Source organism: Calidris pugnax, unplaced genomic scaffold (genome assembly GCF_001431845.1).
Source record: "Calidris pugnax isolate Ruff unplaced genomic scaffold, ASM143184v1 scaffold72, whole genome shotgun sequence".
NCBI lineage: Eukaryota > Metazoa > Chordata > Aves > Charadriiformes > Scolopacidae > Calidris > Calidris pugnax.
This window is the reverse complement of record NW_015090808.1, coordinates 7,440-77,287: the sequence shown is the minus strand read 5'-3', so window position 1 is coordinate 77,287 and position 69,848 is coordinate 7,440. Positions and strand designations below refer to the sequence as shown.

Sequence of the window (69,848 nt, the reverse complement as noted above, 5' to 3'; positions counted from 1 at the left end):
GAGCCCAGAACTGAACCTGGTGCTCCAGATGGACTCACTTCGGGTGCTGTGGCAGAGCAAGGAGAAGCAGATCAGGAGCAGTGGATGCTAAGCTGCTACAGGTTATGGCAACCGGTATTCGTGATACTGGAGAAGAGCCTGTGAGACCCAGGAGTCTCAACAACCACCAGAGTCTTTATAACCCCAACTAACGCCGCCGCAATCCAATGCTGAGCAGAGCAACGGCCGCTTTTTCACACAGGAGAAAAGGAAAAAAAAAAAATCACACAAGAGAAAAAGAAAAAAAAAAAAAAAACAACCCAAAACCCCAAACCAGGCCAGAGGTGATAAAAAAAAAAACTGATTTACAGATAGAGAAACAGAGTCCAAGACACCACACAAGTAGAGGATAATTTCTGTTCCCTTCAGACACTGCTGTCACTGTGTCTGTCACCCAGTCACCGAGGGGCTTGGACACACCATACTGCACAGGCAGCTACTGCCTCCAGGACCAAAAAGAACAAGGCAACTTTAATATAGATTTCTAGAAGGCTTTTTTTCACCAAGCTCACCTGAAGCACCGCTGCAGAGTCAGGCTAACACCAGGGATGAAGTGAGATTTTACACTAACTCCTTGTGAACAAACCCACCGATCTCAACGCCTCGGTTTTGCCACATCTGCACAGAAACCTTCTAACAGGGAAGTCTGAACACAAAAAGCACGTTGGCTAAGAATAAATATGTTTCTTAAAGGCTTCTTTTCTATCAGAGATCGGTACCTTACACACACATCACAGGATTAAAGTGGGTGAAGATTTCCTGGTTAGGGAAAAAAAATACGTAAGAGTAAAGGTTTTGACAGGAATCTATCAGTTTAAACAACTCATCGGGGAGGGAGTTTTGGCCTGCAGACAAGAAGTTTGCAGTCTGAGACAGCCCTTCTCACGGCTCAAAACAAAAGTTAGGTCATTGCATCTGCTCTTGGCATTACAGAAATTGCCTACAGCTCTGCTGAGTAATGGCTTAAATAAAAGTACATTAGCTTAGAGATGGAACACCAGGAAAAAAAAAAAAGAAGATAATCAGCTAATGTGTGAGCTCACCTGGGACATAAGCAGGAGGAGACAAAGCAAAGGCAAACCAGCTTGGTCACCCACACCTTTGGCCCAAGCCCAGAAGATGAAGCCGCTGCCTATTTTCCAGACAGATGGTTGGAGAAGGGAAGATGTCTCCAACCTGCACCCACACACTTAGTGTTTGTTTCTTTTTAAAGCACGTGCAACTCCTTCTTGCTACTCCAGCTTACCCAAGTGCACCAGGAGAACAGAATCACAGAATGCTGTGGGGTTGGCAGGGACCTCTAGAGATCATCTCCTCCAACCCCCTGCCACAGCAGGGGCACCCACAGCAGGTCCCACAGGAACGTGTCCAGGAGGGTTTGGAATGTCTCCAGAGAAGGAGACTCCACCACCTCTCTGGGCAGCCTCTGCCAGGGCTCTGCCACCCTCACACCAAACAAGTTCCTCCTCATGTTGACATGGAACTTCCTATGTCCAAGTTTGTGCCCGTTCCCTCTCATCCTGTCACAGGGCACCACTGAGAAAAGCCTGGCCCCATCCTCCTGACACCCACCCTGGAAGGATTTATAGGTGTTGATCAGATCCCCCCTCAGCCTTCTCTTCTCCAGACTCAAAAGACCCAAGTCCCTCAGCCTTTCCTCAGCAGAGAGATGCTCCAGGCCCCTCATCATCTTTGTATCCCTATGACCCAAAGGTTGCCCACACCTTTGACCTGAGCCCAGAAGATGAAGCCACTGCCTATTTTCCAGACGGATGGATGGAAAAGCAAAGATCTCTCCTACCTGCACCCACACACTTAGGTTTTGCTTGTTTTTAAAGCACGTGCAACTCACTCTCTACTCCAGCTTACCCAAGTGCACCAGGAGAACATTACAAAGAACCTCAGGGAGCAGAAAGCTATTTTCCACCCAAACACACCCCCCACACACAGCCACCGCCTTCAGCCTGCCCAAGGGGCCAGCACACCATTCCCATCACCTTGGGTTCCCTCAGGAAGCTTCACCCTGAGCCGAGGGCGGCTTCCACAGGGAGCACCACACTTATCCCAAAAAAGAGGAGGAAACCTCCCCATAACGCTGTTCTTTTTGCGGGATGGCAGGGTCAGCACCCCTGTCACCCGCTGTCCCTTCCCTCACACACGGGGAGCCCCTTCCCTCAGGGGAGCCCCTTCCCTCAGGGGAGCCGCCATGACACACACACCCCCACACCCCCTTCCTGCCGGCTCGGGGGGCGAGTTTTGAGGGGAGAACACCCCGTTTCCAGGAAAACAACCCCATTCCCAGAAGAACAACCCCGTTTTCAGGGGAACAACCCCGGCCCACACCGCTCGCTCCCTCCCTCCCTCCCTCCCTCCCTCAGGCGGGGGCAGCCCGGCCCTCAGCCCCGCCACGACACCCCGGGAGGCCCCGAACCGCCGCCGCCGCCCCGGGGAGGATCCCCTCAGGTCCTCACGGCCGCCGGTACCGCCGCTTCCCTCCGGCCCCGGGTAGCTCAGCACCAGCACGGGCAGGGTGGCCCCGCCGCGGGCTGCCGGGGGTCTCCACACGCCGGGCGGCGCGGCGGCGGCGCCTCCATGGCCGGGGTAGAGGAGGAAGAAAGGAGCCGAGACAGGCGCCTCGTCCTCCTCCTCCTCTTCTTCTCCTCCTACCGCCGCCGCCGCCTCCCCGGGCTCGGCCCGCCGCTCCATAGCGGGGGATAGCTCCGCACCGGCCCCGTCCCGGGAACTTTCCGCCAGCGGCGAGAGGAGAGGAGCCCGCTCCGCCTCCGCCATCGCCGCCCCGGGCCCCGCCCCGCCCGGGAAGCAGGGCCGCGGCCCGGCCTCCGCCCCCGCTGCGGCGGCGTGAGGGGGGACACACACACACGAGGAGGACGGGGACACGGCGGTGGCTCCTTATCCCGGGGAAACCCCCACCGGTTTCCCTCCGGACCCCCCCATCCCGGCACAGCCACCTACCTGCGGCGGAGAGCGGCGGTGCCGTTACGGAGGCGACGGCGCTGGCCCGGCCCGGCCCCGGGGGAGTCGCTTCTCCCCCCCACCCCCGGCCCGGGCCACCCCCGCCAAGGAAGATCACAGAAATCCGACAAAAAAGGGGTCACCCCACTCCTGTGGCTGCAGGGGCTCCAGGGAATACGGAGGGGATCTTCCCCCCCACCGTTTTCTAAAGGTTTTTGGTGGGTTTGGGGTTCCCACCCCTCCCCAGCCTCACACCCTTAAGTTTTAACCCTTAACCTTTGCTTTTTTCATCCCTGTCCAAAAAAATAACCAACCCACAAGCTAAAGACAAGCCACCTCCGAGCACCAACTCTGCCGTTCCAAATAAAGCTGCCCTCCCCAGCCTGTATTTCAGAGTCTTTTCCTACCCAAAACCAGGAGGAAGGAGGCAGAAGGTCCCCCCACCCACCCTGCGTGTGGAGTCACCCCCCCGGGACCAGAGCCCACCTGGGGAAAACACAGATTTTAACCCTAAAAGGAGGAAGGCAGGCTCCAACCTGCTTTAAGGTCCCCGTGAAGGGAAGGCGGGACGCCATCTCCTGCCTCCCCCCTCACCTTCCTGAGGGAGAGATCTCATGAACAGCAGCATTTTCCATCCCTCTGACCAGGGGTGACAACACAAGGTCCAACTATATTCCCCATTCAACGATAAGGAACTACCAGAGCAGTAACAGAACTTTCAGAGAGGCCATGCCAACAGGAATACCACTAACGAGGTGATCGTAGAATCACAGAATGGTTTGGGTTGGAAGGGACCTTAAAGATCATCGAGTTCCAACCTCCTGCCCTGGGCAGGGACACCTCCCACCAGCCCAGGTTGCTCCAAGCCCCCTCCAACCCGGCCATAAACACTTCCAGGGATGGGGCAGGATCTTTCTGAAGGCAGTAATAAAGGCTTCTCATTAAGGCAGGGCAATTAACATGGTAGCGTTGACAACGGGAGGGGGGGGAGGAGGGCGAAAGGACATCAATCTGCCAGTTTTTAAAAGAATATCCTGCACTCCGCACGCTTAGGGTGAGCTGAAGCGTGTCGCTGCTTTCTCTCTTTCTACATCTCACATAAAAACCGGCAAAAAGCGAGGCTGGAAAATCAGCTGGTTTCAGGAGGCTGCTTTTGTTGCTGCTTGCTTTCTGTCTCAATCTCACATAAAAATTGCAAAAGCCAGGCTGGAAAGGCAACGGGTTTCTGGAGGCTGCTTTTTGCAGGGCTGCCCCGAAGCCGGGCAAGGTGTTGCAACTCATTTAACAGACGCTTTTAACCCATCTAAGGAATCTCACAGCTGAAGCCTTTGAATTTCTATTTGTGCTAGCGAGAGCAAAACAGCGTCCCAACCGCCGCTGGCAGAATATTGAGGAACTAGGAGAGCCCTGACAACATTTCAGGCGGCAGCAGATGTATCTCCACGTGGGCAACATCATGGTGTCAGCCCTCCTTCACCACAGCCATCCCGGGGTCGCTCCCACCTAAAACCGAACGGGGAAAGAGCTATTTATGGCTCCCTCCAATCTCGGAACTAACCAGCTGAAGGTAATTGCCGTGTTTAATCTTCATTAGAGGGGTTGGCGCGGCGCTGTGCCATCTGCTGGCTGCATCAAGGGGAGTGTGACCACCAGGTCCAGGGAGGTCATCCTGCCCCTCTGCTCTGCCCTGGGGAGGCCACTTCTGGAGCACTGGGACCAGTTCTGGGCTCCCCAGTTCCAGAAGGACAGGGAACTGCTGGAGAGGGGACAGCAGAGGCTACAAAGATGACCAAGGGACTGGAGCATCTCTCTGCTGAGGAAAGGCTGAGGGACTTGAGTCTGTTTAGTCTGGAGAAGAGAAGGCTGAGGGGGGATCTGATCAACACCTATAAATCTTTCAAGGGTGGGTGTCAGGAGGATGGGGCCAGGCTTTTCTCAGTGGTGCCCAGGGACAGGACAAGAGGGAACGGGCACAAACTTGTTCCATCTAAAGCTCCATCTCAAGATGAGGAGGAACGTGTTTGCTGTGAGGGTGTTGGAGCCCTGGCAGAGGCTGCCCAGAGAGGTGGTGGAGTCTCCTTCTCTGGAGACATTCCAAACCCTCCTGGTCACGTTCCTGTGGGACCTGCTGTGGGTGACCCTGCTGTGGCAGGGGGTTGGAGGAGATGATCTCCAGAGATGGTCCCTTCCAACCCCACATCATTCTGTGATTCACTCAGTGTGATTCTGCCTTCCCTCCTGCCTTCATCCCATCTTTTCATGGGGAAACAGCCCGCTCATCTATTTTATTTCCCTTATTTACTGCTCAGGTGGAAGTCACCAGGATTTGGCTTTGCCCAAAGCTTTTCAAGGGGACCACAAAGGATCTTTCCTGTTCGTCTACAGAGCTACAAAAAAGACAGGCATTTCGGCCCAAAGTGCGAAAGGCGGGTGAGCGGACGCTGGAGGAATGAGATCATTTGGCATCTCTGCTGGGTATTTTCCACATCCCACGTGATGTCTCTTATACAACCCCATCCCTTCCCAGAAAAAGCACTTAAGCTGCTTTTTTTCTTTCCCCAGCACCATTACCTTTCCCTGACCTCTTGGCAAAGCCGCAGGAGTGTAGCTTGGCATTATCAGTGGTGGCCTCCTCCATGATCCCAATTTCATGGATGGGACCAATTCCCAATGTTTTGTAGCTTCTGTGGAGGAATATTTAATATTATTATTAATATTAAATTATTAATAGCATTTATTATTATCATCATCATCATTATGCAGTATCTAACTGCTGTTTGGCCTGTCAGCAGCAGGGGGCAAACAAATGCAGGGCCAATAAAATAAGTAGAAATGGTAATTTCACTATTTTGTGCTGTACTTCTACCAACCAGAGCAGAACCCCCTCTGAAAGCGCCATGAACAGCTCCACATCCCACGGATCCAGGACATTTAAGGACCACAAAAAGCCTCCTTGCTTCTGTTCCCATCTGTCCAGCATAGGTTTGTTAAAAGGGGGAGGTAGGAAAACAATAATCAGCTTTGAAGATTAACATAGACAACAATTAACAGCATGTTCCTGGCAGAAACAGGGTGTAAAGGTTTAAATCCCAACCCATGGAAGCACATCTCACTTGTGGAAAAAGGAGTGGAGTGCCTTGTTTGAATCACAGCATTCAGCCTGTCACAGCTTCAACAACCCTGGGCTTCCCCCAAGACTACCACGCCAAAAAACACCCAAAAGAACCAAAAAATAGCCCAAACCAATCACCTAGATGCAACTAGGGATGCCCTAACATGAAATAGCATTTACTGACAAGGTAATTATTCCCCTGCAGTGATGTCCCATGGGAAACACAGAGGTACCTTTCAGATGTTACCAGTACCTAAATCAAGGCGTGGGCTCCCCAAAACCTGTCCCTGACACAGGTCTTACCCGAGACACTGTTTGTTAAACTTTTAATAACAATTAATCAGCATTTCCTCCTTTACAGCCTGAATGGGAACTGGCCACTTCCAGCGAGAACTTCAGCATCGGGTTAACTGTGCATCCCACGGATCCAGGACATTTAAGGACCACAAAAAGCCTCCTTGCTTCTGTTCCCATCTGTCCAGCATAGGTTTGTTAAAAGGGGGAGGTAGGAAAACAATAATCAGCTTTGAAGATTAACACAGACACAATTAACAGCATGTTCCTGGCAGAAACAGGGTGTAAAGGTTTAAATCCCAGCCCATGGAAGCACATCTCACTTGTGGAAAAGGAGCAGAGTGCCTTGTTTGGATCACAGCATTCAGCCTGTCACAGCTTCAACAACTCTGGGCTTCCCCCAAGACTACCACGCCAAAAAACACCCAAAAGAACCAAAAAATAGCCCAAACCAACCACCTAGATGCAACTAGGTATGCCCTAACATGAAATAGCATTTACTGACAAGGTAATTATTCCCCTGCAGTGATGTCCCATGGGAAACACAGAGGTACTTTTCAGATGTTACCAGTACCTAAATCAAGGCGTGGGCTCCCCAAAACCTGTCCCAGACACAGGTCTTACCCGAGACACTGTTTGTTAAACTTTTAATAATAATTAATCAGCATTTCCTCCTTTACAGCCTGAACGGGAACTGGCCACTTCCAGCGAGAACTTCAGTGTGGGGTTAACTGTGTTTCACAGAATCACAGAGATGTGGGGTTGGAAGGGAGCTCTGGAGATCATCTCCTCCAACCCCCTGCCACAGCAGGGTCACCCACAGCAGGTCCCACAGGAACGTGTCCAGGTGGGTTTGGAATGTCTCCAGAGAAGGAGACTCCACCACCTCTCTGGGCAGCCTCTGCCAGGGCTCCAACACCCTCACAGCAAACACGTTCCTCCTCATCTTGAGATGGAGCTTTAGATGGAACAAGTTTGTGCCCGTTCCCTCTTGTCCTGTCCCTGGGCACCACTGAGAAAAGCCTGGCCCCATCCTCCTGACACCCACCCTGGAAGGATTTATAGGTGTTGATCAGATCCCCCCTCAGCCTTCTCTTCTCCAGACTAAACAGACCCAAGTCCCTCAGCCTTTCCTCAGCAGAGAGATGCTCCAGTCCCTTGGTCATCTTTGTAGCCCTTTGCTGTCCCCTCTCCAGCAGTTCCCTGTCCTTCTTGAGCTGGGGAGCCCAGGTTTCCCCACCAGAAGGCACAGAAATAATCAAAATAATTTGAAATTTTACCTTCAAACTGAAGACAACTTGTCTCTTACCTGTTAATCCTGTATCAATGCTATGTTACACCTGTAACAGCAGACAAGTTAACACATTTCTCATGGATGAAGCCAGTGTATTTATCACAGATATTTTAAATAACTCTGAAATCCAGCAAAGTCCTTCCTTCACTTCTCACTGAACTCAGGAGAGGAAACAGCACCTCAGGCCTCATGGGATTTAAATACGATCTTTCTGCTGAATTACAAAATTAAAAAGGTTTAAGCAAGCCTAAAAGCAGTTAGTTTTTAAATGCATGAACACAAGGGGTTAGGCAGAACAAGAATTAGAGAAAATACCATAATCACATAATCACAGCATTCAGCCTGTCACAGCTTCAACAACTCTGGGCTTCCCCCAAGACTACCACGCCAAAAAACACCCAAAAGAACCAAAAAATAGCCCAAACCAATCACCTAGATGCAACTAGGGATGCCCTAACATGAAATAGCATTTACTGACAAGGTAATTATTCCCCTGCAGTGATGTCCCATGGGAAACACAGAGGTACTTTTCAGATGTTACCAGTACCTAAATCAAGGCGTGGGCTCCCCAAAACCTGTCCCAGACACAGGTCTTACCCGAGACACTGTTTGTTAAACTTTTAATAATAATTAATCAGCATTTCCTCCTTTACAGCCTGAACGGGAACTGGCCACTTCCAGCGAGAACTTCAGTGTGGGGTTAACTGTGTTTCACAGAATCACAGAGATGTGGGGTTGGAAGGGAGCTCTGGAGATCATCTCCTCCAACCCCCTGCCACAGCAGGGTCACCCACAGCAGGTCCCACAGGAATGTGGCCAGGAGGGTTTGGAATGTCTCCAGAGAAGGAGACTCCACCACCTCTCTGGGCAGCCTCTGCCAGGGCTCTGCCACCCTCACAGCAAACAAGTTCCTCCTCATGTTCAGATGGAACTTCCTATGTCCAAGTTTGTGCCCGTTCCCTCTTGTCCTGTCCCTGGGCACCACTGAGAAAAGCCTGGCCCCATCCTCCTGACACCCACCCTGGAAGGATTTATAGGTGTTGATCAGATCCCCCCTCAGCCTTCTCTTCTCCAGACTAAACAGACCCAAGTCCCTCAGCCTTTCCTCAGCAGAGAGATGCTCCAGGCCCCTCAGCATCTTTGTAGCCCTTTGCTGTCCCCTCTCCAGCAGTTCCCTGTCCTTCTGGAACTAGGGAGCCCAGGTATCCCAACCAGAAGGCATGGAAATAATCAAAATAATTTGAAATTTTACCTTCAAACTGAAGACAACCTTGTCTCTTACCTGTTAATCCTGTATCAATGCTACATTACACCTGTAACAGCAGACAAGTTAACACATTTCTCATGGATGAAGCCAGTGTATTTATCACAGATATTTTAAATAACTCTGAAATCCAGCAAAGTCCTTCCTTCACTTCTCACTGAAATCAGGAGGGGAAACAGCACCTCAGGCCTCATGGGATTTAAATACGATCTTTCTGCTGAATTACAAAATTACAAAGGTTTAAGCGAGCCTAAAAGCAGTTAGTTCTTAAATGCATGAACACAAGGGGTTAAGCAGAACAAGAATTAGAGAAAACACCATAATCACGTGTATCTCATTCTGCAGCTCCGGGCGAGGAAAAGGCCCTGTGCAACTCTTACAGGTGGCACCTCCTGAAAAGCATCACCTGAAAAAAACAAAAAACAACCAAATACCACCCCCAGCCCCACTTTTCTTAAGGATAAAAACCACAGTATCTTTTATAAAAAAATTTATTGGACTCCGTAGTGCTACGGGCAGCTCTCGGAAAGAGAGATAAATAAGTCTCATTGCAGTTTCCTGCTCTTCTTGACCCCGGCGCGGATGCCCGAGTGCTCCCCGGAGTATCTCTCCAGCTCCCGCCGCACTTCCCGCACCTGGCCCTTGCGGCGGATCTTGGCTCGTCGGAACTTCTCCCGGTGCTTGACCCTGGGGTTGCGATCGATCTTCTTCCTTCTGGGCGTGAGGCCTTTGTTCTTGATCATCTGGTAGGTCACACCTCTCTTCTTACCGGGGTCCTCGCCTTCCAACGCTTCTTCTTCTTCTTCTTCAAGCCCCTCGTGGTCTTCATTTCTCTTCCTCTTGAGTTTCAATTTCTCCTCCATCACCTTATAATATTTCAAGGCAGCTTCTTCATCCAGGTCCGACTCATCCGAGGGTTCCTCAGCCGCCCCCCGGCCGTTGGCGAGCGCAGGAGCCCGTTTGGCCTTCTTCTTCTTAACCTCCAGCGGGAGGAAGACGGCGAACTTCTTCTCTTTCCTCAACTTGTCCTCCTTCTTGTCATAGTAGCTTTTCAAGAGGACGCGGACCTGCGGGGAGAGCTTCTGATCACCGAAACTCCCCGTGGGTCAGTTCCCCACCGCCAGAGCCCGCTTTCAGGGAGGAAAAAGAAGCGTTTGAGAAACCCCCTGGGCACATCTGAGGGGTATATATTCATTCCTGACCCTTCTCTCCCACAGAGGGCTACGGAGATGATGAGGAGCATCTCTCTGCTGAGCAAAAGCTGAGGGACTTGGGTCTGTTTAGTCTGGAGAAGAGAAGGCTGAGGGGGGATCTGATCAAGGCCTGTAAATCCTTCAAGGGTGGGTGTCAGGAGGATGGGGCCAGGCTTTTCTCAGTGGTGCCCAGGGACGGGACAAGAGGGAACGGGCACAAACTGGAACAGGGGAAGTTCCGTGTCAACATGAGGAGGAACTTGTTTGGTGTGAGTGTGGCAGAGCCCTGGCAGAGGCTGCCCAGAGAGGTGGTGGAGTCTCCTTCTCTGGAGACATTCCAAACCCGGCTGGACACGTTCCTGTGGGACCTGCTGTGGGTGACCCTGCTGTGGCAGGGGGTTGGAGGAGATGATCTCCAGAGGTCCCTTCCAACCCCATAGCATTCTGTGAAATCACATCTTCGCAGGGACACGGGCAGCTCCAGCAAATCCCTGGGGGATCAGCCTTCAGGCCACTGCTGCTTCCCCTTCCCCTGCTCTGGGGGTCCCAGCTCAGGAACCCAGAAACCCAGATAAATTCAGCAGCCCCAGGTCCTGGTGGGAGGAGCCGTGCCTAGAACAAGCACAGGTGTTCCTTTCTTACCACAGAAACAGGTGCAGTTTTATTTATAAATTCTCCTGTCCACCCTCTTCTGGAAAAAAACCACGTCAAGCAAATATTAAGGTTAACTGAAACGGAGGGGGGTGAACAACTTTGCTGCCTTTTTGGTGGTTCGTTTGGATTCTGGGCTCACTTCTGAACCTTTTTTTTTTTTTTCTGACATGCTCAGCTTCTCCATGTAGTCACCTCTTGGGTCAAAGTTTTCCATGGAATCATGGAATGGTCTTGGTTGGAAGGGACCTTTCAGATCATTGAGTCCAACCATCAACCCAACACTGACAAACCCATCACTAACCCATGTCCCTCAGCACCACGTCTGCCCGGCTTTTAAATCCCTCCAGGGATGGGGACTCCACCACTGCCCTGGGCAGCCTGGTCCAAGGCTTGACAACCCCTTAGGTGTAGAAATTTTTCCTAATATCCATCCTAAACCTCCCCTGGGGCAACTTGAGGCCATTTCCTCTTGTCCCATCGCCTGTTCCTTGGGAGAAGAGACCGACCCCCCCTGGCTACACCCTCCTTTCAGGGAGTTGGAGAGAGGGAAAAGGTCTCCCCTCAGCCTCCTTTTCTCCAGGCTGAACACCCCCAGCTCCCTCAGCCTCTCTTCACAAGACTTGTGCTCCAGACCCCTCACCTGCTCCAGCCCCTCACTGTCTTTTTTGTGGTGAGGGGCCCAAAACTGGACCCAGCCCTCGAGGTGGGGCCTGACCAGTGCCCAGTACAGGGGGGCAATCACTGCCCCAGTCCTGCTGGTCACACTCTTCCTGACACAGGCCATGCTGGTGGCCTTCCTGGCCACCTGAGCATTCTGCTGGCTTGCATTCAGCTCTCTGTCGACCAACACCCCGAGGTTCTTTTCCAGCCACTCTTTCCCCAGCCTGGAGCATCCATGGGGGTGGTGGGACCCCAGCGCAGGACCCAGTTGAACACCTTTAGCATTAATCATGTGCCAGCATCTATGTGGCCCCAGGAACTGCATGAAAACTCTGCCAAAACTAGGGCTTACCAGCAGCTGCAACCTCTGACTCTTTCACCATTTTTTCACCATATCTGTTCTTTCACCAAAGATGTCTTTCGCTTCAGACGATGACGCTTTTTCCCAATCCATCCGTGCCAGTTGTCAGGTACAGACCTGTATGAGAGAGAAAGAAACAAGAATAACTTGGTTTTGGAGGACAATGACAAGCATTCACTTGTTAGCCACACCTCGGTAGCAACTCTCACTTTATAGTAATTGCCCACTGAAATACAGCTGTCAGAGAATCGTAGAATTGTCCAGGTTGGAAGGGACCTTTCAGATCATCAAGTCCAACCATCAACTCTGATAAAACCCATCACTAACCCATGTCCCTCAGCACTATGTCAACCCGGCTTTTAAATCCCTCCAGGGATGGTGCCTCAACCCCTTCCCTGGGCAGCCCATTCCAAGGCTTCATAACCCTTTCTGTGCCAAAATTTTTCCTAATCTCCAATCTGAACCTCTCCTGGTGCAACTTGAGGCCGTTTCCTCTTGTCCCATGGCCTGTTCCTTGGGAGAAGAGACCAACCCCAACCTCTCTACACCCACTTCCATCTCTGCTGATCAGGCTTTGTAATTTTTCTGCTTAATCCTACTGTTTTTTTGGGCAAAGTCCATCCAGAGAACTCTGCGGCCAATTTTTGCGTGGTTAAAATTCTGGATGATTTTTGCAAGCATGACTTAACAGAAACCCAGGTGTTCAGTGTGTCCCTGACCCTGAGGGTTTCCATCCAACTGCCCTCACAATGTAGCGCCCTCTTTTTTTTCTTTTAATTTTTTAAGTCCATCAAAATTCAGAGCCTTAAACCAGACCAACTTCCACTTAGACTCTCAGTGATTTAAAAGGAATGGACACGTTGTCTCTGCATCCAAGGGTAATTTCTAAGAGCGGGAAAGAAATGGCATCTACAGACATTTGAAGCTCCTCCAGGACTTGCTGAAAACGTCATTCACTTCTGCTGAAGCTGGAGATGGCCTCCAACGTGAGTGAGTTCATCCAATTATTAGGAATTTCTCAAGCCAAACCACACCATTTTGCAGTAAACAACTTATTTTGTCTCATTTCACCCAGGCACCTACCCAGCTTCTTGCCTGGAAAATCCTGGTTCAGCACTTCCAGGGCCAACTGGAGGCAGAGGACAAGTGCCAGGAGACTGAGACTACAAGGCTTGGTCCCACTTCTTTTCAAAATCTAAATTATTCCTCTGCCAGCCTCTGCCTCGTGATAAGCTTCCCCAGATAATTTTCTGGTACAGAAGGACATTAAGGACAGGGAACTGCTGGAGAGGGGACAGCAGAGGGCTACAAAGATGATGAGGGGACTAGAACATCTCTGCTGAGCAAAGGCTGAGGGACTTGGGTCTTTTGAGTCTGGAGAAGAGAAGACTGAGGGGGGATCTGATCAACACCTATAAATCCTTCAAGGGTGGGTGTCAGGAGGATGGGGCCAGGCTTTTCTCAGTGGTGCCCAGGGACAGGACAAGAGGGAATGAGCACAAACATGAACATAAGAAGTTCCATGTCAACATGAGGAGGAACTTGTTTGGTGTGAGGGTGGCAGAGCCCTGGCAGAGGCTGCCCAGAGAGGTGGTGGAGTCTCCTTCTCTGGAGACATTCCAAACCCTCCTGGACCCGTTCCTGTGGGACCTGCTGTGGGTGACCCTGCTGTGGCAGGGGGTTGGAGGAGATGATCTCCAGAGGTCCCTTCCAACCCCACATCATTCAGTGATTGAATCTGTGGTAATTCAACAGTAAAAAAGGGGATAGTCCGTAAAAGCAACAGCCCATAAAACAAATCTTCCCCTGAAGAGCTTGCCATTCTAGATGGAAATCCTCAGAGACACGCAGGTGGCTGAATGGGGCTGAAAATAGCTTTTGAGGCACCAGGTCCCGACCGAAGGGACCGTAGGCAGATGTGTCGATTTAGCAACCGAAAGTCAGACGTGCTGAGCACCAGCAGGCAGGGAAAACCACCGAAATCAACAGAATCGCACAGAATATGCTTCTGCTCGGTCTCTCCCTTCAGTTTTGAAGACACTCACGGGTGCCTTTGCTTGGATTTCACCAGCGCCGTGTTTTTTTCACAGCAGTTTGGCAGAAGAGACCAGAACCAGCCTCTTTGGCTCGTGCTTTATTCTGCTGCCTACACCCCTCCCTTCTAAAAAAACTCCTATTTTGTTACAAAAAATTGTGCTTTAGACAGACACCCCTACTGCCCCATGGTCAGACAGGTTTATTTTTAACCTTGTGCAAACGATGGGGTGCAGGGAACACCTCGCTGCTGTTTCAGAAGAGAGCTCCACAAAAAGACCCCTGTAGGCAATACCTTCTGGGGAGGGGGGGAAGGAACCAAACCCAAATTTTGCCCCCACTAAAGATGGAGGTTTGTACAAACAAGGTTAGTGAAGGAGAACTGTGGCATCAGCTGACACCCTGCTGGGAGCTGGGCTTGCACCCTTCATCCCTTCGAGGAGAAACCTTGCGTGTGAGCGCTGCTGATGCAACACAACAGCTCCTTGCATCATCCAGCTGGGGTGTGAGGGGTTCGCAGTAGGAGAAAAAGCTCAGAACACTGATTTTTGGGGTCTTCGCACAGCTCTGGGGTTAAGGACCCAGCCAGCAAGGTCTGGGAAGACAGCCTGTAAAGGTGGCAGGGAGTTCTGTCAGGAACTGGGATGCCTGGTGGCTTTAGCCTCGTGAGAGCCTGGCAAGAGCCACCAGCCCTGAGGAACCAAGGGTCGCACATGGGCCATGTGAAAAGGCTGTAGCTGGTCACAGGGCTGCTCCTCCCCTGCCCGAGCAAAAGCTGGAGAACACTGGGACATTTACCACGTGCTGCTCGTGTTAACTGAGAGAAGGCAGCAGAAATTCAGGCTACACTGATACAGTATCCCTGGGCCAAGAACGGGCCTCCCCTTTTGTCTTGATGTAGGTGTTTGGAGGCCCTTGCGAAAAAAAGTGCTATTAAGGCTGGGCTTCCCTTAAAAAGTGGCCTTTTCTGTGCAAGACACATACATATTTAAAAAGTGGCCTTTTCTGTGCAAGACACATAGATATTTCAATCCCTCAAGGGGCGCCAGGAAAGCTGGGGAAGGACTCTGGATGAGGGAGGGGAGCCCTAGGAGGAGGGGGAAGGGTTTGACCCTGCAAGAGGGGAGATGGAGCTGAGATGTGGGGAAGAACTTGTTTGGTGTGAGGGTGGTGAGAGCCTGGCCCAGGTTGGGCAGAGAAGCTGTGGCTGCCCCATCCCTGGAGGGGTTCAAGGGCAGGTTGGAGGGGGCTTGGAGCAACCTGGTGTGATGGGAGGTGTCCCTGCCCAGGGCAGGGGGTGGCACTGGGGGGGCTTTAAGGTCCCTTCCAACCCAAACCATTCCATGAGTCTATGTGCTACAGAGACAGCTCTGGTCATTGCAGGTTACACTGCAATGTTTGTTTTTCAGCATTACACAAGTGATCCCAAATCTGGGACAAACCCACCACCTCCCCCCCGGGTCCTCTCCAGTACTTCCCTCCTTCAGGAAAAGTCTCCTTGCCCAGACAAGTTCTCCTGGGACCTGACTCAGCCTTTCATGGACCACAAATCCCACAGAGCCCTTTTTCCTAAGGAAAGAAATCCCTCCACGGAGCGGGCAGAGCAAAAATTCAAAAAAGCAAATTCAGCTTTGCTTTTGCTGTTGCTTTATGCTTCTTTTACCCCTCCCCTCTCTCACCTCCTCTGCTTTGACTGCCAGCTCTTTGGGGGCAGGTCGAGCCCTTTGATACAGGTTTGCAGAGAACCTGGTGCAAATGGGAATCTGACTGCGAAGCCTGAGGTGTTTTTATGATGCGAGTTGAATGATCTTTAAGTCTGATTTCTCAAAACTAGGAGCCAGAGCTGGGACTGTGGGCTCCCTGGATACTTTCATCCCTTACACTCCTTGTCTCCAGGTGGGAGAGGGCCACTGTCCCTGATCCCAAGCTGTCCCTTAAGGGTCAGGATGGTTTTGCACTCCCTTTATTGCTTGTTGGTGATGAACAGAGTAAAAACGCACAGTAAGAGTGCAACCCCCTCCTGCCCCCCCTTCACCTCTGAAAGCCAGAGGTCTCTGTGCACCAAACCTGCCTGGTTTCAGTCCCTGGCCACATTTTCCACCCTGTCGGTGCCGGGCTGTTTATTTTAGGAAACAAAGAGCTGTATCATTTGCACACACCCTTATAGGCAGGCACCAGCTCTCCGCTGGCGTTCTTCAAAAGAAGGGAAGGCAAGATGAGGAGCTCTTTGTTGCTGTGCGTGGCCTTGGCCGTCTCCTTGGGCTTCATCCTGGTGGCAGGTAGGTGAGAAATGAAGAGCGAGGAAAACGGCTTCAGATACCAGTGACGGGGGTTGCGTTAATTGGCCATTAATTATTTTAACAGCCAAAAAAAAAAAAAAAGAAGGAACCTCAAAGCTTGCTCAAGCTGTCACACTTCAGTGGTGCTCGGACACCTCAGTGTCTTTCTGCACCACAGAGCCCTGTGGTTTTAATTGCTGCCTGGAGGCAAATTTAAACTGCAAATTTAAGACTTTAGCCATTTTTGATCAGTTTTCTGAAGCAACAAGCCACAAACAGGCACGCTTGCTTTTCTGCTGTGCTCGGAAGCTCGCAAGGCTCTTACCTGCTAGATTTCAAGGCTTCTAAACATCTTCCTGGTAACCTACGGCCAACTTATTTCTGATTAAACTGGAGTTTATCGTGTAACTCCGCTGAATTTCTTGGAGACTCTTGATGTAGACTGAGGCAGGTCCTTGGAAAAGTCCTGCTTCCTCTGAAAAACAACCAGCTGTATAATCCCTGAGCTGAAAAGGCAGAAAACGTTGAGAAATACTGTGTCAGTTCAACACAGAGCCCACTCCAGTTTTCCCCAATCATGCATAGCTTAATATATATATATATATGCACATAAGCAGCTTAGAGGGGAAGTAAAATTTGAGTTACATGCACCTACAAGAGTGTTGTTTTTACTAATTAGATTGAAATGAATGCATTTTGGGGCTAATTGAGCCTCTTCCTGCTTTATTAAAGTAGCCCCTTGCACCTGCAGCAGAGTTTGAACAGCTATTTTTGGAAGGTGTTTGCTGCAGCTGGGGTTCGTTGGGCTTCACAGTGGTTCACGGGACAACCCCACAGTGGAAGATGAGAAATTTTGTCAAAATAATCTGAGTGTTGAGGAGGGAGGGAACACCATTTTCAGCAAATCACGCGCCAGAAAATCCAAGCTGCAGACTTTTAGAAGGGGGTTAGAGAATTTTGTATTTAACTACCTTCTCCCCAAAGGGACTTGACTGGGTGATACGTGGAAATATCGCTGATAAAACTTTTTTTTTGCAGCTTTCTAATTTTACTTTAAAAAAAATAATAATTTAGTACCTGGAAATTTTATGGTTAATGAAGCCAAGAGTATTACACAAGGAATTAAATCAGGACAATATTTTTGGAGTACAGTCAGAAAACCCCCTGCAGATTCATAAAAGAGTATGTAATTTTATAAGATGAATTAAAGCCTCCTCCCAAAGGTTCTGGGACAAATCCCGAAGCAAATAGGATCTGACTTGAATATTGGCTTTGGATTAAGGGCTTAGAAAGAATTGCACTCAATGTTACATAGAAGACAGTGACAGACATTGGAGGAAACTGTATGTGAAAGACAAGAAGCCAGAGAATTTCTATAAGAAAAAAGAAAGACCAAGATTTAAGGAGGCAGAGACTGAAGAGGCAGAAAAAAGGGCAAGATCTATGGACCTGTGGTCGCTTCCTCCACTGCCCCAAGCAAGGGAGCAAAGTAATTTCCTTCCTGATCAAGAAACTTCACAGTGAACCTGGTCCAGAAGGTATTCTGCTGGCAGTTGTCACAGAAACAGCGTTTGAAACCAGCAGGTGAATTGTAGGGCACCATTTTACATAGTTTGGTGCCTTTTTTTTCCCAGTTATGGGGCCTGTAAGGATCTCAGCAACTCTCCAGTGGAGTGGAAGTAGATGAGACCAGCATACTGTAGGGGCAGAAAGGGTGTTCCAAGAAGCCTTAGGTAGAAAGTCTGGAATGCTATTTTAAGTACATTGTATGGAATAGATATTTAAGGGCTCTGGCAATCAATACTGTCTTTCTTTGGTCTTGCAGACAGCTTTATGTGACAATTAAGCAGCTAAAAATCAACAAATTTGCAGCACAACTCAGAGTCGATGTGCTGCTCCTGGATCCCTGGGTTTGGTACCTCTAAGCAGGCTGAAGGTGCTGTGGGAAGAGTGATGCTGCAAAGCAGGGGCTGTGAACTTGATTTTAGCAGCATTTAGAAACCCAGAGGGATGTAAAAACAACTAGTTAAGAAAGGTGTGACTGTGCGTGCGTATAAAAGCTTGTTACAGGTGAAGAGATTAGAGGCTCTGGGTTGGGGAAAACCAACTAGCAAAGAACAATTTTCAAATTTCAGATCTATCAAGCTATTTCAAATCCATCTACTTGCACAGTGAGTAGGCGGTGCATGCCACCGGGAACATTCAAAAAGCCTCTGGGGGACAGATGGGCTGTTTTACTCTGTTTTGACCCAGTTTCATACTGAGTAACATGCTAAAAGTACAGGAGATGTAGCCACTCCAGTTCTTCTCTATTTGAGTGAGGTCCTCAGCTGCCAAACTCAACTTCAGAATGGACAGAAGACCAAAGAATCAGGACTGGAGTTTTCCCTGCAAGCTTCAGTTACTATAAGGGCCACTTACCTTCTGCTGCCAGGTCACCGGGCTGCCTTCTTGCTGGGTCCTGTAGAGCTTTTTTGGCTTCTGATCCCTCAGGGACCTGAAGGACCACACACCACACAAGGAAAACTGTCACATCTGCCACACTGGCCAGGTCAGAGACATCCAGTTAGAGGCCAGATCCAAACTAGGGTTTGGGCTGCTACAGTAGTGTAGCTCCAGGCTTGCGAGGGGAATTTCTTCCCATTTCAGGAGAAATTTCATCTCATCACTTGGCTTTCTGTTAGAGCAGGTTTTGAGGTTTTTCCTTGTTGACTGTGGGACTGTGTGTCCTGTGCTTGCAGGTTATCCCCGGAACTCTGACAACGATGAGTACGTGCTGGTCAACAACAAGTGTCAGTGCGTGACGGTGACCTCAAGGTTCGTCCCCTCCAAGGACAATCCCAATGAAGAACAGTTCTTCTCTATTTGAGTGAGGTCCTCAGCTGCCAAACTCAACTTCAGAATGGACAGAAGACCAAAGAATCAGGACTGGAGTTTTCCCTGCAAGCTTCAGTTACTATAAGGGCCACTTACCTTCTGCTGCCAGGTCACCGGGCTGCCTTCTTGCTGGGTCCTGTAGAGCTTTTTTGGCTTCTGATCCCTCAGGGACCTGAAGGACCACACACCACACAAGGAAAACTGTCACATCTGCCACACTGGCCAGGTCAGAGACATCCATTTAGAGGCCAGATCCAAACTAGGGTTTGGGCTGCTAGAGTAGTGTAGCTCCAGGCTTGCGAGGGGAATTTCTGCCCATTTCAGGAGAGATTTCATTTTTGTCCCTCCCTTGGCGTTCTCCTCACTTGGCTTTCTGTTAGAGCAGGTGTTGAGGTTTTTCCTTGTTGACTGTGGGACTGTGTGTCCTGTGCTTGCAGGTTATCCCCGGAACTCTGACAACGATGAGTACGTGCTGGTCAACAACAAGTGTCAGTGCGTGACGGTGACCTCAAGGTTCGTCCCCTCCAAGGACAATCCCAATGAAGAAGTCCTGGAGAGAAACATACGCATCCTGTAAGTGGCAGACGAGTATTAGATGGGGAAAAGGAGGTGAAGTGTTATAGGAGTTCCTTTTTCTTTACATTATTTCCCACTTCCTGGCATTGATGAAGAAAACTGTTTTTTCCCCGTGGGCTGCTCTGTGTGCTCTCCTGGAATATTTCCCTTTTGCTTCATGCTTTTCTAGCTCACGTGAAGTTTTCTGGTGTCTGTCCCTTCAGATACTTAAAGCATCTCCATGTTTTTAAGTGGTCCAGTGGTAACTTTACAAAATAGGCTGGGGAAGTCAAGTGTAACATTGATCTAATCTGTAACCAAACTGGGTCCATGACACCAGACTCATCTACCAACTTAAAGCATCTCCATGTTTTTAAGTGGTCCTTTACAAAATAGGCTGGGAAAGTTGAGCATAACATTTCTACTGTTGATCTAATCTGAAACCAAACTGGGTCCATGACACCGGACTCATCTACCAATCTGTTAGCAAGCCAAGACTGCTATCTTATAGGCTGGGGAAACTAATTAATGCCTAAACTATCAGAAAGGGTTAATCCTATGAGGCAGATCTCAGTTCAAGAGTAGGATTGTGTCCTCTTTGTTCATACAAATCTTACAGAACTGTGTGTGTCTCTCTTGGAAAAACGGACTCAGGGCTGCAGGAGCTCTGGCAGAGCTCACACCAGGAGAAACACTAATTAAACATCTCTGTCTACATCTTGCAAGTGTCTCAGGCACCTGCCAGCTCAGAGTTTTAAAAAAGACAAAGATTACCAGCACTGTCACCTTGGAAGTGGCACTTTCAGTCCTTTTGGGGAGGGTTGTTACCTTCGGGGGCACAGAAGGGCCAAGATCTGTGTTCCTGGGCTCTGCTGTTAAGTTTTAAAAAAGACAAAGATTACCAGCACTGTCACCTTGGAAGTGGCACTTTCAGTCCTTTTGGGGAGGGTTGTTACCTTCGGGGGCACAGAAGGGCCAAGATCTGCTGTTCCTGGGCTCTGCTACGGAGAAGGGTCAGAATGGAAATAACCTGGAGAATAATATAAGAGCTGAGAAATGTTCACAGCAGAGTAGTCTCCTGTTTAATAAGCAGTTTTCATGAGAGTGCTTCTCTTCCCTCCTTTGCAGAGTCCCCCTGAAGGCTCGGGAGAACATCTCTGACCCCCTGTCCCCACTCAGAACCACTTTTGTCTACCGCATGACTGAACTGTAAGTAATTTTATTGACTAAGTTCATTTCCTAAGCCCTGACCTCCCCTGCAGGATTGCCCACAGCAGCTCAAAACCATGCTTGAAAGCCAGTAGAGAAGGTGAGGCAGGGTCATGGAGGAAACTCTTCCCAGAGCGTAGCTCTCATATTCTGTTGCAAGCCGAGAAATTATCTCTGTGATTAATTCACATAAAAAGGTCTCACATTTAGTGGGAATGTTTCATTCTGACTCCTGTTCACGGAGACATCTAGATGTCTCTCAAATGTCTAAAATATCAGCAAATTACACATTGCCTGTTTAACCCTCTCTTTTGGGGACCAGTTTTGCCAGTAGCAGTTTGACAACACTAAAAGAGCCTGGCTGGGAGTTCCTGTGTAAAACCCAGAAGGGCCAGAGTACTCTCCTAGCTACATCTGGGGATCAGCAAGGAAGATTTGGGGTTTACCAGGGGAATCTTTCCACTTACTTACTCTATTCTCCATCTCTTCTAGGTGCAGAAAATGCGATCCCGTGGAAGTGGAGCTGGGTGGTGAGGTGTACCAGGCCCAGCAGAGCAACTTCTGCGACGAGCCTGAGACCTGCTACACCTACGACAGGGACAAGTGCTACACCACGACCTTCCCCTTCCTCTACCACGGCGAGATAAAGAAAGTCCCAGCAGTTCTGACACCAGCTTCCTGCTATGCTGATTAGCTCCAGCCACGGCCCTACTAATGCCTCGGTGTGGCCAGTGTTCCTATCAAAAATACATCTATAGCACCCTAGTACCTAGACGACAGTGCCCAAAATACCAGCTCCCAGAGTAATGCCAACTTGCATCCCTATTTTTTTCAACAGCAGACCAGTGCCATCTCCCAAGAGAAGCTACTGGTTGTCATAGACTCTGTTCTCATAGCCCCAGCATCCATCTGCAATGCCATTATTATCTGTCTCAGACATTATCACTGCGTAGAGCAGATCCTCAGTAGGTGTAAATCAGTAATTCCCTTGAAGACAAGGGAACTGCAGTGATTTACAGCCCTGGGGAACCTGTCTTTTTGTCCATCTTCCATCAGCCTTCATCTGAGCATCTGGACATCAGCAGGAATGTCCATGTACTTCCCCGCCTTGAGCAATCTGTCCCTCTGCACAACCTTTATACAAACCCCTTCAATTACATTAGCAGAATTTGTGCCCTTACTCAAAGGCTGTTTTAGACTCACGTTTGAGAGAAAAGATGAAGGATGAGAACCAGAAATTCAGACTTCAAAGTTATTTTACACTTGGGCATTCTAGCCCCTTCCAGCACTAAGGCAATCGCAAGCTTCTAGTTTTCAGGTACATTTGGAGAAAGATGAAAAGATGCCGCTACCCTGAAGTGTTCTGCAAAGCTGCCAGGGCCTCAGCTGTGCCGGGAATAGCAATCTCTTCTAGGACACCTTAGGTATTCCACTTTCCATGCTTATGTGCTGATATCGCTGCCTTCTTCCAACTCTGCTCCCAGTTCTATTGATGAAAAAAAAAAAAAAAAGCAACCCAGGTTGGCTCAAATTTATTAATTTTTTTTCTGCATTAAGCTTCAAGTAATTCTATGAAGGTGACTCCATTGCTAGAGCAGGACCCTAGTGAGGGATTCAGTCCTTCTTTCACACCAGTAGCCTTTTTTTTCCTCTGTACCAGAAACCCTTGCCAAATCAAGGAGGTGATTCTGTACCTCAGCTCACATCTCAGTCCATCACACCGGGGATTGCCCATGGAGACATCTTATATACGAGCACACGAGGTGCCCAGCGTTACACCTGGGGTGGCTGCTGTTTCTCACTGTTGTCAGAAGGTGATTGTAAAACCTTTAGCTGTTCTGAAAAGTCCTTATCTGGCTTCACATGTAATTGGAATAATAAAACAACAAAAAACCCCAGTAAAACCTTTAGCTGTTCTGAAAAGTCCTTTTATCTGGCTTCACACATAATTGGAATAATAAAACAGCAAAAAAACCCAAAACCCTTATTCCCATAATTGTAGCCTTGTTAGCAAAACATTAAATAAAGGTTTTTCTGCAGCAGTCTGTGTGTTATGTTCCAGTTCAATAAGAACTTGTCAGAAAAAGCCAAGTCTATAATCATATTCTTTCCTCTTTCACTGTGAAGCAAGAAGCACTCCCTAAATAACTACTTACAGGCAAAGCCTCCTGAAATACTGGGATAGAAATATTATGAAGCACTCGCAGAAGCGGTGACAGATTGAGGCTGAACTGGTTGGTGATTTTAGGATCACTGAGCTGCTTCAGGGCCCTGTGAGTCAGTGCAGGATCGGAGTTTAAAAACCCAAACATCCCCTAAATGGCTCTTGGAATTGCGAGCCACAGATCAGATTTTTTACCTCACCACTGAAAAAAGTGCCTTTAAGACAGGCACGTGGGGGGCTGGCCATTAGTATGCAAGGTGGCTGTCCTAAAGAAAAATACAGTCTTGTGGGGGGTGAATTTTGAAGAGCAAAAGAGTAAAGAGGACTGAGACATAAATTATTCTGATGTTACATCAGAGTTATGGAAAATGAACTCAGAAAAATGTCTTTTTTTCCCCCTCCTTCACGCAAAAAGCCAATTCAAAGGAATGAAAATGCAAAGGGAGGGACATGACTCCTGCCATGCACTGACATGGCTCTAAGTATTTCAGTGGTTGGGTACTCAGCTCACTGAAATTTGTCTTCCAAGTCCTGGTGTTCCCCAGCCCCAGAGTGCTGTGATGTTAGAAGTCGGTAAGTCGTGGTGAGGCTGCATTTCATCTCCCAACACAGCTCCTTGGGTTACAGCCACAGGAGCTCGTCGGTTCTTGGGGCTCTGCCTCTGCCCTGGGACCATCTGCCTAAGTGTGAAGTTCCCACATTTGTTTGTGCACCCTGGTGTAAACCCAACAGGAGATTCACACTTACTCACAACAGGGCTGGAAACCACCCTGCAACACGTCTCGGGAGACCAGCAATGCTCAAGAGATGCCTTCAGGAGAGAAGAAATCAAAGCTCAGCCAGTTTTCCAAGCAGCCATGAACAAGTACTTGCTTAGACCATCTCTGGCAGAGCCACTGGGAAATAAGAAAAAGTGTTCAGTAAAGTCCCCGTGTGCTGTTCAGCTTTATAATAAAGCAGGATTCATTCCCCTCACCAAGCCCTCGGTGCTGGGTTGCATCAGCCAGGTTTTAAATAACTCAAAGCAAGTTAAATCAGGCTCTGAATCCTCGCCTGAAAGACCAGGAGGAGCAAGTGAGGTCTGCATATCCCTGAGAGCGTACTGGGGGGAATCTGGGATCTTTGAGCCAGGGGAAGAGATGCTGATGGACAAGAGAAATTCTCTTTGATGGGGGTTGCCTTAGATGTGCCCACAAAACCATGTCCTGCTTTGAAAGATCATGTTTCTCAGACTGTGTGGTCACTGCTTCAAAGGGGAATTTTCTGGTGAGTCCAGATGTGGGGTTAAAAATGCCTCCCTTGGCATGAACTCCTCTGTTTCCTTCTCTAAGTGACAGTGGTGGGACAAGGCTTCCCACTTGGGCTTGCAATACTCTCCTACCAGCTCCAGCTTTTTCTTCACAGCTCAGGTTGGTTATAGAATCATAGAATCATGGAATGGTTAGAGTTGGAAGGGACCTTCAAGCCCCCCCAGTGCCACCCCCTGCCCTGGGCAGGGACACCTCCCACCAGCCCAGGTTGCTCCAAGCCCCCTCCAACCTGCCCTTGAACCCCTCCAGGGATGGGGCAGCCACAGCTTCTCTGGCCAACCTGGGCCAGGCTCTCACCACCCTCACACCAAACAAGTTCTTCCCCAGATCTCATCTCCATCTCCCCTCTTTCAATTTAAAACCACTACCCCTCATCCTATCACTACAATAACTCAACTGGTTCTTTAGCTGCACTTGCTGTGTCTTGAGTAGTTCATCTTAGTGCATTTAAGCTAAATTAATTTTGTCTCAGACTTGCAGGAATACATTTCTATTTTATCTCCTCACAGACTACTTCTAGACTTAATTCTTCCCAAGTCTGTCCTCCTTGTCCCAATACTGTTAGGTTGCTTATGCAATATTGAGTTAAAGAAGGATTTCACATGAGTTTTTTTTTAGAAGTCCTTTTTAAAGCATGGAAATCTATCCTCATAACCCTGTTTCCAGTTTGACAAAAAAGTTTTAATTAACAGCAGGAACTACAGCACACACGGAAGCTGAGCAAAACAAACTAAAACCACTACCCCTCATCCTATCACTACAATAACTCAACTGGTTCTTTAGCTGCACTTGCTGTGTCTTGAGTAGTTCATCTTAGTGCATTTAAGCTAAATTAATTTTGTCTCAGACTTGCAGGAATACATTTCTATTTTATCTCCTCACAGACTACTTCTAGACTTAATTCTTCCCAAGTCTGTCCTCCTTGTCCAAATACTGTTCGGTTGCTTATGCAATATTGAGTTAAAGAAGGATTTCACATGAGTTTTTTTTTAGAAGTCCTTTTTAAAGCATGGAAATCTATCCTCATAACCCTGTTTCCAGTTTGACAAAAAAGTTTTAATTAACAGCAGGAACTACAGCACACACGGAAGCTGAGCAAAACAAACCCTTGAGCTCAAAGACACTGTTTTACAGTGGGGAATTCAGCAAAGAAAGCAGCTTATGACCACAAGGTAAACCAGGCCAAGCTGCAGCTTAACTCACAAATAGGCCAAAGGGCGATGGGACAGCCCAGTTCCTGCCCTGGAAGGGCTTCAGCTGCCTTTATGAGGTATTTTTGGTGTAGTAATAGGTAACAGGCTATGATTTTTAGTGGCCTTGCTAGATTAAGTCTGCTCTTGTCAGCGCAAGGTGTGTCCGTGGTGGGATCTTGACATTGAGGTGCTGGAGCAGGTCCAGAGGAGGGCAACAGAGCTGGTGAGGGGTCTGGAGCACAAGTCTTGTGAGGAGCAGCTGAGGGAGCTGGGGGTGTTCAGCCTGGAGAAAAGGAGGCTGAGGGGAGACCTTTTCCCTCTCTCCAACTCCCTGAAAGGAGGGTGTAGCCAGGGGGGGTTGGTCTCTTCTCCCAAGGAACAGGCCATGGGACAAGAGGAAACGGCCTGAAGTTGCACCAGGGGAGGTTCAGATTGGAGATTAGGAAAAATTTTTCCATGGAAAGGGTTATTAAGCCTTGGAATGGAAGGGGTTGAGGCACCATCCCTGGAGGTGTTCAAAAGACAGGTTGACGTGGTCCTCAGGAATATGGTTGAGTGATTTTTATTTCTTATTTATTTTTTTTGTCAGTTAGGTTGATGGTTGGACTAGATGATCTTTAAGGTCCCTTCCAACCTAGATGATTCTGTGATCTTTCTGCAGAAGAGCACTGCTTTGTCCGCTCCCGGTGGAAGGTGTCATGTTTTCAGTAGGTGTATGGATTGCAGCCAGTTACACCTTAGAGAATTCAGAGAGCATTTCTTTATATTCTGTAAAGCAGTAAGCACAACATGGATGCTTAAAAAACACTAATTTGTTGGACTAAAAGGCAGCATGTTACAGCACAAAACATCATCCGTGCCTTCTAGCCAAGTCCAAGCGCTGCTGAGCGGTTTGTGCCTGGAATCTGGGAGTCCAAATCCAATCTTCAAATTATCCGTCCATTTCAGAAGTAACTCAAAGCTACCTCTAATTTGACCCTTGTCATTCAGCTCTCCAGCCCTTAGATTGTCACACGCAGCTCCTCAGCTTTGCCTTTGGAAGGACTGCCCTCTAGAGCATGAACAATGTCCTCCCTTTTTACTGTGTAGCAAAAGCATCCTTCCCCACAAACCATCCCAAATAATTATGACTTTTCATAAACCTAAAGGTGAGCTCTTTTACCTTAACCTGGCAGGGCAGTCTCCTTAGGAGATGAGGCCTCCTGACAGCTAACTGGGAGGGGGGTGTGTGAAATCTCCTGGCTCTTTGGTGGTTAAGAAGTCAATTGGACATGGATGACTTTCCTGAAAAAGGAAACAACAAAACCCCCCACTTTCTAAAGCAAACTTAACAATATTTTTTGTATCATGATACTTATTCCATGCTTTACTTCGAGTGTGCTGAGCCCTATTAATCATGACAGGACACTAGGGGAGGTTTAGATTGGAGATTAGGAAACATTTCTACACTGAAGGGGTTATTAAGCCTTGGACCAGGCTGCCCAGGGCAGTGGTGGAATCACCATCCCTGGAGGGATTTAAAAGACGGGTAGAGCAAGACTAGGAGCAAAAGGCTTAATTTTCCCACTATATTTCCCACTGTTCTCCATCTGCAACACCCAAAGAAGCACATTCCAAAAGTCCCCAGTGGTGCTGGAGACAAGGACCTGCTTTGCTTTTGCTTGCACCAAGCAGAGAAAGTTAAAGAGCTGGAGACTGGGAAAAGAGGGATGATCCTGTAAACAGGCTGAGAAATAAAGGCAATATGTGATATACTCTGCTATCTTGGCTGTATTCCTACCTTTTCTATTCTGATTAGATTCTCTCCCTGCTCTGTGATGTCCATCTGTACCAGCACCTGGTGATCACTCAGCAGATAACGCAGTTTCTGTAATCTGTTGGCAGCAAAAGCCATCCCTGAAGACATCAAGACTACTTTTTTTTCATGAATATCCAGCGCTGACCATTAAGGGAGTCTGAGAACCTCAGCCTGCTTTCTCCAAAGTCCTTATAAGACATTTTCTCCCTGCTGGAAGTAAATGACATTAAGTAGAGGTTAAAGGCTGTACTCTAACAAACCTGGAGTGCATTTAGAAGGTAAGTGGATGTTGAGCTCCAAGCACTTTTACCCACACTGGCCAGCAGTCTGCTGCTGCTCAGCTTCTGAGAAAAGGTTATAAAACAAAGACTTAATTTGTATGGAGGACTTCCAAAATTCAAGCATTTTCAACTCACGGAAAATCCTGGCATTTCAAAAGTTTGTTTTTAATCAAAAAATTGATAATGTTATAGAGCTCCTGTTTGAAGACATTTATTTTATACATATATACGGCTTCAGTGACAAAAATATTTTGAAGCTGTACGTTCAAGATCGGCAACATTCCTCACAAATGCCTCATTTCAGTTGACCACAACTTCTCCTGCTTTCAGCCGCTCCACATTTCATTTGTGGCTACCCAATTAGCTTAACATTTCGAGCAAAATATCTCTGGCAGTTTCAGAGAATCACTGAAGAGTTGGCAGCTGAACCAACCTTCATTTTCCAGAGCCTGGAGATAAAGAGTCCAACCTGAACAGGTTGGCCAGAGAAGCTGTGGCTGCCCCATCCCTGGAGGGGTTCAAGGGCAGGTTGGAGGGGGCTTGGAGCAACCTGGGCTGGTGGGAGGTGTCCCTGCCCAGGGCAGGGGGTGGCACTGGGTGGACTTTAAGGTCCCTTCCAACCCAAATCCATTCTGTGATTAAAGGATGTCCTGGTGCAGCCTCTCAAGCATGAGATGATGGGCAGGAGGGAAGAACCTCTGAAACCAGAAGACAGGAAGGTGGAAGAGGTGAAAAAAAATGGTGGGGAAGGCAGAACTGAAGGTATACAGAAACGTGCAAAATGGGCATGGGGCAGAACTGGTCCCTTGAGCTCTTCCTCTTCAAATGGTCTCCTCTTTTGACTTCCTTCAAGTTCCTGCAGATTTTTGTTTTACTTCAGAAGTGCCGTTGGTCCAGTTCTGCTGGAACTAACAGCTGTCATCTCTTGCTTATTCTGACCAACGCCGGAAAATTCTTTAAGAGACCCTTTTAGTCTAATCCAACCTTGAAAATCGTTCCTATTTCCAGAGAGCACATGCTTTTTTCTTTTTTTTTTTTTTCCTTTGCAAATTATCTTCCCTCTTCCATCTTTTTAATGCAGCTCAATTTTTGACATTTTATTTTCAATTCCAAACCTGCACGCTGTTTTCAATATTATGAATGCTGAGGCAGGAGTTGGAGCATGGAAAACACCCAGGTCACAAAATACACCAGCAACAAAGGTTGACCCAAGACAGAAAAAAAAGTGTTTGAAGTCCACAACATTTCCAGTCAGAGTGTGAGAACTTCACAGTCTGATACCATCAGACTGGCTGATGGTATCAAAGCCCTGCTCTGAGATGGTTTTAAAAAGACCTCAGGAAAGTCCTTTTCCACTCTTTAGGTTCTTTTGAAGCCAACAGAAAGTACGGGGCTGTCGTTTGAAACGGAAGAGGAATGTCTCAAAGCTGATCCTAGGAGCTGGGTGGCTGCTTGGATGATAAAAACACTTCTGTGCCCCAGAAAAAAAAAGGTGAAAATCTGTATTTGTCACTTAAAATGCCATGGCATTTCAGACTCACTGAAGTTGTTATGAATCCTGACTGGCGGGTGACACTGTAAATACCATTAAAAAGTACCTCAAATTAAAATGATTGTGATTTTGTATTATATGACAGAGGAAGATATCAGTGGCCTCAGTGGATGATGTGAGCAGCATGAAAAAAGTGGAAGAGACAGTCGTTTGGCTGTCTCAAGCAACGGATGCTGGAGCAGGGAAGTTGGACTAGATGCTCTCTATGATCCCTTCCAACTCTAAAAATTCAGTGAATTTCAGTGAAAATCATGGGCAAGAGCTGTTTACACATGGATAGACCAGAACAGACTATACCCTAAAAAGCAGCAAACAATTTACGGCTTGCTTTCTTTGCCTTAATAAATAAATAAAATCAAATACCTTGAATATAAAAATACAGCAAATGACTCATCTACTAGCTTACTTCTAGCTCCTCCTTCAGTGGTGACCTGTAGCAGTGGATCATCTGCAGGTGGGCAGGCAGCCTTTTACATTTCAGCTGGATAAATCCCTCGACTCCGTGAGCGCAGGCACCTGCCTCCTCTGTCTCTGCATAAAAAAGCCTGCTCAGAAGTGGATGGAACACTGTGAAAAACAGATCTGCTCAAGAGAACGGGTAATTTTCACAATGTAGGTTATTTTTGAAATCAGTACTTATTTCAAGTGCCCAGGCACACTCGGTGGACTGACCTGAAAAAGGTGCTGATGAAAGAACAAACACCCTCCCTGAAAAGTTTAAGGCAACGCGTGTTTTTGTCAGAGTCTCAGTAAAATCCCGCTCATCGTTCCAAAGGCAAATCACAAATTCCAATGTGGAAGATTTCACCAAGTACATCCTCCCATCACGTTATTCTTCAAAACATTCTTTTTGCCTCAGTTCAGTATCTCAAATGGTTTATTTGACTGATGGAAAAATACAAACCAATGTAAACAAAATATTCTGGTTACATCCACATAGTACTTTCCTACTGAAATATTATTTACCTAAAATTGATTTAAAGATATAATACTCAGTTTTCCTAGGAAAAGAGGATTGCATCTGAGATCAGATGGAGTACCCCTGTGCTCATAATCTGTCCTATTTCCCTTCCTGCATTGTATGGATGTAAATACTTCAAGTCCACATTACTTGTTGTAACTTCTTTTACTTTAGGGTAAGGTACTTTATTCAATACATACATAATTACACACACAAGTGAAACCTCTAGTAAGAAGCATCTCAGACAAGCAATCTTTGTCTTAAGAATGCCCCTTAGAGATTTCAAACATCATCCCCTGAGGCTTCTATACTTACACTGTTCAGCCTCTGCTAAAAAGGCACCACTATTAGTCAACACTTTTTTCTGACGGTTTTAGCACTATATATTCTGCACTGCATTTCAGAGGAAAAAAAAAATCCACATTAAAAAGTAACTAAAATCATTTATGACTGAAAAGATTAACTCGGCATAGGAGCAGGATCAAACAGCTATTGCTGTGTTCTGTGACTCGGTTGGCAGGAACACCACGTTTACAGATCCCTGATGCAGAGCTCTACTCCAGAGAGGTTTCTCGATGAAAAATCATGATGAAATTAAAGTAAAAATAAATCCAGGATGTAATGATCGACAGGTGAAAACATCAGGCTTTGCTTGATGGTCTTTGCTTGAAAAATAAATAAGCCTTTAGCCAGGTGTTATATTCTGCTTGCCAGCAGGGAACAACAGAAAAAAAGGTTTGAAACAGAAAAAAAGGGCTTGAAACAGAAAAAAAGGGCTTGAAACAGAAAAAAAGGGCTTGAAACAAACAGGCCTTTTGTACAAGCTTTCCCTGGTGTCCAGTTGTTCTTCTGGGTCACAGCGTGTCTACAAGAACGAGCCCTGCTCAAGTGAGTCCAAGTGTGTGTCTTTTCCAGAGGGGACTACTAGAAAAAAGTACATTTATTGCCCTCAAAGTGCAGAAGCCAGAGGAGCCACAGGTTTCCAGAGGGGACTACTAGAAAAAAGTACATTTATTGCCCTCAGAGGACAGAAGCCAGAGGAGCCACAGGGGATGATGCAACGTTTTGCATCAACTAAACATTATTTTGTAAGAAGCTTCTGAAAAGATGCTTTCTGAAATGAAGCAATGCCAGATGGAAGTGTCGTGGCTGTAAGGGTGGGTGGGAGCTGTACCCTCCCTTTGGGCTAGTGACTCTGCTCACCAGTTGCCTTTTTTCAGGGACAGCGAAAATTCCATCTCTAAATAACAAAAAAAATCACAGTACAAAGCTTCTGAAAAGATGCTTTCTGAAATGAAGCAATGCCAGATGGAAGTGTCGTGGCTGTAAGGGTGGGTGGGAGCTGTACCCTCCCTTTGGGCTAGTGACTCTGCTCACCAGTTGCCTTTTTTCAGGGACAGTGAAAATTCCATCTCTAAATAACAAAAAAATCACAGTATGTGTGACAGCAGAACAGGGACCACAACAGGATAGGACACACACAGACCTTTCTGTCCCCTCTTGTCTGGACCCAAAAAAGTTACCATGGGCAAAACAAATACATGGTTTCTCTTTTCTAACAAAAATGACAGTATTTCCTCCTGCTCCATCTCATTATTTTTATGATGTATGAACTATGCTTCTATGATTAAACATATTCAGGTGTTAACTACAATGAACAAGCATTTAAATACAATTAATGAGTGTATTGGGAGGGAAAAAACAAGGTACAAAGTAGCTGAAGGAAATGTAATAAACAATGAAAATCCAGGAGAACAGAAATACTGGAAGGTTCTTCCTGTCTACGAGGTGAACCAGCCTTAGCAAATTCAGGATATTTCAAATTCCTAAACACAGCTCAGGATTTTAAACTAAGGATACAAATAAATTATCATGGTTGTTAGTGTCACTACGAAATGTCACTCCTGCTGCTCAGTTATGCTCTGTCTCTCTACTGCCTCAGAGAAAATGTGATTTCTCTGACATTCTCTTACAGCAATTCTCTCCTACCTTCTTTCCACAACTTCCTTGAAGCCTCCAAAACTGTATTTCTGAACTGTCAGTATCACTATCTCCAGCTGATAAAAAGGTTCATGATGTTTAAAGTCCATATTAAAGCCCACAGGGGTAACACAAGGGAGAGGAGATTATTTTGGAGGTGTTTCAAATGGGAACTTTTCTATTCATTGAGTATTAAAAAGATTACTTTGGTCTGCAATGTTGTTCAGCTGTTGGAAGGAAGAAATAGACATCAATGAATATAAAATTATGGGTCTTTACCTGTACTCTTACCTGGCTCAGAAAATGTCTTTTCAGTATCATTCTGGATGTGTATACTCCATGATTTTAATTTAGTAAAGGTAATGCCTATTACTGTACAACTCTTTCAACACAAAGTGTTATGCAAGCAGTACAGATTATGATGATGTTATTATGTGCTCCTGTAAAAAGTATTTAACAAGTGGAAGACTATGATAATTTGTTCACGTTGGCTAAAACTAAATACTGAAAACAACTTTTGAAATACGCATTTTTAACTGACAGAATGGAGACAAGGGAAACAGTCATTTGGGCTGAAACCTTTTGAAAAACTTTACATTCTAATTTGCTTCCTAAATCATCTTCGACTGAACGGGTCGACACTTAGAATCTGGATTTAAGTGAACGCCAGTATCAACAAACTTCAGTTTAAATTAATGCAAAGGATATCGTCTAACGGAAAAGAAATTCCTCACTTTACTAACTACTTCTAAAGTCTAAAAAGTTTCAAAATGTTGTTCAATATGTGCAAAACTGCGTTTAGTGTCTTCAGAGGACTCCAAGTGGCCAGATGTCCCTCGAACCATCTCTTCTCTCTGCAGACGACAGGAGGTCTGTGGTTTCTGCTAAGCCCCGTGGGGACAACTGCTGGGCCAAGGTCACTCCTGCACCTTTAAACAGCTGGTCTGGATATGGGAAATCTGCAGAACTGGAAGCAAGAGCTGGAAAGCATCCCGGATATAAGTAGTGCTGTTGCAGCCCTGATGGGGAGAGGAAACATGTGGTTCATCAGTACGGTTGCCACGTATTTCAGGGATTACATTGTACTTTTTAAATAAACTCTTGTGTTTGGTTTGGTTTTTTTACCATCTGCATCACGCTAGATTTTAGAATCACACAAGGTTTTACAACCTGGAGATAAGAAAAATGACAAATTACAGCAGTTTGCAGCTAACAGGGGCAGCCCAAATATATATATAGAGAGATATATAGAAACCTGATTAAAAAAAAATATATATCTAGAATCACAGAATCACAGAATCTTCTAGGTTGGAAGGGACCTTAAAGATCATCTTGTCCAACCATCAACCTAACTGACAAAAATAGACACCCGCACAACAAACAAGAAGCATCACCATCACTAAACCAGACCTCCCAGCACTACATCAACCTGTCTTTTGAACACCTCCAGGGATGGGGCCTCAACCACCTGATTTCCCCTCAGTTTGAACTCTCGGACACTTTTATTTGTAATATGAGTAGAATAAAATGCCAGCGTTCAGAAGTAGATTTGACTTTTTAGATACAAACCAGCCAGTCTTTCCACCAAGAGAACTCATTTTTAATTTGCTGCAGGTGGAAGAATTGTCACTGAAATGAACAGGTTTTAACACCTACTACTGTTTTGGGAATTTCTAATACTGAATGGTGTAGCAGCTTGTAATTCCGCAAGAACCAAGGCTGTACTAAGACATATTTGTATACAAATATGGGATTTAACACTGCACTCCACAATTCTGGACATTCTGGATTTTACAAGTCCTGGAGCATGTCAGCTAGAACAGCAAATTTACCCTATAACAAAAGGAACTGTAACAAAAAGGATCTTTACTAGAGTTCTGTTCAACTTTCTATGATTTTCCTTAAAGGCATTGTTAATTCAGTGCAAAATCGCTTATTGTAGAACAACCTTTTCCTCATTCCTAAGGGAACTATTAGATACAAAATGACAATTTGCAGTCACTACTATATGTTTATTTATGTTTAAAGAGAAGAGTGATTTAATTAACAGAGTGAAAAGAATTCGTGCTGCAGATGGTACACATTTTGGAACTTTATGAATGTTTTCCTCCCTCTCGACCTCTTCTCAGTGAAACTGAGGCACATTTTACTCACTGTGCTTTTCTGATGGAAAATACCTCACGGTGTCTAACAGAAGAAGTCACTCCTAGAGAAAAGTGTCTAATAAAAGAAATCACTCATGAAGATCTTGGTGATGTAGTTATCCAAGCCTGCTGCTAGACTCTGATTTTTTGTAGAAATCTAACTGCCCGTGGATGGGAAGCACTGCAGCACACCTGCAACCCAAATTTTAAAGAACAGAGTAGCCTGAAACTACCTGTGTATCAGAAAGACTTTGCATTATTTGATGAATTTTGCAGCATATTTGCAATTTACAGTATATTTGCACCATACTCTAACAGAACAGTAAGGATAGGCTCATCCTAGGCAATTTGTAAATGGGTTAGAAAAGGGTTAAAAGGCACATTGTGAATTTTGTCCTGTGCTCTGACCTACCCAGCAGGATTTGGTCATACAGCTCTTAAGACTCCTCAGTAAATGCAATATTACTAATATAGTACTTGTGGGAGAGGCTGAACGCATAAAACGAGAGGTTTCTGAGCTGGCACTGAACAGCCAGAATGATATTGTTGTTACTTTTCATATAGTTCTTTCTTCAGACACAAATGTGACTGTTTTATTTCAAAATCACTTTACTAGGACCTTTCCTACTGTGAAAATATCCAAGGCTTACCTCTAATTGCACGCTGTCGATGATGGGGTTAAGAGCCTCTGCCTTCATATTGCTCTGTAAACCAGAAAATAAGATTGAAATGCCAAGGCAAGAAATACATTTAACAGAAATATATGACTAATATAGTACTTGTGGGAGAGGCTGAACACAAAAATTAGAGGTTTCTGAGCTGGCACTGAACAGCCAGAATGATATTGTTGTTACTTTTCATATAGTTCTTTCTTCAGACACAAATGTGACTGTTTTATTTCAAAATCACTTTACTCGAACCTTTCCTACTGTGAAAATATCCAAGGCTTACCTCTAATTGCACGCTGTCGATGATGGGGTTAAGAGCCTCTGCCTTCATATTGCTCTGTAAACCAGAAAATAAGATTGAAATGCCAAGGCAAGAAATACATTTAACAGAAATATATGTGAGAAGTGGCTTTATGAATTCTATAAAGGCCTCGCTTCATCTTATTCTTATTCAGACTGTTTTTCACAGTTTTCCTGATGACTGCATCTCACACACATTCAGCAGACCCCACGTATTTCCATCACTGAGTAAAATGAACTAAGATGGGCCCAGGGTTTTACTTTTTCATCAATTTTCAAATTGCCTGGTTTCCTACGGATGTGAGATTTATGCAATGACATTGTCTGTCCATCTGTCTGTCGGTGCCCCTTTTCATCTCCCCCCAAAATTTTTTAACCGATTTTCAACGAAACAAGAAGGAAAAATACAGGTCAGAGGAAAATGGAATTTCACAAGTATCTGTGGTTAGAAGGAAATTAGCTCCCCCACAGAAGGAAAACCAGGTGAAACTCAAACTGGAGGCAGTATTTGTTGAGCTGGACAAGGCAGACTGGCCAGTAAATAGAGCTCAGAGTGCATCATGGTTTTCTCAACCCCCAGACAGGAATAAAGATGGCTATGATGAGTAGTGACACTACTAGAGGTGAGAAAACCAAGATTGGCCAGTTCTTCTGCTTTTTAGAACAGCTAAAGATAGAAGGAAAACCAGGTGAAACTCAAACTGGAGGCAGTATTTGTTGAGCTGGACAAGGCAGACTGGCCAGTAAATAGAGCTCAGTGTGCATCATGGTTTTCTCAACCCCCAGATAGGAATAAAGATGGGTATGATGAGTAGTGACACTACTAGAGGTGAGAAATCCAAGACTGGCCAGTTCTTCTGCTTTTTAGAACAGTAAAACTTCTTTCCTTTTTTTTATTCTCACTGTTCTTTGCATTGTGTTTTTTTAAAAGGAAAGGACAATAACTTCCAGCAAGAGTTGCTTTCTTTCAGTAACAGTAGACTTTCTTACAACAAAGGAAACACAATACCAATTAATTTAACTAAGGATTTCCACTTACAATTTGTAGCTTCCATATTACAGATTTAAAGAAACATGAACCCCATAATTTTCATTTGGAGAAAGGTGGCGGAACAAAGGGAAGATGGGTAGAGAAAAGGTGAGCAATTTTACTGACAGTAAAAATGCAAATAAGCATCCCAAAATGCAAAATAAGCAGTTTCTCCCAGAGTAGTGGGAAGGAATGTACATCATTCAGAACAAATGCAAGCCAATAAATCATGTTCTCTAGAAATAAATCTGAAAAAACATGCTCAGAGATGTGCTGAAGAGCAGCCTGGGAAAGAAAAAACATGCTCAGAGATGTGCTGAAGAGCTCATGGCAGAACTGGGAAAGGCTGAGTAGGAGAAGAAAAATATCATTAAGTTGTGGGACTTTCAGTATGAGAAGATAAGAAGTGCTGTGGAAAAATGGGAAAACGTAAGGGAAAATGAAAAATGGTGTCCAGAAAGAGAGATTTTAGAAGGAGGGGACATGCTGCTGTGTATCAAGGCTCATAAACTTTCTCTGCAACAGGGAATCTGCTGTAAGAATGCCCTGAATTCTCGATCTGAGGAAAGAAGTCCCCTCTTTGCTACTACCTCGTGTAAAGCCACAGATAATAATTTCTGTTTTAAGAAGTGAACTATGTTAAAAAAAGCCCAAACGCTCCAGAAAATGCTGTTATCTTACCCCAGCTGCTGTTAAAGAGTCGGAAAACTTCTTTGATAAACATGCAACTTCATTGCACATGGCACTCGTTAAACTGGTTTAAAAAAAAAGAGACAAATATAAAAATACATCCTCGTCCTGCATATAAAACCCTATGACTGTCCCAGGTAAAAGCTTCATCTTAGAAGTCAAGAATGTTCTTAAAACAATTTTGCTTCTAGTAATTCTCTAAATATTTTGGTGTAGACCTTTTTCATGATACAGTTTTTATGTTTCTCCACTGAAAAATCATTTTGGTGTAGACCTTTTTCATGATACAGTCTTTATGTTCCTCCACTGAAAAATCCACTGTTCACTACAGCAGCAAAATGACGTCATGTTGACTCCAGCACCAGTCTTTTTTGATAGGGCAATGTTTCCATTTTTTAAATTCTAAACTTCTCGTTTAATTATTGTTTTTCTGATGCCTGCAGCAACACAACTCCTAAAAATACTGTTGGAAATAAATCAATACTTGTTCGAGTACCATGTTTTAGACTGATGTGTTGCCATGGACTTTGCTATCATTACCAGCATTCTTAAACACTTTCTTTAATACTTTATTACTTAAGACTCAAGCCCTTACAACACCTTCATGTCAAACCCCACTGAAATCAGCAGAATCAATTACTACAGAGAGATTGAGATCTGAATTTTGAGTCCCACGAGATAAACTGGCTCCTTGAATTTATGTATGTTTTGTCACGGTTTACCACAAATTTGCTGGCAACTTTGGTCAGCAAAACAGTTCAGAAACTTATTGTTTAGAACTGCAGATTAATTTTTATATATTTTTGGCAGATAAACACTAGCTAAGGAAACGACTGGCAGATAATAAAACTGCATTACACACTCCAAAAGCAAATTCTGTATATGCTAGCACGGTGTCATAGCAGAGGAAATTAGCAACCCTAAATCAGCATGTACATTCACTTGCTGGAGCAGAAACAACTTTCAGCCTATGAATAGGGCACATTTTGTAAACTTCCATATGTTAACTGTGTCCAAAAACTACAGGTTTTCATTGATTACATGAAAAATATAGCACCAGGACCCTTAAAGCCCATCCTGTTTGCTGATCCGTGAACTTAGTGTGTCTTCAAGTGCCAAAAGCTGAAGAGAACTTCCTGAGTTTTAAGCAAATATCAAATGTTCATAATACTCACTTTGTCAGTACTTTTGCTTGATCTTGAGCTGTTTTTTCTACTTCCTGCCCATGTAGAATTAATTCTGCTACTTTATGAAGCTGTTCAATACAACGAGCAGTTACCTCAGCCAGACTTTCAATGGACAGCATGTAGATTTCCTTAAAATAAAAACAGGTAATAATATCAATAGTAATACCACCAATAAATAAACATATAAAAGAATCTGAAACATAGGAGCTCCCCCTCCCTCCACATTTGGAAATACCATCACATACACAGTGAAGTAACATCAGCCATAACGGCATCCTTACAAAGAATACTGGAAAATGAAATATCCACAGATTATAAAGTACAGACCTTATACTCATCCTTGAAAATGAATGAGAATAAATCTACCATTTATTTGGGAGGGAACTAGGTCAGGCTCTCAGATTTTCTAACATAGCACTTTTAAACCTAGTCCTAATGAATGCAAAGATCCCTTAAGTCTGGATGAAATCGTAACTGCTTCATATGGAGCCACAAGTATTGTGTCATCTCTCAGATGAATCTCCAGAGTAGAAATGGGTAATTCTCCCAATAAAAAAGTGGATTTTACCAGCAATGATAAAAAATCCTACCTAGCACTCTAGTTTTGCAGTTTTTACAAGCTGATGCCAGCTGGGAATCTGCAATCACATAAAAATCTGTAACAAATACAGTGTAGCTCTGTTTCCTTCTTTGGACCTTTTTTTTGGAAGGAAAGATGAAGGATAATTTCTTTGTTAGAATTAATTCAAAAAATCTTGACAAAGATACCAGCTACATTTAAGATTGCTATAACTTGGTCTGGAAGTGTTCAAGGCCAGGCTGGATGGGGCTTTGAGCAGCTCTGGTGGGAGGTGTCCCTGCCCAGGGCAGGGGGGTGGAACTCGATGATCTTTAAGGTCCCCTCCAACTCTAACCATTCTATGATTCTGTAAAACATTCAATCACAATTAACCTTATCAACAAGAGGGGCTGCCTAAACAGACACAATACTTTTACCCTTAAAGGCTACCTTTCATAAAGAGAATGAACACCTGTGAGTTGCCTCAATAAATTTTCTGGTTTCTCTGTTTGTGATTTAAACTGTTTGTGTTTAAATAAAGTTTAAGACTTTCTTCCATGTGTTGTCACAGGGAAAAAGAGTTGCCAAGGATGGCAGAGATACAGCTTTCAACATGCTGTCGATGTTGCACCACAGAACCCCTCAGCTCACTGGATGTTGTGCATACACAAGCACACACACAAAAATATAGATATAAAAAAATAAAAACAATGCCATACTTTGCTACTGCTACTTTGCATATTTGCTTAAGGGAACTGCTACTTTGATATTTGCTTAAGGGACCAGATTAACAGTTAAAATATTTAAGTAAGTTAGTTTCCTAGTGGGTCTATAGTGAGTAGCTATATATTAATACTTCTTAATAGTTTCCTGAGTTTAAAAAATAAGGACAACATCTAAAACCAACACACAAAGATAAAGAAGCAATCTTATCAAACAAAGTACGACAATTTGCTTAATGAAGCATCCTCCAAAAGCTATTTTACCTCCACAGTTTTGTTTTTATTTACTTCTGGTTTATCAGCATCAATTTTATCTTCTTTTTCAGTCTTGTCTTCACCAGGTTCTTCAGATTTTTCTTTTAGCTTCTCTTCTATGTCTACTGAGGTGGAGAAACTGGCTTCTTCAAGCCATTCATGAGCTTTTTTCCTAGCCTGATAAACAGAGAACAACCCCAAAGTTCACTTCAAATTGGCAATATCAAATGAGGTTTCTGAATATTCATTAACGAGTCCTTTTTACAATCCAAAGTATAAACATATGAAGCCTCTAGGAGGCATTTAGTTAAGTGTGTATTTAAGAAAATACAAGAAGAAGCACTTCTGACCACCTAAAGATGATACAGTATGATATTCCCAACCAACACATAGTTGGATTTAATACCAGAGTGAGCTACATTTCAGCTTTATGAGGTATCTTTCAAAGGAATTTACATGGAAATAATTTTCCCAAATAAAAAAGTAAGAAGATACAATAAAAAAATATAGGAGAAGTAAGAGAGATTCCTTTAAATTCTTAAAGGAAAAATAAACAAAGGAATTTACATGGAAATAATTTTCCCAAGTAAAAAAGTAAGAAGATACAATAAAAAAAAATATAGGACAAGAGAGATTCCTTTAAATTCTTACAGGAAAAATAAATAGAAAATCACTGTATCCTCAGCTCCCTTCCCAGGCATGAAAGTAGATCAAAGTGGAAAAGCCTTGAAGTTTTATACAACTTCAGACTACTGTTATGGTTAGCAGGAAATTTATTATTTCTCTTTTTTAATGTGAAGTCAAATAAAAATATGTTAAGATCTAAACCTAAGATCAGCAGAAGAATCACCTTTAAAGGGGCCCAATAGTAAAAATGTGACTGGTGATGTGACTACCTTCTAGCCATCTAACTTTTACATGACTGAAGCTAGATGAGACGAATCCAAGAAGACAAATAATTGTGAACATGACCTTTGTTCCCAGCATGCAAGACCAAATCTGCCAGGCTTGTGACCTCTGTTCCACCATCCCTGGAGGGATTTAAAAGCTGGGCAGACGTGGTGCTGAGGGACATGGGTTAGTGATGAGTTTTGTCAGATTTTGGGTTGATGGTTGGACTCCATGATCTGAAAGATCTCTTCCAACCTGGACAATTCTACGCCTTACTAATCTCACTTGAAAATGTCTAATCTCTAATTGCTTTCTGAACTGTCTAGACTGAGATAGGTCCTGCTCTGCATCAGATTTCAGAGCAAAGCCTTCCCTCTATGTGCCCAAGAACCAGAGGGCAGGTCACTAATTCTACGCCTTACTAATCTCACTTGAAAATGTCTAATCTCTAATTGCTTTCTGAACTATCTAGACTGAGATAGGTCCTGCTCTGCATCAGATTTCAGAGCAAAGCCTTCCCTCTTTGTGCCTGAGAAACAGAGGGCAGGTCTCAAACAGATGCTAACCTTATTAAGTTTGTCAGGAGTAGCAGCAACGTGCAATTCGAAGAGCAGTTCCGTGAGCACACTGACAAACTCCTCTCCCATATCTGCTGCAAGAAAAAACAAGACAATTTATTGTTAGGTTGTTATCACTACAGTATTCTACATGCTCCAATGCATCCAAGTAATTTCCCCAAGCACTCTAGCACTCAAAAAAGAGTGACAGTGACAGGGGTGTGTGGGTATAGGTATGTGTATATGCTCAAAGAAAGAAGAGAAGAAGCAAGAGAGATACCTGCACAACCAGATATGCTGGCTTGACACTTCAACTACTCTTTCTACTCCATCCTAAATGCCACTAAGTTTCACAAAAGCAGGAAGAGGAGAAGCAGATGAACAATCCCCAGTTATCTGACAAAAATATATGACCCACAAAATAACCAACGAAGAGGTATTAAACTCATCTTCCAAACCAAGGAATAAAAACAGCAGCAGGGCCAGATCCAGGTAAGTTGCAGAGGAAACATACTGGAAAGCATATTTTTTATTGCCCTGTCTGTAAACCCCACCTAAGAGGTGTGTTTTCTTTCTATTTTAAGATTAAGCTTTGTTTAAATGAAAAATGTTTTCTCTTCTGCTTAGGAATAATGAGCCTTAAAGAATCTGCAATTACATTTCAAAAGATTCATCAGCAAAGATAAATATCACTAGTATTGAAATTTTACCTTTCTTACGTATATCCCTTTGATTACTTGCAGTTGCCATATTCTAACATGCTCTAAGTTCCTAAAAGTTGGTATTTCGGTTGGTTCTGTCCATCTGCACTTACTGAGTTGGGAATCTTCACTAACAGTTCCTGGGGGAATATACCAAATCCAGCTTTTTTATAGCCTGATGACACTAAAAGGTTCAAAGTCCCCATACCAAGCCTGATAAAAGTCAGAATTTCTGAATTTCACATCTTCCTGTATTCCCACTTTTTTTGTTTTGTTTATTCATTAGGTATTTTGTTCATTTATTAGGTATTTTCATTTAAAGACTGCCCACCTTCGGTGCTATAAAACAAATTAGACAAAGAACTCTTCACCTGCAATGACCAAGAGACTGAGCTTTCCTCTGAACAGCTGGGGAACAACTCAAGAAGAATGTATTCTGAAAGGCCAGAGAGATGCAGAGAGCTCATTTAGGCACCTATTTTGTCCCCACCCAAAGGGCCCACCCCTTTTATTGTAACTTTTGTGAGCTGATGTGTGGACAGCCATGCTGGTCCCATTCTCTCCCATGCTGTGCACTACATCAGAGCCATGGATGCTTCTGCTATGGCTCTGTTTTGTCTATTTGCTCATCCAGATGTTCAGAAATGAAATAAATAAATAATACCTCTAATCTGTGTGTGTATTGGAGGGTAAACGACTGGCACAGGGGGTAAATGACCCTACTTTGGGACAACACATGTTCAGAAATGAAATAAATAAATAATACCCCTACTCTGTGTGTATATTGGAGGGTAAACGACCCTACTTTGGGACAACACTACTTTAACTTCTTTCTGAGACTTCATATGTCAGGTCTTGCCAAGCAACACCTAAAAAGCAGCTTTGCCACGAGGTTTCAAAGTGGCTTTCCCTCAAAAAGATCCAGGTTCTGAAGTCCCTTTATGACACTCTAATCTTTTCCCTGTCTAGCAGGGGAGGATACAAAGTTAGGATAAAGTTGCCGAACAGAAAAGCATTGCTAAACACTCCTAAATTTTCAGATGACACAATTTCATAAAAAGATTCTGTAAGAAAACTTCAGTTATCCAAAAAGTCGTTGTTCTTATTTTTGTTTTGCTTTCACTGAGGATATAGTAAACTAACACAATACTTCCTTACCTTATATATTCTCTATCTCATGCTTCAATTACAATATAAATTCAAAATTAAGCATTGATCAGCTTCCAGAACTTTCACAGTATTAATTTTAGTGACTTGCTTCTGCAGAGTGTCAGGATATCAGAAGTTATAGTTTGGATTGCAATTTTTTTAATTACTATGTGCAGAAGTAACAATTGTCCATACAGTTAAGTCTCTGTATTTGTAATTACCTTTCTGTGCGGGTACCACTTCATCATCTGATTCCTTTGGAACAAAAATCTCCTTTATAGCAATTAAATCATTTTTCACAGTCTCCAGCTGCTCTCCATCAAGTGTTGCTAAATATGACTGAATCTGCAAAAGAAAGGACAGAAGGGATTCCTGACTGAATCTGCAAAAGAAAGGACAGAAGGGTTTCCTAAACAAAACAGAGCCTTTTTCTTAAATTGCTAATTTTGGGGCTGATACCAGACCAGGCTAAGAAATGGCAACTTCCATTATGCTCAAATCTCGTCTCTAATCTTCTGATTTATGTAGACACATTTTTAGCTCTCATCAACAAAGCATCACAAAAATTACACCAGCCTTGCAAGACCATCAGGTCTTTACCTTCTCCTGAAACATTCGTTTTGAATTATAAAATTGTGGCTTAATTGCAAGCTGTAATAAGCATTTTGGGATTGCCTGGATGAAGAGAGCAGGAAAGAAGAGCACAGGCCGAATTCACGCTTTAGCCTGAGAACTCATAGGAGGAGCTAGAAAAAGAAACCAGTTTCCCCTCCCTCAAAATGCAACCAAAATTATTGACAGTCTACCAGTCTACCTGTTTTTCTGGAGAACATGCTGACAGATCTTTAGGTGTCTCAGGAACCTGCAAGTCCCTGCATCTATAATAGGGTGGCAAGGACACAGGACACTAGCAATGCCTTCAGTCTCTCTCATCTCTCATGGCAACAACCTGCCCAAGCCTTCCCTACCCTGGGATATGTAACACTAAAAGAAAAACAGTTTCGATGTGTGCAATTAACCTGAGCTTGTTTTACATGTAGGTTTTGAATTTATAATTTTGCAATTACAGTCATAAGGGCAAAAAAGCAGAACCATCATGGACAGCATGTAGCCGGCTATTATTAAAATAAGCTTCACTTGTGACAGCAAAAAAAAGTATTTTAAAAAAATAGGTTGGATATTTTTATTAGAAGTAACCCAGAGGGCAAGGAGTGCTAAATACTAAAACAAAAAAAAAAAAACCCGTGTATTTTAAGAAATTTATTCAGAAAACTGTTTCATTATAAAACAGTGCTGGGAATCTAAAAAATTAATCTACTGTCTGAGACCTACTGACAGCTCAAATTCACAAATGCATTTATTATATAGGCCTTAGTAACTTTAGTATGTTCTTCAGAGAGATATATAGCATTTGTACACTTCCAGTAATGATATCTTGGGGTAGCTTTATGTAAGTTTAAAACCTAACACAATAAAGAAGACCTAGGAATTGAATAAGTAACCTGGAATTCATTTTAATTCACTAGTCTCTAGGTGTAGCAGGATTGGAATTCCTGAAAATATCAGTGCCTGATACAACACCAAAAGACAACAACCTCTTTGCAAACGACAGTGTCACAAGCTGATCTATGATCCTAGAAAAAATTACTTTCAGCTTTGAAGCTGTTTGTTCTGAGTTCATCTTGGAGTTTAATTTTACATGTGTTGACACTGATTTCCTGAAGCCCAGGACTGGCCCATGGGACCAATCCAGCTTTCTCTGAAGTCGACGAAAAACTTACTGTTCATTTCACATGCAGCTGCAGAGTGAAATTAATGCAAAGAACAATTTTTTTACCAACCATTATTTTGATTTATGCTGTCTGCATACTGTACCTGGGCTTCACTTTCATTTGACAGGATTTCCAGAGCTTCCAGATGAGACAAACCTTGGAACTCATCAAAAAGTAGTCCATAATGTGCTGTTCTTTCAACTGTAACTTGCTGGGCCCTCCTCTGTTTTTCTTTTTCTTTAGCTTCTCTCAACAGCTGCAAAAATAGACATGATTTCCATTGTTTTATTGCTAGTGCTGTAGGTATGACAGATTTTATTACCTTCTGCTTGTCAAGGAAGCAGTAATAAAATTTGTGAATCTATCACATTTGCAGAGCTGAAATATCTAGCTTCCTTTTTGATAAACTTTAATAAAATACTGATGTAGTATTCCAAGTATGGTTTTCCCAGTATTAATTGCTAAACATCTTTTTTCAAAAAACAACAAACAAACAAATAATCTTGCTTATGTTCTCAAAAGCAATATCAGCTATGGATATCATATCATATCATATCATATCATATCATAAATTTAGCCACTAATTACAATGAAAGAAAAATAAGTGTTGTTTAGTAAGGTATTCTGAAAAGCTTATTTTAACCCTGTGACCCTTAATAAGAGTTATAGAATCACAGAATCATACAACAGTATCAGTCTGTTTAAACTTACAATGACCAAAACTAAAGATGAAACATCTCATTAAAAGAAAAATACTTCACTCCTCTCTACAAAGAATTAAACACGTAGTAAAATTAAAGTTTTTTTCAATGTCTATTGATTTCCACAGCCTCCCTCCTCTCAGCATCTGGAGAGCTACATAATTTTGTACTGACAGCACTTAGACTTTTGTTCTGCTTTTATCATGTCTCTGAGCTTTTAAATGTATGAGTCATGACTGTGTAAGGGTAACGTCAGTTGAGACAGACATTAAGGTTTAATTCGTAATGAAACATATGTCACATTCCAGTATTATTCATTTCCAAGGGAAGTGATGTTTATGCTGGAAGACATCTATCTACAGCAGTTACAAAAACACTGACAATTTGATTCTGTCTCCAGAGTGTAATGATTTATCAGTGCATATACTACCTTATTAAAATCAGCTATTGTACATGTGATTATGCAGGAAAGATGATTTTATAGTATTTTTTGTAGTTCTGTGAAGAAAAAGGAAGTGGAGCAAATATAAAGCACAACATTTATTTCCATAAGCCTACTCGAATGTCTACTGCAACGTATAAAGCCTCCCCCTGAGGCATCTGAAATTCTGGAAAAAGAATGTGAAACTGCATTGACAGAGCTGTATTTAAATAAATCCAACCTGAGAGAGAGAAACTGTTCGTTCCATCAGTGTTTTGGTTCTCTTAAATCCAGGATCGCTTTCTGCAAGGACATTCATGGTTTTCTTCCCAATAAATTCCAAAGCATCTAAGCCGCCGGATAATACACTTTTCCCCTGTATAAAATAATGCAATGGAGTTATTTTCTTTCCATTTTATGCTAATATGAACTGTAAAGAGTACTGTTTTGGCTGACACCACCTTTGAACACTCAGGCCCCTAGATTTTCTATGCTTTAACTAACAATAGGACAGATACATTTATAAAATTATGTTAGTTTGTTCTGAATACATTTTCAAAAAGAGCAAAATGAACTATGCAAATATTTCCAGTTGAGTAAAAGACTCACACTGGAGGAAACGTAACACCTTTTGGCAATAAAGAATTACGAATAATATCACTTGAATTTCCCCCCAAGTGGCATCTTGTCCATGGGAACATATTTTAGATGTGAATAATAAGGAGCCAAAGTCTACCATGAACAGGATGACCCTGCCTTACCCAACTGATTTCTGAAATGTCGACACTTGTGATGACTCCAGAACTGTCTATCAAAATACAGTTGTTTTTCCTGTGCCTTTGTATTAGCATTAGCCCTTACCCACAATTTTTCAGGTACATTGAGGAGTTTTCACTGGGTAAAGATTGCCATTTCAGTCTGGACTATGCATCTGTCAGATTTTGGTTGGTGACGTTCATCCCTGTGGTGTAACAGCCTGTCTAGGTTGGATTAAGAGCACATTTCTCTTATTTAAAAATCTCATACAATGCTCAGGTAATCTTAGTGGAGTCCAGCTCTCACAAGCCCTACGATGCTCCAGATTCTGTAGCAAGTCTTAGAAATAGTCTATAGGAATCTCCCTCTGCTCCCCAAATCTTTGATATTAGAGCATTGAGGCACTCAGAGGGAATTAGATATACTCTAAGAAAGAATCTCCACTTGGTAAAATGTGCTTATGTGGAGTTAGTCTCCTATGCTTTTTTAGCTTAAAGTCTCTTCAAATTTCAAGGGGAACATGACACTGAAAAGCTCATTTCTGTCTGTGAAAAATGCTGGGGAAGAAGATGACGCAAAAATTGATTTGGAACTAGTACAGCATAGGGTTTTGCAAAAGCTGAAACACAGACAACCAGAAAAGGATGAAGTGCAACACACAGAAAACATATGCAAAGCGTAATAGGAAAGAACCATGGCCAAAAGATCTTGCCTCACTGAGCCTGCAATCAGACCACCTGCTGGGAAGGCCAATATGAAAGGAGAGACTAGACAGAGAATAAACAAATGGAGTATTTTCTTATTTTATCTGCCTTCAAAAATGGTAACAAATTTTATCGTACTTTCTCTGGAAGGACCACATTAGACAATGGTGCCACAACCGTAAAAAAATTTCCCAAGAATGTACAGAATTCTATATAGTTTAGAAGAAGACTGTTAACAAATTTTATCGTACTTTCTCTGGAAGGGCCACATTAGACAATGGTGCCACAACCATAAAAAAAATTTCCCAAGAATTTACAGAATTCTATATAGTTTAGGAGAAGACTGCATTTTTCACTGCAACTAGTGTCAACGTAGGAACTGACTTAGTTGTGGTTGACTTTTTTTTTTAAATTTGATACCGTTATTTTGCCATGGAACAGACTCAAACCAGACTTAAAACAGAACCGTTTTTATAAAGACCTACAACTTAACAATCTTCACCTGTTAAATGTGACCTACAGTACAATTGCACCTAAAAATGATGAAGAACTAGAGCAGAGAGGCTGCTAACGTGACTCACTGTGTTCTGTACAGCATTAGTGATAGCTGACAACATGCCACGAGATCCAGATGAAGGAGAAGGAATATTCTCAGAAGAGCTTTGGTCCAGGGAATCTTCTGCTTCTAAGAAAAGAAAAAAAGCAAGCTCCAGCATACTTTCAAGTCACAAATTACAGTAAACTGGATGCTGTGATCAAAATCTTAAGAATTTTGTACATCGGACTAATTTGGCACTTTCAAAGATTTTTGTCCAATTTCGATGAACTTGAACTTACGTATAATTGGTGTTTCAGCTGCAGGAGAGTCTGCTGTTTCTGAAGACACTGAACTTGTGTTATGAATTCCCAGGGTAGTTCCTGCTTTTTCCTTTACTGCTGTTATCCCATGACCTGCAGCAGAAGCATATTTTAGATTGTATGTTTTGAAAACTGATTACTAACAGCGTGTAGTATTCTTATACTACACAAACGATGACAATCAAGATAACTATTAAACTTACTTCAACTGCCTAATTGTTTTCTAGGTTAATAATTCACTTATTCTACTATATCCCGTGTATTAACTGACTAGAAATGATAAAACTGAAATACAATACTCTGGACCAGATATGTAAAACTTGTTTCAGTGGCACACATCAGTTTAGTTCCCTACTTTTCAAACTGCTAAATATTGTATTACAATCAGTTTGAACAGAAATTGATGGTCCTCCCAGTGCCACAGGGTTTGGCCTCATCTAGTTCTCAGAAGTCTAGAACAATTAACCCGCAATTAATTGACTGTGGGTGAGTGCAGGGCTGATGTGAGGAATCTGCTCTTCAGTCTGCTGCACAGGTGCAGTGTTAGGTAAGAATTTCAGGAATACTGACCCAGGGCCTCAAAGTTATTTCAGGATTTAAGCTCCTTAATTGCGCGTTTGAAGTCAAATTCTAAAGTGTCTCTCCTAAAAGCTGCTGTTAAAATACATTTGTGAAGTCTGTTGGTGTCAGATGACACAGACAGAGTTATTGTTCCAGTGGCAGCTGATCTCCTACAGAGCCAGGGGTACAGAGAGAAGTCACAGTGTATAAACCACAAACATGCATGTGCATTCATCTGGGCCGGGGTGCTTCGACTTCAAAAACCATAAGCCTTTGGCAGATAATAATAGTATCAGATGACACATCCTTTTCTGTGAAGGAGCCACAATGAAGTAATTTACTTCAAACTATACAAACAAGCCTAGTCCCTTGTCCATAATCTGGCCCAAAGAAATATTTATGTGTTTTGACAGTTTAGGAAGGTCCTTCCTCCTATTAAAAAAACATAATCGTGATTGCCAAGCCTATCAGAATGAAACTGTCTCTGAATCTTTAAGAGACAACATGAATGTGTCTAATGACACATTAAAATTCTGATTTATTTCCATGTACTTTACTGATTGAACACTTACCCACTGTGGCAGAAGCTGACGACAGGAGAGACTTTCCCCAGGTACCCCAAGCTCCCCATCTACTTGCTTTAGCTGAGGAGTCTGCAGCCTGTAGGAACAACAATATTATTCCACTGTCTAAAATTCATGATTTCCAAATGGAGGAGGAAACACAAAGAACCTGTCAGGCAACAATAATAAATGATAATATCAGCAAAAACCATTGTGCCTTTTGCTTACAAGGGTATACAATCTGCAAACAGGCACTTTGTAATACAATGCTGGGCTCCTCTAATCATGGTGATGCCTCCTGAGGAATGATTCTCAAGAGGTGGAACACAGAGAGAAATAGCCCAGAACAACGACTGCCAAAAGCTCTTTTCATTCCTAAAAGTGCAACAGATTCTTAATGCTAATCGAAACGCTTATGGCCAGTGCCAGACTGGGTATTACGTGGAGTTTGAGCTTCTGTGCCTGAGAATCACAGAATTGTGGTGGTTGGAAGGGACCTCAAAAAAAAAAAAAAAAAAAAAAGAAAAAAGAAAAAAAAAGAAAAAGAGAAAGCAGAATGGGAAGCTAAGCTCAGATCCCCTATTCCTGAAAGTGCCCAAAACTCCAGAGATGTCTTTACAGATGTCCCAATATTTCTTCAGGAACGCAATCCTATAAAACTATGCAAGTTTGTTGTATAGTTATTATTATTAGGGAGAGGAGGGAACTCACCTCCTTCCAGAGTTCTAGTGGGAGACAGCGTTAGAGGCTTGGCTGCCTGAGTCTCCTCAGAGACATAACCCAGTAGATGTGCACAGGTAACTCCTGAGCTCAATAAAAACACAGCCAGAGAAGGTGCTGCCCACCTTGTACATCAATGGCCAGTGTTAAGCAATTATGAGTATTCTATATTTTAGTCATCTTAAGAAACTGTTGTCTCAAGAAAGTCTCCAGTAAGACATCATCCCTACACAACACACTCAAACCCAAAAACTGAAGTGGCCCAAGACAGCCCTGGATTGTGCAGCGTACGGATCCCCTGTCACCTCTTTGAGGTAGGTCCCTCTAAAGGCCTAAAGGTCCTGAGGTAGGACTAAAACAATGTCTTTTCCAACTTGTGGATGTCTGAACATTTTTCAGTGGAGCTGACAACATCTTCAGCTACGTCACGTGTATAGCCAGGTGGACCGTAAAAAAAGCCTTGTTTTTCTTAGTTTTCTTTTATTAACTACTTGCAATTACTCACAGGACCCCCAAAGGTCTGTGGATCAAATAAAAAACTACTGGCCAAGAACAAATGAAAAACTACCGAGCCTTGTGAAACATACAACATTTTTTTTTGTAAAGTCAATGACTTGAGAATTAGCAAGTACAAGATCCAGTGCTGCATATGCAGCTTAAGTTCTGTCCCCTTCTAGGTTCATTCCGTGAACTGAACGAAGCAGATTTGTACAGAAAGCTAGATAAGAAAATCACAGGAGTATTATATCTATATAAAACAGTCTAGATTCTTAATAAGACTTAGGCTCTGGTACAGTATTATTGCAGCCGGGCTAGAAAGACCAAATTAATATCATACTGGCAAAGAGAAATTCATCTATTCCTAGTTTCCAAAAGCTTGGTGTTGCAATTTAACTTCTTTTATTCCCACACAGGTTCTCTGTACAGAACTCCCTAGGCTTTTGTGAAAAACTGCACATACATTGTACAAAATCCAGTCCTTCCAAAGCAGGGAAGGGAGGGCTTTTACGGAAAAGCACGTGTTACTTACTGTGCTGCTTTGTTCATTCAGTGTTTCTTCAGATTCAGGTTCCGCATCAAGGCTCACAGTCTCACTGCACTCAGTGATCACATCTTCAGTCACCTCTCCACTGGAAGGCAGACTTTCAACTATTTTTCCAGCCAAAGGGTTTTCGTGAATAAATATGTCTCCTCCTTCCTGTCCGTTCCCAGCACTTGGAGCAGCCTGTCCACTTCCATCTTGTGCAGACTCATGTAAGACCTCAGCTTCCACAAGGTCTGGTACTGACTCACGAGGTGACACCTCACTGCTGGGCTTTTCCATTACTCCAGGCTCTTCTTCAGGGGGGACGCCATCACCTACGTCTTCAGACATTTTCAATTCTGGATACAGAAAATAAATAAAGTCTTTTGGGTTCCATAAACATTTGAATGGCTATAAAATATGCAGTGTTTACCATAAGCTATTGCTGAAAAACAATACAGCCTTGATGTGAGGCCTCCTGAATCACAGAGCCCTGTGGTAGATGCATCGTGCCAGCACTGATATCACGATGACACTGAATACTCTGTTCACCTTGCAGGATCTCAGTTAAGTATCAAAAGCAGCATTACTGTTTTCCAAAGTACAAATTGGGGAGGGAGAAACAACATCCATTTGTCTGAAGAAGTCAAATATAAGAGTTTCCACATGGTTAATTCCTATATTCCCTCTTAGACGTGTATGAAAGACCACTGAAGAGGATAATCTGAGCTCCAACAAGAAAGACACAGTGTGACTAAAACTGTGGTGGCATCTATGTGTTGGAGAAGGGGCATGATTTGAGAACGTGACATGGCACAGTCTCTGCAGCCACTTAGAATCACAGAATCACAGAACTGTCCAGGTTGGAAGGGACCTTTCAGATCACTGAGTCCAACCATCAACCTCACTCTGATAAAAACCATCACTACACCAGGTCACTAATTTCAGAATTTCAGAAGCACTATGTCAACCCAATCTTTTAAATCCCTCCAGGGATGGTGCCTCAACCCCTTCCCTGGGCAGCCCATTCCAAGGCTTCATAACCCTTTCTGTGGAAACATTTTTCCTGATATCCAATCTGAACCTCCCCTGGTGCAACTTCAGGCCGTTTCCTCTTGTCCCATGGCCTGTTCCTTGGGAGAAGAGACCTCCCCCCCCGGCTACACCCTCCTTTCAGGGAGTTGGAGAGAGCCAGAAGGTCTCCCCTCAGGCTCCTTTTTTTTTTTTTAAGTTCCAAACCCATTTTATCGTATTTACTTCTTATCTTCCAGCGTAACTTTCTTTTTTCTAGAAGAAAAAGACCACTGTGCAGTCATCAGGCTGAGGAGCCAGGAAGGGAGAGAAATGGCTGTCGAGCAAGCTCTGCAGCTGATAAAGGAGCAGCACTGGCAGAGTCCAAAAGGACTGCTCTACAGTGATTACCACCACTTACTTGCTGGCAACAACAGCAACAACAGCCTGGACTCTACTTAGAAGACAACCCTTGACAGGTAGTTGTTATTGCAACCTCTTGACTATATATTGAATTGCACAGCATAAAATAAACTCACAGAGTCCTCTCAGTAGATGTTGTCTTTTCATTGACTCCCATATTAATTAAATACGGTTCAAAGCTTTGTATCTGCTAGGAAGGACCGAGAGTCTAAGAGGGACTGAAGAACATGGAGGAAAAAAAAATAAAGGAAAAACGCAAAATATAACTGGGATTTAGGAGAGATCTGCCTGGAAAGCATGTATTTAAATTAGTATATTTTATTAAGGTCTATAGAATCATGGCTTTAGCAGCCTGTTTATCTAACTTGAATGAGGATCAGCTGTTTGAGCAGCTCTAAGAATAGCATTTGGGATCAGTGAATAAGAAACATAAATATATAAATAAATAAGCACTTGGTGCCACTTATATCACTTCCGCTTACACTGTAACTTAATTATCTTTAGAAAACATGCATTTACAAGTCAGAATCTTTCTATTCACCACAAGTATTTGTGTTTTCCATTACAAATATAGCAAATATGATAAAATGCAATAGTGTAGGTACATATCACCATTGTTTTAACAGTACTCACTGTGCAATGGGCAGCATCACCTAAAGAAAATTTTTGTAAACCAGGTATGAGGATGCTGTACCAAAACCTGTAAAATCTGTACACAGACCTTGGCAAGAAAATGCCCCTACAGGGGTACAATTTGTAAAGGATCCTGGCACAGCCACGCACATAAATTTTTGCAGGGCTGGGTCATCTTTGGGGACCAGACAGGCCAAAGAGCCTTGAGCTGTCAGGAAAGTTTAGCAGACAGGAGCAAAGGAGATAACAGCAAACTACCACATCCCTCTGAACCCACAGCCATGCCTGACTTGGGGGGGGGACACCACACAGGAGCCATCTCAGCTGTCACCTGTGAGACCACAATGACCTAAATCAACTCTGACAACTCCACCCCAAAGGGAATAATTACCTCTCTACAGATAAATTCATGACGGAGACACCACGGCCAGCCCCGGGCCCGCAGCGACCGGCTGCTCTGAGGCGAGCGGTGGGACCGGCCGGCTCCCCTCAGGGGCCGGCGCTGGCGGCACCTGCCGCCCCGCCGCTCTGAGGACTTTTATCCCGCCTGGAAAACAAAATCCAGCCGCTTTCCCTCCAGGAGGGTTAACTTTTTTTTATTATTATTCCTAAATGGACGGCGGCGCTTCCCTTTCGCTCGACGCCCGCTTCATCGGGACGGACGGGCTGAAGCCGGGCCCCCTCAGGCGGCTGCCCCGGCGGCATCTCCCCTGCCCCCGCCAAGCAGGAGCCGCTCCCTCCAACCGCACCGCCCCCTTCTCTTTCTTTTTTCTTTTTTTTTTTTTTTCTCATATCCCCTCGAGGGGCAGAGTTATCACAGATGAGCCCGCAGCCCGGTTTCAAAAGAAGAAGAAGAAAGCGCCCCGCTCCTTACCGTTCAGCAGTCCCCCGGCCGGCGCGCCCCCTGCTCCCTTCCCCGCCCCGCCACGTCGGCACCAGCGGAGGGAGGAGGAGGCAGGGGCAGGCCGGACGGCCGAGCCGCGGGGAGGAGGAGGAGGAAGAAGAGGCGGTGGGAGGGCTGGGTGGCCATTCCTCGTTGTCTCTGAGGCGGCCGCCTTGGTGCGGAGGGGCTGGGGGCCGGGACAGCAGAGCGGAGCCGCCGCCGGGAGCCCGCCCGGCCGCCATTATCCCCCCCCTCGCCTCATGGCCCCCAGGTGCCGGCGGCCGGGGCGGGCTGAAAGGCGTCGGTCGCCGAGGCGGCAAAAATGGGTGAATTTGCCACCGCTGACGTGAAAACCTTCACACCGAGGCGTTTTGCTGAGTCCAGTCACGGAGCTGACGTGAAATGACTTGAGGTTGAGCTTTCCAGGTGCCACTTTCCACCGCAGGTATACCTGTGTTTAGCGGAAATGCCGCTAAAATAAACTGGGGTGTGTGTGTACACCTATTTCCAGTAAATTCACCTCAGGGCCGGGCGCTGAAATCCGGCTGGGTCTTGCCCAACAACCGGTGGTTGGTGTCTCTGAATTCCCCATGCCCTTTCCTCTTTTTGCCGCTTGGTTTGAAGGCCAAGCACCCTCTTCTTTTTTTGCTGTGGTAAATAAAAGGCGGTCTGGCGATTTCATCACAGCATCCTTTCCGTCTTCCTTTGCTTGAAGCAAGAAATGGCTGTTTCCGAGGGGAAATGAAATAATAGATGTTGTGGTTGAGTGGCTGAGGAGAGCTGCTCCAGCAGGTCACAAAATGAAGCCCTAGTCCTCAAAACTGTGCTCCACAAACACAGATCATGCTATGTGCCGGGCAAAAAGTCTCCGAAGTTTCCCATTAAGGTAGGTGGTAGCAGAACAAATGGTTGTCTCCCTAAATAATAAGGGGGTTTTTGAAGCCTTTTTAATGGGAATTTAAGTATTGGGGCATACCATTGGGCAGTACTACCATTGTGGCATGCTAGTTGTAGCATCTTCTAGGTTAATGTAATAGATGTATTGAAAATGAAATCGAGTGTGGCCTTAAGGATTTCCCTCTGCTTTTCAGTGGAGCCTGTGGAAGAGTGAGGGCAGCGTTTCAGGAGGAATTACCATCCATGAAGCTCAAGAGCTGGAGATTAGTTTTTTCCCCATGAGGGATGGTAATTTTGACTGTAAAGTGGATCTTGCGCTGTCAGTTTTGCAAATTCTGTACAAGGCCAAGCGTGTTTTAGAGCTGCAAGACAGTATTAATCACTATTGTAATATAAAGTTACTACTTTAGGATGAAATTAACATTATAGGTGCATAAATGTGTATGTCTGTCTATTGGGATAGAAGGATGTATTAATTTCCTAAGTTCCTAAATTACTTTCTTGAATTTAGCACTTGCATTTTCTAATTTTCTTTCACTTTTCCAGTAATTAATTTAGCCTGTATTTTCTCATTATGGTAATACTGCAAATGGTTTTGGAATAAATAAGCAATAGAGATTGAACAATTCTACTCATCTCAGATTTCACTGAGGTTTGTTATTATTCTGAGTGTTAACATATTCCTCATGGGTTTCCCGCAAAATACTTGCCTCTTAGTAAATAAATAGAAAGAAAAGATGGAAGGAAACAACTATATTTGGCTACTTTTAACAAAACACAGAATATGCATAATGTTTTAGAGGTATATTCATCTTCTTCCAGTGGTTGCACTGGTAAATCTGAGGGCTAGTGGCCTGCGATTAATGGTAAAATGGCTATTTTGCTGCATAACACATGCTTTATCTCTCTTTATAGTGTGTAGGTGGAAGTGGAGAACTCTATCAGTGGCCAGCTTATCTTGTCACTTAATTGAAGAGAGAACTCTGCAATGAGAGTCTCTAATTTACCATCGTTATTACGTGTTAACGTACGCCTGGTTCTGTATTCATTGGAGTAATAGGTAGGTTATAGTCAAGCAGTTAAACTATTATATTACAAAACAGGAATAAGTATTTGATAGCAGCAAGGTCTTACCTTAGGATTTTATCTCATCCTGAGGCTGGGTAGCAAAATCTTTGCAGCTAAGGGCAGACGCTGGTGAGGTTTGTATGTCACAACATTGTAAGGTGTCATTAGGAAACCAGCTGTGAATTCTCTTGTCTGTATGGGCAGAAACGGAGAAAGAATCATAGAATCATAAAGTACCACCATAAGGCTCATCGACTTAACAGTGGAAAATATGAATTATCCATATCCTGTCGCTTACTACCCGTCCTATCCTTCCCTTCCTTTTTTGGATGACCTCTTTCTCTTGAAGCTGAGAAATGAAATACAATGTACAGAAAAAGCTTTAAAGTGAGAAAGGAATTTTTAAGATTATCTCCCCTGTGTCCTGAATCACTGAAATGTTAAATAACGAATGCGCTGTGTTAACGCTGACTCAAAAAGGTGGGTTGTAGTGTGGCAGGTCGGTGCTTACAGCTCAGCTAGGGTGGAATTTCTGACCAATGTTATACAGAAATAAAGAGAGACTGGTTTATGTCTTTGCCAGGACAATAACCCAAGTGTTTGGGCTTCAGTGCCAAAGTTGTGCTCTGCTTTAATGTAAAAATTAAAAAAAAAAAAGGGGAAAAAAAAACCCCACCCACTGTTTCCATGTCTACTATTTAACCCAATCACAACACTGCTGGAGCAGGAGAGAGAGAGATATTATTTTTCCATTCCCATTAAATGGAAATTAAAATAAGGCAAACAAAAGGCAAGCGCTTTTATAAATGAGCCTCGATAAGAACTTGACAACTAAGTATGGGAGTGTAAAACTTGCCCAGAAGAGGTACTTATTTTCATATTAATTTGATGAAGACAGAAAGTTGGTAAAAAGATTATTTTTTTCCCTGCTCAATCTATTGCAAAGCATAAAAACACGTACAGGTATATATTATATATAAGGAACAATGAAAAAGTGGGGAAATTACAGTAATGTTTGTGGAAAATACATTTGGAGGAAAGGAAATGCCATCTCATAAACTGTCAGTAGGTGGCACGAAGCTTCACATAAAAAGTTTGGGCGTTCCTAAGTTACTGTTTCACAGCCAGATAGGGTTACAGGAAGTTTTCTTGTCATCTTTTCCTGAGTACACTTTCTGCTTTTTCGGAGAGCAGGGATTTACGGTGAGAAACATTTTGTTTTACACGGTTTATCGATGTTATGCGGTTGCTACTTAGCTAAAAGAGTTTTTATATTCTGCATCTTATGTGAAAACGAGCCGTGTTTTCCATAGAGGGTTGTTAGCAAGTATATGATGTGCTTTCAAGTGTAATTAGAGTAAAGTTGCTTATGTTCAGTAATTTATCCAAAGAAGCTGGCCAAATAGCAGTCTGTTTGTATTGGCACTACAGCCATGGTTAGGGGGGTCGCAGGGATTTAATGGGAAGAATTTTACTGCAGTTCAGGAATGGGTCTAACTTGATGATCTGTTTAATCCGTATGAAAGACCTATTTTTAACAGTCGAGTTTTGTATTCCATTGATAACTTGTGAAGCGCAAGTAATACTGAATCATCATAGCTCAATGCATTCTGTATGTTTCCTGTGTGAAAATTTAGTCAGTTCATACTGAGTTTATATTGGAAAAACTCTTAAAACCTTAATGTTTATCTCTCACTAAACAGCAGCACAATTTCTCACTAAGATCTTGGTTTACTTACTCTGCTGGGTTGCTTCTCTGCTTATATCTCTTTTTGTAAAGTTTGAAGACTTGAGGGTACTTCTGAATTAAAAGGGACGTGACTATAAAGGATATTTTCTGTAGTGTTGCCCCCAAAATCAGGGGTCATGTGTTATAACAGCTGTTAGTTTTGTTGGTTCATAGGATATTCTAAAGAAAGTTTGAAGGTAGTCATAAATAATTTGACGGAAGGCCAGGATATAGGAATGAGAAAATTAAGCACGTGTGGAGGAATCATATTTGTCCTAAGAAGAAATAATGATTTGAAGGTAGATTATTTTTTTTCAGATTTCTCTTGAAGTCGGAAGGCCAGGATATAGGAATGAGAAAATTTAACATATTTGTCATAAGAAAAAATAATTATTTGAAGGTAGATTATTTTTTTTTTCAGATTTCTTTTGAAGCTACATATTTTGTTTGATTGTATAAACATTAGTAGTGTTGCCCAAACGATTGGAAGAGCAGGATAGAGGAGGCTGAGTATCTTTTGTTCTCTGCACGTGCCCAAGTGCCTTCTGAGGGCTACGATGGTAAAACCACATATAAATTTTCCAAATGGAAATCTGGAAAAGGCTGGAAAAGTTTTACCATATTGCCCCACTGTTTCTAGATTATTTCCAAGCCCAGTTTCATGCATTCTTCATCAAAGAAGATCTCAGTGGACTGGTTTTTGTTGCACTGTTGCCAATTATGTAATATAGGTTGTGTTAGATCAAGGAGAATGTACATTTGAGACCCAGGAATGTAATTTTAGAAAGCTTGTGGAATGGTTAATAGTACAGAGGATGTAGTCCTCGAGGTTGCAGCTTTAGTCCAGCAAGTGATAGCTATTACTGTCTTGTTTTAGAGTCACTAGAAATATAAAGTCTCAATTTAGCCATTTAAATATTAAGCGAAAGCCAAAAGGCAGTGCAGTCATGAGTAAGCACTATGGAAAGCTTCGTACAACAACTACAGTTTGAAAGTAACGGGGGGAAGAGGAAACGAAAACATTTCAGAAATCTGGAAAGCAACTTTAAATCAGGATTTACACATAGAAACATGTTAGCTAAGTTCTTACCAGTTCCTCTTTCAGAAGGGCGGTCTAATGGATTTATGGTGCTATCTAAAAGACGATTTCAGGCGCGATTCACAATGGCTGACTTGAACAAAGGGAGGCTGGCTACCCTCATGGCCAATCTCAGCTACCTAAAGACATCCAGATTTTGATCACTCTCGTGAACCTCTCTCCTGTGGCTCAGCCCAGGTTTTATAGTCCCAAATCCATTTGAAAAAATGTGTTGAGTCACATTCATATCCTTCTGGAGAGAATCTGAGGAGAGGGAGACCATACTCAAATATTGTACTTTCTGATCAAAGTGCATTATACAGTTGTGGGAAGCCTTCATAGTACATTGAATCACAGCAGTAATTTTGTACGTACACAGCAAATTTGAGTATGAAATAGACATGTTTTGTAAGAAACTGACTCTATATGTTAAATACCGCCTGTTTACCAAATAGAAATTTCAGTGGTGTTCCCTTAATAAAGAATGCCTCTCCTGAATGATAATAGGTGCCTTCGTTGGTTTCTGACTCAAGGGGAAAGATGAGAAATTGGAACCTTAAAAAAATCAATCTGTATGATAGCTCCTGCATAGCTACTTAATGGTACAATCTGCTTTCTATTTTTGTTTGTTTGTTTTGCTACAGGATTAGACCAAAGGTGGACAGAGAAGAAAAGCATTGAGCATCTCCAAGGAACCAGAAACCAGTATGGCATCAAAACTGAGATCTCTCAGAAAGGTTTTTCTTTACGAGTGTCTGTTTGCATTAACTTTTTGGAACCTGGTCAGCCTGTCTGTGGGACAGGAACTCTTTATGTCTGTTTCTAACAATTTTTCAGAAGATGGTTCTGACAAAGGAGTTGGGGGCCCGCCACTCCTGCATACAAATAATCGCCAGTCCAAACCCAATTTTGACTGGGTTGTGGTAGAAAATACTACAGAAAGCCTGTCGTTGTCAGAAATCACAAATAACAATGTAAACGATTTAATAGCTTTATTATCTAATTTCAGGCCAGGCTCCAGGTTACACAATCTGACGCTGACAAACGTGTCAGTGGACTGGACTGCTCTTATTGATGTTTTGCAGACTGTGTGGCACTCCTCTGTCGAATACCTCAATCTTAACAGCGTAACACAACTATCAGACATCATTGAGATTGATTTTGACTATTCGGGTACCTCTATGAAAGCACTGACAATGAAGAAAGTTTCAATCACGGATCTGTACTTCATGCAGAATGACCTATACAAAATATTTGCAGACATGAATATCGAAGCCCTGACAATATCTGAATCAGAGATGATCCATATGCTGTGTCCTTCGTCAAACAGTGCCTTCAGATACTTAAATTTTTTAAAGAACGATTTAACAGATTTTCTTTTTCAAAGTTGCAAAAAATTAGTTAAACTGGAGACGTTAATCTTGCAGAAGAATAAATTTGAGAGCCTTTCCAAAGTCAGCTTCATGACCAGCCGTATGAAATTGCTCAAATACTTGGACATGAGCAGCAACTTGCTGAGCTACGAGGGGCCTGCTGAGCGGTGCCGCTGGGCCGAGTCCCTCTCGGAGCTGGACCTGTCCTCCAACCAGCTGACGGATGCCGTGTTTGAGTGCTTGCCAGTCAACGTGCAGAAGCTGGAGCTGCAGAACAACCAGATCAGCAGTGTCCCCAGGGGGATGGCGGAGCTGAAGTCCTTGAGAGAGCTGAACCTGGCGTCCAACCGCCTGGCTGACCTGCCGGGCTGCGGGGGCTTCCCGTCGCTGGCCTTCCTGAACGTGGAGATGAACGTGATCCTCACCCCGTTGGTGGACTTCTTCCAGAGCTGCCCGCGGGTGAGGGAGCTGCAGGGCGGGCACAACCCCTTCAAGTGCTCCTGTGAGCTGCAGGCCTTTGTGCGGCTGGAGAGGCGCTCTGGGGGGAAGCTGTTTGGCTGGCCGGGGGCCTACGTGTGCGAGTACCCGGAGGAGCTGCGAGGAAGGCTCCTGGAGGACTTCCACCTGGCCGAGCTGGCCTGCAACACCACGCTCCTGCTGGTGACGGCTCTGGTGGTGACGCTGGCGCTGGTGGCCGTGGTGGCCTTTCTGTGCGTCTACCTGGACGTGCCGTGGTACGCGCGGATGACGTGGCAGTGGACGCAGACGAAGCGGAGAGCTCGGCACCAGCAGCCCCAGGAGCAGGAGGGGGCTCTGCAGTTCCACGCCTTCGTGTCCTACAGCGAGCGGGACGCGGCGTGGGTGAAGGAGGAGCTGATGCCCAACCTGGAGAGGGGGGAGGGCCGCGTCCAGCTGTGCCAGCACGAGAGGAACTTCATCCCCGGCAAGAGCATCGTGGAGAACATCATCACCTGCATCGAGAAGAGCTACAGGTCCATCTTTGTGCTGTCTCCCAACTTTGTGCAGAGCGAGTGGTGTCACTACGAGCTGTACTTTGCCCACCACAAGCTCTTCAGCGAGACTTCCAACAGCTTAATCCTCATTTTGCTGGAGCCCATCCCTCCGTACGTGATCCCCGCCAGGTACCACAAGCTGAAGGCTCTGATGGCCAAGCGAACCTACCTGGAGTGGCCCAAGGAGAGGAGCAAGCAGCCCCTTTTCTGGGCCAACCTGCGGGCAGCCATTAACGTGAAGCTGCCAGTGGCTGATGGACAGAGGTGTGGGGAAACAGATTAGGAATCTTGCTCATGGAGTTTCTTCTGCTTTTTTTTATTCTGGGTGAAGCAATAAATGCTTTATCATTTCCAGTGGTTGTTGATGTATTTAACTTTTTCTTACAGAACCTTGTTTTTCTAGAGTCGTTTGTGCCTAAATGCTTTATGATTTCCAGTGGTTGTTGACGTATTTAACTTTTTCTTACAGAGCCTTGTTTTTCTAGAGTCATCTGTGCTGCCTCCTAACTGTAGGCAAAATTCAGCTCAGCATCCTGGTGTTCTCTGGTGATTGATACAGAGATAGCAGATGGACAGGAGTTTGGATGTGGGTTTTGCAACCCAGCTTGACATACTGCAGGGAATTTTTCTCAGCAGAATAAAATGTGGAGCAGTTGGTGCAGCCACGTGGAAGAATGCTTGAGTTTCTGCAGAGTTTGCAGAGCTGCATTGGTCCCAGGGCGTTGGCAGCTGGGTCACAGGACCTCTTTTGCTAGAATCGGCTTGTAAGAGAGGAAATAAGGCATCCTGAGAAGGTGTCTCAAAGTGCAGAGCTTGAGATTGTTCCTGGGTAGAATTTTCTCAGATTCAGTGAAGATTAAAAGGGTAGGACCCAGATACAGGATTCTGTGAACATCCAGCGTAGGTGGACAAACGTGGCCATGCTACAAGAGAGAAACTCAACCCCTACATCTTACTTTATGCTCATGATGAAAAGAATGTGTCCTTTTTCAGATGGAACAGTATCTTTTCCAGCACAGCTACGAGTTCAGATCAGAAAGGGAATAACCCCTCCGAGGCTGAAAAGACCTGCCATGTCTTGTGACAGCAGGTGAGACGCTGCGTTCACGGGGGCAGAAGGACAAGCTGCATTTGGGGTATTTGCTGTCCTTCCTAGAAATGCAGCAGGCCCCGTTACCCATCACTTGGGCTGCTTTGGCTTCTAGAAAGTTTGCTCTCTGGCAAACATTTCACAACTACTAAAGATGATCTCATTCTTGTCTTCCCTTATTCTTAACAAATGACTTTTAATTTAGCTTTGGGTTTTGTTGATTTTTTTTGCCTGAGGTCTGACCATGCTGAGGTCTCTTGAGTTGAAGTCTTGAGCTGTGAGCGACCGTTTAATGATTTGGAGGGGAGAGATCCAATGTAACACCTCTGCCTCTCTCATCCTGCTCGGCCTCAGAATTATTATAACACTCCTATTGCCAAATTGCAGGCGTTTCGTTCAGGGCTGCGGAAAGAAACACTTTCTGTGCTTCCTCTTCTCCCCCCCCCAACATTGTGTTAACGTTTAACCCTTGGCAAACTGAAGAGGAACAGACCTAACTTGGTTTGCTGGTCCCTTTCACACAGCTGGGTTGTTACAGAGTCTCTGGCTTGAAAATTTTCATTGAAAGCCTCCGAGTTTTAGCTTTAGCAGCCCTTGAAACTTCTGTGGTAGCTTTAACATCCCCTGTTGTGTGTGAAGCTTTCAGACCCTGTGTGGCTGCTTCTGTCGGGTGGAGGAACCCCCTGGAAGTCAGTGAGTGCACCAGGAATCCCTCCTGTCACTCAGCGCCCAGCTCCTGCCAGAAATGAGTGATTTCTTTCAGGAGTGGAAGGTTTTAGCAGGGGGTTGCTTCCCACGTGGGAACTGCGTGACCTGATGCGATCAGATGCAGAAATAGATAATTCCAGGTTTCTGATACGTATCCAAAGTCCTTTTGTGAATCTGTTGGAAAGGGAGGCTTTTAATGAGCATGGGGAGCAATTCCAGCTTGTACTTTTGTACTTTGGAACCAGAAGCCCGCATACTAACAGATTTTTTGTTGTCCATTCTGTGTGCCAGACGATTGAGAGAACAGGTACGCGTGCAGTGAATTACTGCATCGAGTTCCTCTGACTCCACTGGAGGGGAATGATTTTCTCAATTTTCTCACCTTTTGGGAAGTGGCTGCCCTTTTCCGCGCGCCTCGGTGGTGGGAGTGTGGGACTGGCTCTGCACGGGAAGCTCTGACCACAAACGTGCTCCAGGTATCAGGAAAAGGGAGCGTGTAAACACGTTCTGATGTCAGACCCTGTGTCAGAGCAGGTTCCTGGCATTTGGCTGGTCACCTCGGTGACGAGCAGGAATGCTATTTTTCCATCCATCATCATATCAACACGCAAACCTGATAACGGGGGGGGGGGGGGGGGTGTTAAAAGCCCTCCAAAGGCTGTGAAATGTGCAGAGCAAAGTGAAAGTGGGAATGGTTTGATGTCTATGGAAGTGGTGTGTGGTATAAGGGAAACTCAACTGGGACAGACTGGGAGCCCTGAGGCGGTGTGGGTTGTCCCTGCTGGGAGCTCAGCTCATTTTTTAACGTTGGAAATGTTCCAAATCGCCGGTGCCGAAGTCCATCTGTGGAGGGTTAGAGCAGGGAGAGGAGCTCGGGGGAAAAGAAGGGGACTCTGTGGGCGGTGAGGTATTCTGCTGAGGGGAAGGTCCCAAACCGCTGTGAACCCCCTGTTTTTACTCAGGGCTTTGGTCTGGCTGGTTTTTCTCTTTCAGCAGCGTGTGCTGGGGTTGGGTATAATGCTCCTTGTGGTCCCTGTTGGGTCGAGAGGAAGCGGGGTTGATAAAGCAGCGGAGGGGAGGGTTGTGTGCTCTGCAGGGTGGCTCTGCCTTGGCAGTTTGCTTTCCAGGGCTTTGATCCTTGTGTCTATTTGCGCCTGCGCGGAACAGGCTTGGCCATAAATGTGGTACAACCTCTGCTCATTGTGACCTGGGGTGGCATTTGGCCCCTTTCATCTGTGTAAAAGATAGGATTATGGTTTAACGCCGAGAGTTGCAGTTGAAGAGAAGGTCCTCGATGCGACCAAACACTGGCTTTGCCAACTTTAATAATTGTATTAACTTACCAGGAGGGCTTGGTTAGGTCCATCCAAGGCTGCCCAGGGAGGTGGTTGAGTCCCCATCCCTGGCTGTGTTTAAGGGACGTTTAGATGCAGTGCTGAGGGATATGGTGTAGGGGAGGACTTTGTAGAGTAGGGGAGATGGTTGGACTCGATGATCCCAAGGGTCTCTTCCAACCTGAATGACTCTATGACTCTATGATCTGCTCTGGCTGTGTTTTAACCTGGTTGTCTGCCCCTGTGAGTTCCCTTCTGCAGTTCCAGCTGGAGAGAAGCTACATCCCCCTGGACACGGTGCTGCTCCTGAACCCCTCCTGGTGCCCAGCCCAGCGCGGCTGCGGTTCCTTTCCTCGCTGGGTAAGTCATCAGGAGGTGTGGGCAGGAGTGGGAGTTGCACCTTGAGGAACAGCTGGTTTTGGGGAGATGGTGCTCATCGATACAATCGGCTGCAAAAAATACCCCAGGACTGGGAGAAGGCGTCTGCGTGAGCATTGGGACCCACTGAGTGTGGGGAGGATGGCATTTAGCTGGGACACCTCAGGATGGGGGAACAGAAATACACTTTAGCTTTTCAGCTTTTGTCTCTCAAGCCAAACGACTCCATCAGTGAAGTGAAACCAGCCCCAAGCAGGGCTTTGCTGAACTGGTTGGTAAAACTAACACGGCGCAGTGTTGCCAGTGATTGCACCGAGGTGTTCGGGAGTGTCAGTGTTATTTTGACTAGTTGCAAATTTTTCTTTATGGCAAACTGTTTATTTGATTGTGTTTTAAAGTCTCATAATGAATCGTGGTGAGGAAACTATAAACATGTAGATATTTTTACTTTTTACAGCTCTGTGGGCACTGGGGTCAGTCCTGACAAAAGCTGATGGGGTATTTGATTTTGTCTGTCCACAGAGCTTTGTCATGGATTGTATCAGAAGTACAACTGCCCCTGGTTTGCATGATTTAGGTCTTAATTTCTTTGTGACATTATTGTCCTGTCAACAAGTGCCTTAGTCCATTCGTTTTCATGGATTAATGCCCAGCAGCAGGAACTTCTCCTTCACCTTGAAGACGAGACAGCATCAGGTGAGGAGCAGACTCTTGAGAAAGGTTCATGGTCCTGTCTCGGGTCACAGATGTCTCAGGGGTTTCTGTAACGTGTTACTCATCTTTGCTGCGCTGAGGAAAGTAGAATGGTTTTGGTGCAGTTTCAGTTCAGTCAATTTTACTCATCACTCTCGAAATGAAAATCAGAAATTCTCTATCCGTGAAGCAAAAGGTTAAATTATTCTCTACAAACTGGGAAAGTTAATGGCAAAAGAAAAGTTTCAAAGGAATCTAAGGCAAGCTCGAGGTGGAACTGGCACTGCCGTCCAGAAGAACTGATCATTCTTCACAGCTTCTTTAACTCAGCCCTTTCCTGACCCAGCTCTCCCCCGAGGTGCTGTTTTAGGGGGTGAGCTCCAGACTTCATTTGTGTATTAATCTCTCTGCTTCTTTCTACCTCCCTAATTAACCTTAGCGTGTTGTATTAGTTGGAGGCTCGGGGGAGTGAGGAGGTGGGTTTGGTTATTGGCATCTGCCTTTGCCCTCACTCTCTGCTCAGGTGATCTGCTCGCCAGGCTGTTGTCCCTGTTGCAGACATTAATTGAATGGCTGCTTGATTGGGTTCCTCCACCCTCCGATGGCCCTGTGTTGCTGTGTTCCTCATGGCTTCCTTCCAGCTTCCATGTCACGGAGAATGTTCTCTCTGGTTCATTGTTTATCAGTTTTTGAAGAAAGCTACAAGGTGGGGCATCCCTGATGCTCATCTGAGGAACCTCTAGTGTAAAGATGACTGACCTGTGGAGGTTGTGAACCGTGCTGCTGTCCCCCATTATGAACTTCTGACATCTATGGTGTTGCCATGTGATCATGTGCTACATTAATTAGTCTGCGTGCCGAGGGAAATAGGTCAGCGGGGCAGAGCTCTGCAAGGGAGTTTTGATATGAAGAGAAGTTGGTGATGAGGGTTTTGCTTCCTCTTCTCTGTGTGTGTGAGAGAGGACACACGGTTGACGGGGTTTCTAGAACATCTGTGTCCCCCCCCGAAGCAGAGGTGAACTTAGAAATGCAGAACTATTTAAACCAATCTTGCTTTGGTGAATATTCCGTGCTGCTGATAGGGTCGTTCCTCCTCACCGGTACCCCTATGTAAATATTAGAGAAGTAAATGTACCTCGAGTCTGGACTGATAAAAGCTGCCTTTTATTCCCCAGTTTGAAGATTACACTGGTGTGAAATTCTGTTTTGAAGATGTTACCCAGGTATGAAGAGGTCTTCTGCTTGTTCTTTGATGGGAGGTGAATTCCACGCACAAAAGGTGGGTTATATTTCCTTCATTATTTACTTCTTTTTTTTTTTTCCTTTTTGTTATATGTGTTTTGGGCTCCATCCAATCTCAGGTGCTGGTGTTTCTTCGCTGCTGGAAGATATTCTTGCATTTTGAATTTGAGTGAAAATGCTCATCTGCTCAATTGCCAGGTCAAACTTTTTTTTTTCTTTTCTTTTCTTTGTTGAATTTCAACAAAGAAAAGAAAAGAAAAAAAAAAGTTTGACCTGGCAATTTTCCTTCTCAGCGAACTCTAATCTAATACCTGCATAAAATAGTGTTGGAGGGGGAACTGTTGGTCCCTGGTATGGCTTTGTGAGACGTACCTGCTTTCTTCTTTGACTGTGGCTCTCTTCAGTGCTACAGAGCGTGGAGCAGCCCTTCTTGCAGTGTGTGGTGTAGCATGAGCAGTCAATGAAAGCTCCTCTGGTGATGGAGCACACACGATTGGTTTTTTTTCTCCCTTCAGAAGGTTTCTTGCTTTTAACTGATATCCCTTTTTCCCGGGGGGAGGCTCCTCCAGACAGTTCCAGATGGAAGTTTATTTGATTCCAGAGGTTCTTCACGGGCCTGGACCCTGAGAACCAGGGTGAGGTGCTCTTTGGAGGAAGCCAGGTCAGATTTCCTTGTCTTGGTTCCTCTTGTGAGGGATGTTGTGCTTTGACCGACCATCGTTTCTGTTCGCATGTTCTGTTCTACTCAGACACCCTTTCTGAAGACAGAATTTGACCTCTCAATTGGATGCTGTTGAGGTGGAAATTTCCACTTTACTGATTATTCTTTTCTTGCTTTCCGTGATGTTAATTATGCATATTTTTATACATGTAATTTGAAAGTGATTTACTTATTTTACTTTTTTGAAAGAAAACTTGATTAACTTGGTAGGAGACTTGGAGGGGAAGGGATGAGTTTTGTTACCAGTTCAGAGAAATTGTTGGGAACTAACACATGTTATAACCTAGAACTGAAAAAAACCAAAAAAGGCTTTTGGGTTTTGTGTAACAGAAATTACACAGGGGCAGAATTTTAAAAGTAGATGTTTTTTTTCAAACAAAATCAGTAGAGAAAAAAAAAATTGAGGCTGTTTTTCTCCTGAAACAGTTGATGAGTTGCTGGTGCTTCAGTTGTCCATGTGCTGTGTTAAATGCTTGATGAGAAGAGAGTGACCCCCAGGTCATGCTTTTCCATGAGAGGACTGATGCCCCCCCAGGTCTCTGCAGGCTGTTGGTGGACGTGGCCATGGATTAATTCTACTGGACTGTTTTCCATATCCACAAAAATCTTACCCTCCCTGGACTTTTTGATCCTTAGAATTAGTCATTGTCCAGTTGCCACTGTTTCTAGAGGGGTTCTTTGTTCGAGGTGCAACTGTGGGGTTATCTAGAGAGTGTTGGAGGTCTCCTGGGAAATCCTGGAGTCTTTGGAAGTGTCAAGTGTTTTCTTCCAGATTTTGGGTCCCACTACTCCATAGGCAGTGTTGGGTTCTGCCTTTGTGCTAGAGCAAAGCCAGAGCTGCTCAGCTTCTCTGATGGCTGCCCCTGAGGGGTGCAGGGCCCTGTGCTGGGTTTTTGGGGTGTGAAGAGGAACATCCTTTGCCTCTGCTGATGGAGGAGATTGTGCTGGTTCCTCTGTGTCCCTGGGGCTCTTGGAGGTCTGTCCCCAGGTGTGTCTGGACGTGGTGTGCAGGGAAAGAGCAGATGAGGGACTTGTGTTCTCCTTTACTCCCAACTGCACTGATGTCTGTTTTTGAATATTGTTAAGAAATTCGTATTTCTTAACAAATTTGCGATTTTTTAACTCACCACTGATTGTATTCCTCCCATGATATAGAAATTAGTTTGTACTGATCTGAGACAATCAGTAACTGGAATTAAAGAATGAGGGTGAGGAGGCTTGATAAGAACTTAGAACACAAGTATGTAAACATGGATTTTTTTTATTAAATAAATTTTGTATTGAGTTTTATTTTAGCAATGAAAAGCAATTTCAACAGTTCCACAATTTCATCAAATTCCATGTGTTTTCTTTTCTCAGGGCTGGACTCATCACCGAGAAATACCCATCAGCAAACAAAGAAATGCTTCTGTGTTTCTGTAGGGAACCGAGATAAAGCTGGAAGCACAATGGGACCCTTCTCAAATACCCAGGTCTTTGCCTGTGTCTGCATGTTCCTGCTCTGGAATAATATCCAGCCAAGTGTGGAAAATGAATTTATTGCAAATTATTCAAGCCGTTTGCTCACCAGTGTTCCAAACACCATTCCAGTCCATACTCAGGTGTTAGATCTATCCCATAATAGGATCTCTGGACTTAGTGCCTCGGAGTTTATTTCTCTTTCTGACCTCCGAGTGTTAAATCTTTCTCATAATCTAATTACGGAGCTCGACTTCGGCGTCTTCTTTTTCAATCAAGACTTAGAACACTTGGATTTGTCTCATAACAGCATTTTGAAAGTTTACTGCCTGACTCTCGCCTCCCTCAGGCACTTGGATCTCTCTTTCACCAAGTTGGCTGCCCTGCCCCTCTGTCAGGAATTGGGGCAGATGTCCCGTTTGGAGTTCCTGGGGCTGAGCGCCGCGACGCTGCGACGCTCCCACTTCAGGTACCTCACGGGTTTGCGGCTCCGCAAGGTCCTCCTGACCTTGGAAGACTTCTCCCTCTACGAGCCTCAGAGCCTGAGGGCCCTGGACACGAGGAGCCTCCACCTTGTTTTTGCAGGAAACCAAAACTTCAGTTTTCCCCTCCTGTACGACGGAATGAGCACTTCAGAAACCTTAAGGATTGATAATTTAAGATACACCTTGAGCTCTGGCTATTTCCCCTCTCCTCCTTTAACGCTTCTGAAGGAGATCAAGACAACAGCTCTGATGCTGGACACCGTGGACTTACAATGGCCTGTCATTTTGCAGATTTTCCTGCTGGTTTGGTATTCGCCTGTGGAACGTCTGACTGTGAGACATTTGACTTTTTGGGGACCCGTGGAGGAGCTGCCCGGATATGAATTTCTACCTTTATTAAGTTCTCTGGAGGAAAGAATTTCTCTGAGTGGCTCCATGAAGGCGCTGACTTTGGAGCACGTTCGGAACAAGGTTTATTATTTCAACCAGGAGGTTCTGTACCGACAGTTTTCGGAGATGCCTCTTGCCAGCTTGACCATCTTCGATGCCTCCATGCCCCACATGCTCTGCCCCAACAGAACAAGCTCCTTCCAGTACTTAAATTTTTCTCACAACGCCCTGACGGATGAATTGTTCCAGAACTGTGGCACTCTGACAGACC

The 69,848-nt window shown here is 44.4% G+C and overlaps 5 protein-coding genes across 11 annotated transcripts in view; 3 read left to right on the top strand and 2 right to left on the bottom strand.

The window, feature by feature from the left end:
- The window catches only part of RUFY3 (RUN and FYVE domain containing 3), a 60,049-nt gene extending 57,058 nt beyond the window's left edge, over positions 1-2,991 (bottom strand). The window contains 1 exon segment of the mRNA XM_014938330.1: positions 2,511-2,991. Coding sequence (XP_014793816.1) covers positions 2,511-2,829 — 319 coding nt within the window. The 5' untranslated portion in view covers positions 2,830-2,991.
- A 13,005-nt stretch (positions 2,992-15,996) lies between these two features.
- JCHAIN (joining chain of multimeric IgA and IgM) lies at positions 15,997-22,345 on the top strand. The gene is made up of 4 exons (XM_014938329.1): positions 15,997-16,157; positions 19,472-19,607; positions 20,718-20,798; positions 21,291-22,345. The coding sequence occupies exons 1-4, from the start codon at positions 16,094-16,096 to the stop codon at positions 21,490-21,492; spliced, it is 483 nt and encodes a 160-aa protein (XP_014793815.1). The 5' UTR covers positions 15,997-16,093; the 3' UTR covers positions 21,493-22,345.
- An 8,980-nt stretch (positions 22,346-31,325) lies between these two features.
- Positions 31,326-53,957, bottom strand: FAM114A1 (family with sequence similarity 114 member A1). Of its 3 annotated transcripts, none has more exons than XM_014938370.1 (14): positions 53,912-53,957; positions 50,977-51,329; positions 49,236-49,323; positions 48,082-48,195; positions 47,826-47,929; positions 46,026-46,160; positions 44,766-44,918; positions 43,112-43,235; positions 41,050-41,135; positions 39,602-39,769; positions 38,045-38,184; positions 36,861-36,933; positions 35,133-35,186; positions 31,326-33,056 (listed from the first exon to the last, which is right to left on the bottom strand). In XM_014938370.1, exons 2-14 carry the CDS (start codon positions 51,319-51,321, stop codon positions 32,955-32,957), a joined length of 1,686 nt encoding a protein of 561 aa, XP_014793856.1. In that variant the 5' UTR covers positions 51,322-51,329; positions 53,912-53,957; the 3' UTR covers positions 31,326-32,954. The 3 variants fall into 3 exon arrangements, with proteins under 3 accessions (XP_014793856.1, XP_014793857.1, XP_014793858.1); XM_014938371.1 differs by lacking the exon at positions 35,133-35,186 and adding an exon at positions 34,832-34,885; XM_014938372.1 differs by having other exon boundaries at positions 41,050-41,132.
- A 107-nt stretch (positions 53,958-54,064) lies between these two features.
- LOC106885860 (toll-like receptor 1) lies at positions 54,065-61,432 on the top strand. Of its 5 annotated transcripts, none has more exons than XM_014938367.1 (3): positions 54,065-54,365; positions 54,640-54,806; positions 59,337-61,432. In XM_014938367.1, the coding sequence occupies exon 3, from the start codon at positions 59,400-59,402 to the stop codon at positions 61,359-61,361; it is 1,962 nt and encodes a 653-aa protein (XP_014793853.1). In that variant the 5' UTR covers positions 54,065-54,365; positions 54,640-54,806; positions 59,337-59,399; the 3' UTR covers positions 61,362-61,432. The 5 variants fall into 5 exon arrangements, with proteins under 5 accessions (XP_014793853.1, XP_014793851.1, XP_014793855.1 ...); XM_014938365.1 differs by adding an exon at positions 55,733-55,877 and having other exon boundaries at positions 54,065-54,806; XM_014938369.1 differs by lacking the exon at positions 54,640-54,806 and having other exon boundaries at positions 54,065-54,346.
- Positions 61,433-68,692: 7,260 nt separating this feature from the next.
- Positions 68,693-69,848, top strand: part of LOC106885837 (toll-like receptor 1) — a 2,489-nt gene continuing 1,333 nt past the window's right edge. Inside the window, exon 1 of the mRNA XM_014938341.1 lies at positions 68,693-69,848. This exon is cut by the window's right edge and continues 1,333 nt beyond it. Coding sequence (XP_014793827.1) covers positions 68,693-69,848 — 1,156 coding nt within the window.

Bases quoted from the DNA above. Each gene is read 5' to 3' on its own strand.
- JCHAIN (XM_014938329.1), top strand. From the start codon at position 16,094: ATGAGGAGCTCTTTGTTGCTGTGCGTGGCCTTGGCCGTCTCCTTGGGC. The intron at 16,158-19,471 runs GTAGGTGAGAAA...CTGTGCTTGCAG, and splicing joins GGGCTTCATCCTGGTGGCAG to GTTATCCCCGGAACTCTGAC. The intron at 19,608-20,717 runs GTAAGTGGCAGA...CCTCCTTTGCAG, and splicing joins GAGAGAAACATACGCATCCT to AGTCCCCCTGAAGGCTCGGG.
- FAM114A1 (XM_014938370.1), bottom strand. From the start codon at position 51,321: ATGTCTGAAGACGTAGGTGATGGCGTCCCCCCTGAAGAAGAGCCTGGA. The intron at 49,324-50,976 runs GTAAGTAACACG...TTGTTCCTACAG, and splicing joins TGAATGAACAAAGCAGCACA to GCTGCAGACTCCTCAGCTAA. The intron at 36,934-38,044 runs GTGAGTATTATG...TTTTTAAACCAG, and splicing joins CAAGCAAAAGTACTGACAAA to TTTAACGAGTGCCATGTGCA.
- LOC106885860 (XM_014938369.1), top strand. From the start codon at position 59,400: ATGGCATCAAAACTGAGATCTCTCAGAAAGGTTTTTCTTTACGAGTGT.